The sequence below is a fragment of the Carcharodon carcharias genome, chromosome 17 (assembly GCF_017639515.1).
Source record: "Carcharodon carcharias isolate sCarCar2 chromosome 17, sCarCar2.pri, whole genome shotgun sequence".
In the NCBI taxonomy this organism is placed as follows: domain Eukaryota; kingdom Metazoa; phylum Chordata; class Chondrichthyes; order Lamniformes; family Lamnidae; genus Carcharodon; species Carcharodon carcharias.
This window is the reverse complement of record NC_054483.1, coordinates 17,000,385-17,069,846: the sequence shown is the minus strand read 5'-3', so window position 1 is coordinate 17,069,846 and position 69,462 is coordinate 17,000,385. Positions and strand designations below refer to the sequence as shown.

Sequence of the window (69,462 nt, the reverse complement as noted above, 5' to 3'; positions counted from 1 at the left end):
TTTCAGCCAACTCTAATCAGTGTCATTAAACGGTGAACTCTCAACAGAGTTGATTAGCAGTGTTATGTTTCCCTTGAGTGAACATGTACTGCAACTATTTAAAGATCAGGAAGCTTCAGTGGGCACCTCAGCACAGATTCTGATATTTTCTTCTCATCACACTGACTTAATAGTGAGAGCAGAAGGGTGACAGTCAGCCAGGGCCAGAGGCATGGAGTGAGCTTAAAGCTCTGGCCTGTCTTTCCTGGCCATGGCATCTAACAAGCAACAAATTAATGAACTAATTCATGTTCTCATTTTGTTGGCACAGTGGAGATTACGAGCTGATGTAATAGAGGTGTCCAAGCTGCTTCCAGTAATTGAGGATATCTAGAAAAAGTTAACATAACGTAAATGCAAGGGATTTAGGTTGGAGAGCAGAAGAACATTTTGCACAGAGGGCTTGTGAGGCTGTAGAATGCACTACGACGGTTACTCTTTGAAGCAGAGACCAAGTCAAGATTTTATTTTTATTCTTTCATGGGATGTGGGTGTTGCTGACCATGCAAGCTTCCACTGTAAGTGTGGTGATCTGGGTGTGTTGTTGGCCAACGTCTGTGCCTTCTTTCAGAGGTCATTCCATCATGGTAGTATAAAGAATGATAGCCCCATTCGTGCTTACATCAATTGATATGCGATGAGACATTGACAATTGTCATTAGTAGATGTGCCATTTCATATGGAATGGCAAGTGTTCTTGGTGGGATCAGATTTCAGTGTTATTATCTGTGCTGCATAGGAAGCTTTGGTACATGTTGTGCACCAAATGAGGCCAGTCACCCATAGTCACGTGTGACTGTTTTCTTGGAGATAGGTTGGAATAAACAGGATCTCTTTGAATTTGAGTGGTTGTCGAGATGAAACTCCCAATGACAGGAGATTGGAAGTGAGTGTAATTTTCTCTTCTGGCATCCTCTGTGCTCTCATACCTGAGCCAGGTAGGTTCACAGGACTTGGGCAAATTGTTGATGTTTGACCAGCTGGAAGAGCAATTTATTTCAATATGAAATAGCGGAGACCAGGATTGTTCCTGCCTAATTCCATATAACTCTGCTAGCCAGCACCCTAAAACTGTTGGCATTCAGCTCAAATGTACCATTGAGTCATCTGTTAAGTTAAGTTATGTGATTTTAGTGGGTTAGACTCCACTAATTCCATTGTGCAGTATCACAACCCCTTGTTTTGCCCATTTATGCCTAAATTGTCTGTGATTAAGCAAGTGAGATGTGTTCCTCCAGGAAAGTGTGCACTCCATTTTCAGGCATTTGGAAACTAACTGCATGGATTTCTTAGCAATTTGATATGGTGACTCAAGTATTGTACGTTTCTATGCACCTGACATACAAGACAAACTGTAGTTATGACTGACAGATGTCACTTTGCTGGCAGTATTGGACTCAAAAAGGATTGCTGCACGAGTTGCACTCAAGAAGCCACAAATTGTTTACTTTAAATTACTCAATGCAAAAGCTAACTGAAAAACTTCAATCAAAGTAAATTCTAATTATTTTCCTCCACTTCTAAAGGTACTCGTTTTTGTTGAAGTACATCTTTCGTAACTCTCACTGAAGTTTTTGACCTTGTGCACAGATGCTATTTGATCATGGAAGTGCAGCATATCCTGGTCCTCCTACCTTCATCCACTGTCTGCAGCCACTGTTCCCAGGTGGGGCCCGTGGCTAATGCTTAAAAGTAAAACCCTGTCACGAAATATAATAATTTTCATCATGTTATTGGAATTTAATGTAAAATAGGAATAGTGTTATGAGACAGCCTTTCTGTAAAGCTGAGTTCTTTAAAAATCCCAGACAGAAACTTTAAACAACTGTCATAACCTATATTTTTAAGTGGTATTATGTTTGAGACACAACCCTAAATTCAAGAATGAAGAATCAGACCACCAGTTCTTGAGAGGTTTTATATTAAACTAAGTGAAAAATTTTATTAATTTACACAAGTTAAATACATAGCTAAAATTACTGCTATCATAACTTTTAACAAATTCCCAAACTAATCTCCATTAAGGTAACAGCAACCCACAGACTTAACCAGACACCAGGCAGAGCATTTTCACATTACGAATTCAAAATAAGGTTCCTTTCACTTTGGTTCCTGTGGAGACAGTTGTAGGCTTACAGCTGCTTTCATCTTACATTGTCTGTGCCTTGATACGCAAAAACTACCCTCTGATATCTAGCATAAATCATTGATTGTAAGTTCTCATTGTATCACCAGCCCTTTGAACTCCACTTCTTCTAACAATAAAACCCATTTCATAGTACAAATTTTATTAGTAATATAAACATATTGCTTGGTCTCTGCTAGCTAGGTGCCAAGTTTCACCCCAATTCTTGAATAATCTATTCAAAAAATGCAAACGCACTCTACCTCTCTTAAATCTCAAAACTGGTACATATCAAAGCACCCAGACTAGGATTTAATCCAATTAAAACACACCCAGAGACTAAACTTCTACTTTAAAAGAAAAATATTTTCCAATAATATTATATACATTAATAGCTTCATGATGATATGTGTGTGTATGTAAGTTTGTTTGTGTGTGTGTGACTTAACTGAATTAAAGACAGCTGGTCTGAAGGCTTTGATGTATCAGAAGAGAGGCTAGATTTCAAGTGTTAAAAGGGTAAACATGGCTGAAGTTTTAGAATATGAGGTGTCAAGGAAAAAATGCATTTTTAGATAAACCAGAGTGATTTGAATTTCAAAAGAGGCGGTGAGATGTTACACTTAGCCAGTAGAAGCCAAGCAGTGTGTTTATTTTCTCCAAAGCTTACTGATAAAGTTGGTACTATGAAAGATTTTTATTATTAGAAAAGTAGACTTAAAAAGACATATTGGGACAATGGGATTTACATTAAAAAGGGAGAAACCTGTATTAAGGCGGTTAGGTTATGTGTGAGAGGAAGGCATTCTAAGATCTAACAAGATGAAAAACCTCCAGCCTCTAAGCCTCAAGTTTCTGCCTGCACGAACTGAAGTGAAGAAAACTCACTTTGAATTCGACTGTTCAGGGTATCATGTTACTTTGCCTTGGACTTTTAAAATCTATGTGTTTTACTTTTGCCGTAACTGGGAGTTAGATTAACTAGGGAGATAGGAGTTATCATAGTAGTAATTTGTAAACCTATGTATGTGCTTAAAATATTTTCTTTTATTAATAAAGGTTTAATTTAGTTTTGTACGAAACCTATAAGACTCAATGTTCTTGTTACTGATTTCAAGGTACTCATCTCAAAATATATACAAATTGTAAAAAAGTTATTTCAAGTTTCCCTCTGGGACTTGAACAGCTCAGCATTTACCATCCACTGTGCCATAACAAACCCTGAAAGATTTGCCCTTGCTTAGTCTAAGGTCCCTGAAGCCAGTTGTAGTGCAACCTGTTGCCTTCCTGGTTGGAATCAGGGAACTCAACACAGATCGCTGGTGGAGGCTGGTACTATCAAGTCTCTATGAGCCATTACCATAATCTTCAACCATCTGGGAAGCTTCATAACTCAGCTTTAATCAAAACTGTTAAGCTAAATATTAATGTTTCATCACAGTGACAAGTTCCAGCATTGCCTCTGATGAAAGTGGAATTATGGAGCTTTTACAGCTGTCCTATTTACTGTACATGCTACATAAATATTGCACATATATATATAAAACACAACCGTACCTGTATATAAACACAGACGAAATGTCCCGTGTAGATCTTGCATGTCTTTGCTGCTTTGAGCTATAATCATGCCATAAACATTTGGCCATTTCTAGACACACAGAGATCACAAGATAGATACAGATGTGAAACTCTTCTATGTAGAAAGTACCTGCAACTCCTTTTTAGAGCAAACTACCTTATCCTGCACAACTGAATGTCTCTCCACCTGTGATTACTCAGTGTGTAAAAATCTGCGTGAAAGGTGGTCCTCACAACACGTGTTTCATTATATGTTTGCAGAGTAGAGCACCATGTACAATTATAGAGTATGTGTATACTTGATGTAGCATAGTGTCTGGATAGAATGTGTAATACTGTGTAAAGGCACAGGATACAACACTGTACTGACAAGATACAGGACTAATTCACTCAAGCGAGCTCAAGGAGCAACCATTCATTGAAATAAAAACAAAGGTGGAAATACGCAGAAAATATGGCAGAATCTTGGGAGAAAAGTAGATTTAATATTCGGGTCTGTGATCTTTCATTGGGACACAATACATGGAAAAAGAAGTAGGTTGTAATGAATGGCACAAAGTTAAAATGCTCAGAGAGCAGATGCAGACATGGTGAGCTGAATGGCCTCCTTCTACACTATAATAATTCTGTGACTCTGTAGTAGAAGGCTCTGGCATATGTGGGCTAATATGGGACTGAGTATTATACCACCTACACAGTGATGTAAGACAGCACATAACCAAGACCCTACAACTTGGTGGCAGCTTGAGGAAAAACCCAAAACTTTGCAGAACATGCAGAGAAAAACTAAAATGATGGAAGACTGAGCAGTCATACCTGAAAAGATGCTCCAGAAGCACAGGCGCTGAGTAAAAATCATCAAGAAAGTGCTCCAAAGAAAGGCTGGGTAGCTGAAGGCAGCGATTTAAAATTCCTTACTACAGCAGAAGACTCCAGGGCACCTCCTTTGGAAGTCCAGCTTCAAATCCCAGAGCACAGAGTCAGCAGACCAAGCAAAGGATTCAAAATTCCAGCTTGCAGCAAGTCCTGAGAAGTGTTTAAAAATGTTAGAGTCAGAAGTGCAGTTTGAAAAAGCCATCGCTAAAAATTCAATCCCCAAGTCAGCATCTGAACACGTTGTGTCCGAGCTCACCCTGAAACGTTTTATAAATAACAAATTGAACACTCTGGGAGAATTGCAACTTTTTAAACCCAGCTAAAACCAAGGAAAAGCCAGGATTCTACGAATTTGTGACTTTATACGTAAACACTGAGCAAGAGAGCCTGGCAGGCAGCCTTTCTAGCCAGCCATTGTTGAAAATTTTTTCAAGCTGAAAGCATTTGCCATTGTTGCAGAGTCTGCCAAAACTGGCAAACCAATGAAATCCCTTTGTCTCCAAGTGAGCATGATGCCATCTTGAAATTCAGAAAGCCATAGCAATGGGTCCACAGCTGGCATCATAACACATAGTGGCCGAGCTCAACTGAATGGAAAGAAAATTTCCCTGATTTAGAAATCTACTAGATGGCCTTGGCTTATTGTTTTAAAGACTTCCTGCAGAGAATGAAAAGCTTAAAAAGACAGCCCCATCAGCGCAACGGGAGCCTACCAAAACCTGAGCAGTGTGGCAAGAAGAAAAAAAGTTCCTCTGGAGCCATCTTGGAAGAAAAGAAAATTAAAGATATACTCAACTGTTAAGAAATATAGCCATGGATAGCAAATTAAAACTACCAGACCAACTCAGGCTAAGGCAAGGGCCAAACCAGACCCAAAATTGGGCATTATGGGAGTACATCAGGGTTAAGTCAGAAATCAGAAAAGTACAAGATAATACATTTTATACTCATTTGATGCATGTGCAGAAGAAATAATCCTAATGCAAGGCATTGATGAATCCTCAACCTGCTTTGATGAATATTTTAATCTTCAAGTTGTGGAGCACTCAGAGCTTAAAAATAGCTTTACTGGGGGTTTTCTATTGCTATGAAAGGGAAAAGACATTACCTGAGTAAGCTACACATGGGTGCTAGAGAGGCCCAAGAACTTACTGTAAATCCCAAAAGTAGATCCTTTTTGGAAGCTGACCTACAACAGCAGGTGGCAGTATGGAGCAAGCAGCTGACTGAATGAAGGAAAGCTATCTGATCAAGTATAAAATACATAACAAACGCTGCAAAAGAAAAATGAAATAAGGTTGCAAAATGTTCGCATCAAAACTGAATTGTAAGATTTGAAACACAAAATTCAAGCTCAGTATATACCTTTGAAAATGGATGATAAACTACAGTTTTGATGTGAAGAAACAAATTTCTGAGATTTCACAAAGGTGCCAGGAGGAAATAACAACTCTGAGTTTTATTGTTGGCAAATCAAAGTGGGTTTGGGGAAACTCAACCGGAAATTCAGCAAGGCACAGCAGCAGGCAGAAAATGCATACCGAGAAGTTATAGCCTTGAAAGACTCTTCAAGGAATCAAGACATGTCCCTGGGATAAAATTAGTATTTTTTAAAATTTGATTACGATTTCAGAAAAAGCTGTGTTGTAACTTTCAGTAGTAACAAAGCAATGCTCTGAAGCACAGAGTGATAAGGCAAGGCTGAACATGAAAATAAACTGTTGAAAGAACAGCTAACTGTCCTTCAAGATTAAATTTAAAAACAGTACGTAATGCTTCAGCAGCATGAACGAATAAAGACTAGATTGAACAGCAGAACAAGCTCAATTAAATTACAAGAAAGCTCAAGACAAAGTAATTGTGCTTCACAAAGAAAAGGAAAACCTGATAAAGGACCTTCATATGTTACACTGATCCTTCAGATCAAAGTTTGGTCCTCTGGAAAATTATGAAGTGAAGCAAAATTAATTTAATGTCACTCTGAAGGAACTGACAAAACAGCTGGCAGAGAAGACTCCGGAGTATTCTATCAGGAGGAAGCCAAGAGGGACTAGAAAGATACCACACAGCTGAAGAAACCTGCTAGACATTTAGACAAAAACTCAGAAAACATTACATTTCCAAAGAGATATATGAAGAAATGGAAATCAAGAACCTAGACTGGCAAGAGAAAGTAGAACTTCTCACAAAAGAGCGTGAGGAGTACCAGAAACAATTGATATAAGTGCAATTACAGAAAGTGAGCTTGAAAGATAGTGCAGAGGAATTATGCTCTGCTAAAGAAAAACTGATTAGTGTAGAGAACCAACTTTCACATATAAGTTTGCAAAGGAAAAGTGAAAACTGATGAGAACACTGGAATGTTGCTCATGGCAAGTAGAAATGCTTAAATGATGAATTTGTAGAAGCAAACTCAACTAAGATAGATCTTCATTTAAAACTTGATGAACCTAAAGCACCAGAACTCTCCAGTAAGCATCATGCAAAATGCCTGGAACAGGAGAAGGAGTTGCTCAATCAGCAGAAAGGTTGCTTGAAAGCAGAATTAACAATGAAAACTGATGAATTTCTTGAACTTTGGCCCAATCTGAACGTGAAGGCTGAGATACACAGTATGGAAGAGCAAATCCAGACTTTGAAAGCAGATAAGAGAAATTCTACAAAACAGATTGATCTAATGAGTGAATTGAAAGAGTCTGAGGAGCAGACAGTGACGACAGATGAAAGATTCTGAACAGAACTGAATGTCCAGGTGAAGTTGTCAAGTGTATATGAGTTCCGCAGATAACTATAAAACAAAGGCAACTCAGCTAACCAGAATAGTTGCTGAGCTGAATGAAAAGATTCATAAGTTCGAAAATCAACTGGAAAAAAAGGAAGTACTCAAAAATTTGGATAAAATTGTGAAGCAAGTGGGAATGAGGGTTCCATTTTTGATACATAAGCTTTCCCATACATTGTGATAACCCACATGATGACGGAAGAAGTGAAAAAAGCGACAAGGCAACAAGAACAATGTACGTCCACCCCGCAAGAAATCAACTAGGGTAGCAATCATCGACCAGCGCAACAGAAGAAAAGGATGAAAACCTATACAGATGCAAGAACAACCTGCAAACCTACAGGAAGAGCCAGCAGCGAGAGAGCCTACCACTCCAACAGTAGTGTGAATGAGATATGGAAGGGTTATAAGACTTTCAGACCACCTGAACCTTTAAATGCAAGAGATGTAAGGGGGGAGGCGGGGTACTGATAATATAGCAATAACATTGTGAATGTATGATAGGAATAATAATGTAAGGCATAAGGTAAACTATAATCATTTAAAATACATTGGATAAAGACTTGGGGGGAGGTGTAGTATAAGTGTTTGGCACATATAGGGTTAATGTGGGACTGAATACAGTACTGCCCACACAGTGATGTAAGAGAGCACATAACCTGTACCCATGGTCAGATGATTATTGGACAGAGCCGTGTGGACCAGCAAGCATGGAGCCAACTTTACTGTACATTTGTATATATTTCTCAGAGTCAATGAAGACTTAGGTAACCTACATATGACTATGAAGACTTATTCAGACCTACTGCACTGTTGCCAAAACCCCACAACAACGAAGGTGAACAAAGTGGAAGAGACAAACAGAAATCTGGTCAGAGAAAAGTACAGAACTTCCTCAAAGTGTGCATTCCTGGAAGGGAAGTGGCACTGAATTAATAAAAAAACTATTATTGAAAACAAAATACTGCAGATGCTGGAACTCAGAAATAATAACAGAAAATGTTGGGAACACTCAGCAAGTCTGGCAACAGCTGTGGCGAGAGAAACAGAGTTAATGTTTCAGGTCTGTGATGTACAATCAGAACTCCCTAAACCATTCCTGAAATCCTGTTCAGCCTTCAAAGGTTGAAGAGTTTAACTGATTCATAAAGGAATTTAAAATTCAGGATTGTCTGTTATTCCTGGATGCTGTATTATATAATTGGGCTGGTTGCCCGAATGTATGCCTCTGGCTTTGAGCCTCCCGACTGTCAAGAGGTAACCGCCAGAAAATCACAGACTTCCCCCTCTTGATTTCCCGGTCAGAGTGGATAGAAATGCCTAGGAAGCCTACAGTTTGCTGCTGTATGCCTGCAGTTAGTACTGCTCCCTTTTGAAAATCTACATTCAGAAAATTAGGTTTAATGTGTGAGATACACTGGATTGCTTATCCTATTCCCCTGTCCACCTGTTCCTGCAGCACCCTGCTTTTTACCAGTCTTCCCTTTCACAGTTTCACCCTTGCCATTTTAGCTTTTCACAAAGTCTTTCCCAGCTGTACGTCTTCCTAGCGCCTGGCATAAGCATTATCGGCATTGCCTTTTTTCAAGAATATACTTCATTCATCAAATGTCTAAAAAACATTACAAAACATTTCAAAATGGTCATTACACAAATTGCAATGATATTCAAATTTTCTACGTTGATCATGTTGCACTCTGAGGTGCTTCAATACTATTGTGAAATATGTAATATTTACTGTATACATTCTATGTGAGTCATGCAGCCCAAGGCATTCTACAGTTACCAGCTCCTTGAACTCTGGCTGAAAGTCCTCAGACAGTGACCTTTCCCCATTGGCCTCTGCAATGGCTGCCTCAAACTTTAGTGCGTGTAGTCCTCGGCCTTGGAATGTGCCAGTCTGCAATACCTGGTCATGGAAAACCCTTTGCATTGGAAGACCAACAAGTTTCGGGTAGACCAAAGAGCATTGATGATCCTCCAGCTGCAGCTGATGTTTGTCTTGGCCTGTGTCCCTGGGAACATCATCCGCATTACACTCAGGCCATGACTCTCCCAGCCTCTTGTTCTAACAGGCTCCATGACTTAATACAGAAAACTAGTCCACTCTCCCAGTTAGCTTAGTCTTTGTGGCTGACTGCCCTCTGGCATCACAGTGCATATAATTGGGACAGTCCCAAAGTGGAACCAGAATACTCCACTGGACTGTATGTCCTGGAAACATCTGGATACCTGTTCTCTTGCCTGTGTACTCAGAGCTACACATCTGGACAACACATCCCGAGATGATGGACTGCAGCAGTTCAAGAAGGCAGCTTATCACCGACTTCTCAAGGGCAACGAGGGATGGGCAATAAATGCTGGCCTAACCAGCCAAGCCACATCCTGCGAATGATTTTTTTTAAAAGGATTGGGAAGCGTTGGGGCAATCACAAGTTATGTAGAAATGAATGAGTTGCAGGCAGTACTCCAGTCAAAAACAAGCAGAATGGAGCTTAGTTTCTCCCCTTCTTGAAGATACATCGGTGCAACAAACTCGCCAAAAGGAGCATCCTCACACGCACAATCGCAAGAGGAGTGTGCTCTCGCACTGAGACGGGTGGGAGCTGGCTGACTGTTCATCTGTCAATCCTGCCTGCCTGCTGATGTCTCCCTCTCTCTCACCCTCTCTCTCTCTCTTGACGCGTCCGACTATTTGAACCCAGGCGTTGTTCTGAGTGTTCGGCTGTCAGTCGGGGGCGTGGAGCGAGCGCAAGGCACACGCGCTTGGCCTCGACTGGAAAAGGAAGAGGAAGAAGATCAGCTCCTTTAACGTCTTATTTCAAGTTGCACTCGGGCTGGAGAGACAAGGGGAAGTGTGGAGGAACAGGCCTTTTACTGTGTTTAGCAGAGAATCTCCCTGGGGCTTACCCCTGTCAGTTTTCACAGTGTAACGCAGACTTGGCGCTGTTCTGAGTGAGGGGGGCACAGACACAGCCAGTCTCCGCCGCCAGCCTTTCAGCTGCCCACACCTCCCCTTCCCCCTCCAACCCCAATTCTGTGTTGAGATCAGTACCTGGGACCATTGATGCACCCTTTCCAGTGGTGTAACGGTAAGGAGGCTGTCTTTTTGTGTCAATTTTCCTGGCTGAAACCGAGGGTCTGTGCATCTTGTTCAGTGGTCTGATGGTGAATGGGGAGAGCGCCTGAGCTGCCGAGAACAATGAGAAGGACGGGTTCCCCTTCTCCCCTTCTCGCACGGCAGCAGCGGTCAGCCGTCGCCAGCCCCGGCTTTGTGTGCGGCGTGAGCGCTGGACGACAAGGAGACAGCCATTCATCCGCCGCTCAACGAGGAATGCAGGGGAGCCCGCTTCGGGATGGGGAGATTATCGAGGTTCAAAGAATGGAGCTACCCTGTGGGGGTGGGGTGGGGGGGGGGATGTGGGGTGGTTGGTAAGAGGAACGAACCCCTCGGGTTCTGAGTCAGAAAAGTATCGGGGTTCAGTTTCTGCAGCTCGGCTACAATCAGGGTCAGAGTCGCGGGGTCCAGGGAATGAAGAATGGAGAAAACAGGGGTTCAGGAGGCAGAATGTTGTTTACAAAAATGCCTGACAAGCAAAATAGAGATTCATAGGCCCTGATGCATAGAGAGATTGTTTTTGTAAGAGAATATACTCAGTGTACGAGCCTAGATAAGATATACACTCTTTTTGGTATCGATTTAATGTGTGTTTAAGTGTAATATGTATATTCAATATAGCAAGTAAAATGCTATACATATTGAATATGGCCACTGAGTCATGCCTGCAGTGAATCTCAGGTGTTGAATAAGAGTGAGACCCAGCACCAGAGCAGGACCTGAAAATCTCTCACGGTAATGTACAGTAACCTGCAAATAATCCTCAGCACAGAAATAGGCTATTCAGCCCAATTGGACTATGCCAGCGTTTATACTCCACATGGGCCCCTCCCACTCTTTCCCATCTTGCACCCATATTCCTCAATTTCCTTCACCCTCATGTATGCATCAAGCCTCGCCTTGAATGCTTGAAGCACTCCATGCAGCACTGAGTTCCACATTCTCACCACTCTGTGTGAAGCACGAGTAAAGAAATTTCTCCTGAAATCTTTATTTGGCCTGTTTGACTCTTATATTTGCGTCCCCTTATTCACCCAAAAGTGGAAACGGATTCTCCCCATCACCCCAAGAAACAAAAACCATAATCATTTTGCAGAACTCTATCCAAAGACAGGAGCCCAAGCCTGGCCAATCTTTCCTGATAGTTGCATCCTCTCAATTCTGGTAATATCCTTGTAACTCTTTGCCATGCTTTCTCCAATGCTTCAATATTGTATTTGTAGCATGAAGGCCAGAACTGCACAGCAGGTTAGGTACAGCCTAACCAAGGGTTTATGACAAGTTAACATACCTCTGCTGTTTTTGTATTCTGTTCCTCCAGAAGTGAACACCTGTGCTTTGTTTGCACTCTTCTTGGTTTTACCAATATGATTCTCTGATTTACATTTATCTTCCTGGATCTCTGTTCCCACATCCTATTTTGTTTCTTGTCTTCCAAGAAATAGGTGGCTTCCTTATTCCTCCTACCAAAATGAATCATCTCCTGTTTTGCTGTATTGAATATAAATTTCCATTTATCTGCCCACTCTGCAAGCCTGTTTATGTCTTCCTGTATTTTGGTGCACCCCTCCAAATTTTTAATTATAAGCACCACTCTTTTAGTTCATTCTAGGATGAAGGCATTGCTGGCAAGGGCAGCCTGTGTTGCCCTTTCCGAATTGCCCTTGAAAAAGTGGTGGTGTGCCATCCCATCAAATACAACTGAGCGGATTGCTGTGCCGTTTCAGAGGTCAGTCCAGAGCCAAAAACATTTCTGTGGGGTCAGAGACAGGTCAGACCAAGTAAGGATGGCAAATTTCCTTCCCTAAAGGACATTAGAGAATCAAATATATCTTTACAACAATCTGTTGGTTTGATAGTTATCATTACTGATAGCAGCACTTTTATGCCAATTTATTTAATTCATTGAATTTAAATTCCCCAGTTGCCGTAGAAAGATTTGAACCTCTGTCTCCAAACTTTAGTCCAGGCCTCTGGATTACTTGTCCAGTAACTGTGCTGCCATATCATATTTGACATTTACAACAATCATATTGAAGGTTAAATTTCAGTGCAGCTTAGGATTAACACAGGAAGATGTGTTGCAGTGTATATCAGGCTTACTGAGAGATATTCACATGCTTCAGACCTAGGTGGTGAACTGTCTCTGACTCTTTGTGGTGGAACCATAGCTACTTCTCAGAAACAGGATGTTCCAGGGATCTGAGGTGGTTATCAGATTCCTCCCTTCTGCATTCCACAGACTATTAAAACCAAAATTCCAAGTCATCACTTCTTAATTTACCTATTCTTATCTGCTACTCTTTTCAACTTTATTCATGTCCTACACCATGGGTCTTTGCCCTTCACTTGGGTATTTTTTTTTCAAAGTAACATTATCTGTTGGGTTGACTGGTCTCTGCCAGAGTGGGAGCCAGTTGGACACAATTGCCTTTAGTGGCCCTTGCCTAAGGAAGTAAAAATCAGCCAGATCTCCTACTTCTGAATCCCGTTGATGGAAACTGAGCATGTGTGGATGTGACTGGAATTCCTCCCGTGGTGAAACAGCCAGTTGACATACATGCACAAATAAAGGGATAGACAGTGAGTGACAGTCCCTTAAGGAGAACTGGGAGAAAATTTACAAAGGAGAATAATATAGGTGCACATTCTCCTAACATCACAAAGAAGGTCGGGGAAGGGAAATTAAAGTTTTGACCATAAGACCATTAATGTCTCACTCCTGTTTCTCTCACTTTCCCAGGATGTTTCTGTGGTTTGGGGTTGATTTACTCGAATAAATCGTGCACAATGCCTCCAATAACCTTCCAGGATCTTCCGTTGAACATCTACATGGTGATATTCGGCACTGGAATCTTTGTCTTTGTGCTGAGTCTGATATTCTGCTGTTATTTTATCAGGTAACTCTCACTCCTCTGTCTGCAGTGTTTATCCAGTCTTCTTCATTTTAACATTTATCTCTGTACTTATCAAAGTGTGGTATGTTTATGCAGGGGCACAGTGGTGTCAGCATTAAACTTCGTTGAAGCTACATTCACCAAAATGTACCTTGACTCAGAGAATATCTAGAGTGCACTGGTGGTACTTTTCCACTGCCCACGCCAGCCGTCCTGAGATTGCTGAATTAGTCTTGGTTGGTTTTGTACCCAGATCCCAGAGGTGAAAGGCCAGTGTCCACCTCTTGAACTGCTGCCAAGCTATGATTTGTATTGCTTCCTCTGCAGGTCTTTCCTGTGCTTACCCTGTGCAAGCGTGTGGTGTGGTTGGTCATTATCTTTACTGGTTGCGATACACAGTGCCCTGCTTCTGAAAGTTGTGCTGTAACCCCCATGAGGATAGATAACAATGCAACTCCCTTGAGGTACAAAGTATTTATATTCTGAAGGCAGGCAAAGCAGAAATGCTCAGCAATTAGATGGGCAGGAAACAACCATTGTGTTCACAAGAAAAGGCTGTTCAGACAGCTGTTATTAACTCTCTGAGCACTGTATGGAACCTGTAGGACACTGTAAGCAACTTGGGGTAGGAGGGTGTCATTTCTCCACTGGTTCATGTTTCTCTTGCAAATTTGTTCAGTGATCTGAACGTTCACATTGCCTTCACTGTCATTAGAACTGGGACTCCCGTAGGAAGCTGTCAACAGACTGAAGAGTGCCTTTCTTTCCATTACACAGAGGACATCAACAAATTGTACTTGTATACAGCCTTTAAGGCAATAAAATATTCCAAGGCTTTACAGAAACAAAATTTGATACCAAACCACGTGACAAGTTAACCAAGATGCATAAAACAAATTGTGTAGCTTTCTGGCATTTATAAATAGAGATGTAGATGCAAAAAGCAAAGAGGTAATTTTTTAAAAATTCATTCATGGGATATAGGTGTCACTGGCTAGGCCAGCATTTGTTGCCCATTTCTAATGGCCCTTAAGAAGATGGTGATGAACTGCCCTCTTGAACCACTGTGGTGTAGGTACTCCCACAGTTCTGTTAGGGAGGGAGACCCAGGATTTTGTTCTGGTGACAGTGAAGGAACAATGATATATTTCCAAGTCAGGATAATGTGTGGCTTGGTAGGGAACTGGCTGGTGGTGGTGATCTCATGCATCTGCTACCCTCGTCCTTCCAGATGGCAGCAATCATGGATTTAGAAGGTGCTGTCTTGGTGAGTTCCTGCTTTGCATCTTGTGGATGGTACACACTGCTGCCACTGTGCATCGATGATGGAGGGAGTGAATGTTTGTCGATGTGGTACCAATCATGCGGGCTACTTTGTTCTAGATGATGTCAAACTTCTTGAGTGCTGCTGGAGCTGCACTCATCCAGGAAAGTTGAGAATATTCCATCACACTCCTGACTTGTGTCTTGTAGATGGTAGACAGGCTCTGGGGAGTCAAGGAGTGAGTTAGTTACCGCAGGATTCCCAGCCTTTGACCTGCTCTTGTGACCATGATATTTGAATAGCTGATCCAGTTCAGTTACCGGTCAATGGTAACCCCCCCCAGGATGTTGATAGTGGGGGATTCAGTGATGGTAATGCCATTGAATGTCAAGGGGCGATGGTTAGATTCTCCCTTGTTGAAGATGGTCATTGCCTTACACTTGTGTGGTGCGAATATTATTTGCCATTTGTCAGCCCAAGCCTGAATATTGTCCAGGTCTTGCTGCATTTGGACATGGACTGCTTCAATATCTGAGGAGTCACGAATGGTGCTGAACATTGCGCAATCATCAGCGAACATCCTCACTTCTGACCTAATGATGGAAGGAAGATCATTAATGAAGCAGCTGAAGATTGTTGGGCCTAGGACACTACCCTGAGGAACTCCTGCAGTGATGTCCTGGAACTGAGACGATTGACCTCCAGCAGCCACAACCATCTTCCTTTGTGCTAGGTATGACTCCAGTCAGTGGAGAGTTTTCCCCCTGATTCCCATTGACTGGAATTTTGCTAGATGCTACACTCGGTCAAATGCTGTCTTGATATCTAGGGCAGTCACTCTCACTTCACCTCAGGAGTTTCTTTTGTCCATGTTTGAACCAAGGCTGTAATGAGGTCAGGAGCTGAGTGGCCCTGGCAGAGCCTAAACTGGGCGTCAGTGTGCAGGTTGTTGCTAAGTAAGTGCTTCTTGAAAGCACTGTTGATGACCCCTTCCATTATTGAAGGGGTCGAGAGTAGACCAATGAGATGGTAATTGGCCGGATTGGATTTGTCCTGCTTTTTGCGTACAGGATGTACCTGGGCAATTTTCCACATTGCTGGGTAGATGTCAGTGTTGTAGCTGTGCTGGAACAGCTTGGCTAGGGGCAAGGCAAGTTTTGGAGCACAAGTCTTCAGTACTATTGCCAGAATATTGTCAGGGACCATAGCCTTTGCAGTGTCCAGTGCCTTGAGTCATTTTTTGATAACACGTGGAGCGAATCGAGTTGGTTGAAGACTGGCATCTGTGATTCTGGGGATCTCCAGAGGAAGCTGAGATGGATCACCCACTTGAAACTTCTGGCTGAATGCTTCAGCCTTATGATGGCTCCCCCATCATTGAGGATGGGGATATTTGTGGGGCCTCCTCCTCCAGTGAGTTGTTTAATTGTCGTCCTCCATTCACTGGAAGACAAGTTGGTGAGAATGAGGTCAAGTATGTTTTTCCCTCTTGTTGATTCTCTCACCACCTGCCGCAGACCCAGTCTAGCAGCTATGTCATTTAGGACTCAGCCAGCTCGGTCAGTAGTGGTGCTACTAGTGATGGACATTGAAATCCCCCACCCAGAGTACATTCTGTGCCTTTGCCACCCTCAGTGCTACCTCCAAGTGGTGTTTAACATGGAGAAGTACTGTTTCATCAGCTGAGGAGGGAGTGGTAAGTGGCAATCAGCAGGAGGTTTCTTTTCCTATATTTAATCTGATGCTATGACACTTCAATATAAGTTATAAGCTTTCAGCCCCACGGCTCAGAGGTAGCAGTCTCACCTCAAGGTGAAAGCTTATGCTTTCCAGAAACATGCTTTAGAAACGCGACCACAAAATCTCGGCTGATATTCTCGTGTGGTACTGAGAGACTGCAGGGTCAGAAGTGCCGGCTTCTGGACAAGATGTTAAACTTGCCCCATCTTCCCTCTTGGATAGATGTGAAAGTTCCCATGGCACTATCTCAAAGAACAGCAGGGGTCTTCATCCCAGTGTCCTGGTCAATACGTATACCCCAACAGACATCAATCACTAAGGCTATTTATCTGGTCATTTATCTCATTGTCATTTTGGGAGCTTGCTGTCTGCAATTTGGCTGCCACATTTTCTACATTACAACAGATAGTACACTAAATTGGCTATATAACACATGAAAGGCAATATATATTCTTTAAGCCACAATTAGCATTTTACATTGTAGGGGCAGGTAGTGGCATTGTCCTTGAAAAATTAATGGAGAGAAAATCACACACTGCAGTGCACAATGTCTCAATATGGACACTTTGTTTTTAGGAAAGATATCAAAGATGTTGAGTGAATCCCAAAGTCATTTCTTAATATGTGACATCAGGGATGGGATAATTTTAAGTATGAGGGGAGATTACAAAATCTGTAATTCAGAGAAGCTCTGATCAAGGTGCTCAATATTATGAGGGGTCTTAACCGGTCAGTTAATTGGTAACTAGAGGACGTAGATTTGCCCATTACGAGAAGGAAAAATGGAAAAATTATGAGAACTGTTTTTTAATGCAGAAGATTGTTAGAGCATGGAATTTCCAACCTGAAAATGTGGTGGAAGCACAATCCATAATGTCTTTGAAAAGAAATTGGGTAAATATTCGTCGAGGAGAAATTGAGAAGGGTATGGGGATGGAGTAGGGAAATGGAGCAGAGCGAAGAGTTGTTACAGAGAGTCAGATGTGATGAGCTGAATGATCTCCTATGGTGTAAAACTCCATGAATCACTGCACAATCAACAACAAATTGCATTTATGTAGTGCCTTTAATAGAGCAAATCCTTCCAAGGCACTTCCCATAAGAAGTTATTAGGACAGATAACCAAAAGCTTGGTCAAAGAGGTAGGTTTTAAGGGGGGGCGCTCAAAGGAGGGGAGAGCGGCAGTAAGACAGAGAGCTTTCAGAAGAGAATTCCAGACCTTAGAACCTAGACAGCTGAAGGCACAGCTGCCAATGGTAGGGTGATTAAAATTGGGGCTGCACAAGAGCACAGAGGTCTCAAAGGCTGCTAGGGCAGCAAGAGGCTACGGAGTTCGAGAGATTTTAACTCAGTGTCTTTAACATCCTCTTCAAGTGATGAATCCAAAACTGGACTTGGTTTTGGTAGCAATATCAAGCAGATTATATCTTGCATCTTATGAAATAAAAAAGGAATAGGCTCAGGTCCAGCCCTGAAAAAAAGCACTCTGATTATTCCAAGACAGGCGTTGGATCAGTCTGTGATCAGCAGCAATTGATAGAATCTTACCAATTACTGTTCTGAAGGTTGCTGTTCTGCACAGTGTTGCTAATCCTGGTACAGCAGAATGCCATCACTACCTGACCCTTGCAAGTAAACAGTTGCCTCTGAATCTGATTCTTTTCTTGGATTATTGTGCTTCCTGTGTCTAGCCTGGGAATTTGATGTACAGGCCTGTCAAGGTGCCGGAAACTTGGAACACATCCTGCAAATTAAAGTCAACTTCCTGAGATGAACAATTGGGCTAAAGGCAGCAAGCTGCTATCAAATTTTGAGGGCTATTTTGAGCTCTCTTGGCAGAAGGTACGGCTTGCTACTGTTGGGAATGGATTTACCTCACACTTAACCTCACACTTAACTCTCTCACATAGCCACAGCGTTTGAAAGCTGGGTTTGTATAACATCACGTTCACACCTGAAAACATTGAACCAGGATAAGATCTCTCCATGTGTTTGCGGATGCTTAGATTTTCCACTTAGTTGAAGTTCTCTGGGTGGAACGCTGTTCATGCCGTCAGAATGAAGGCGGGCTGATTCTGCTGCATATTCCAGAGTTAGCTTCATTTTAATTGTCCCTGTGATGTCCTGAGTAGTACCATTGCTGGTTGGGTGTGGGAACTTGCTTGTTGCTGCTGGATTTCAAGGCCTGCAGCAGCTTAATGGGCCAGCATAGTAACAGTTCTTAAGTTAAACTGTTCCTCAAAGAATGACAGTGAAGCTTGCAGGAGGACAGAGACCACTCACTTCCTGGTTCAGCTAAAGCACTCCAAGTGCTTCTCCAGAATGTCAACAATGAAACATTTGCAGGCTATGTGGAAAGAGCAGGGGAGTGGAACTAATTGGTAGTTTCCTTGAGAGAGCTGACACAGGCACGATGGACCAAATGGCCTTCTCTGTGTAGTATGATTCTATGGAGGCTGCACTATTTGGGATTTTTAAATTTGTTCCTAGGATGTGAGCTTCGCTGATATGGCCAGTATTTGTTGCCCATCCCTAATTGCCCTTGAGCAAGTGGTACATCATCACCTTGAACCTGCACTGTCTTTGGCGATGGGATTCCAGGATTTTGACACAGCAACAGTGAAGGAACAGCAATATATTTCCAAGTGAGGATGGTATGTGACTTGGAGGGGAACTTTCAGATCATGGTGTTCCCATGCATCTGTTCATCTAGGTGATAGAGGTCGTTAGTATGGAAGGTGCTGTTGAAGGAGCCTTGGTGAGTTGCTGCAGTGCATCTTGTGGATGGTACACAGTGTTTTCACTGTGCGTCAGTGGTAGATGGAGTAAATGTTTAAGGTGTTAGCTGGGGTCATGATCAAGCGAGCTGCTTTGTCCTGGATGGTGTCAAGCTTCTTGAGTGTTGCTGGAGCTGCACTCACTCATACAAGTAGAGCGTATTCCATCACATTCCTGACTTGTGCCTTGTAGATGGTGGACAGGCTTTGGGGAGTCAGGAGGTGAGTTACTCACCATAGAATTCTCAGTCTCTGACCTGCTCTTGTGGTCACAGTGTTTATATGGCTGACCAGTTAAGTTCCTGGTCAATGGTAACCATAGAATATTGAAAGTGGGGGTTTCAGCAATGGTAATGCCATTGAATGTCAAGGTGATGGTTAGTTTCTGTCTTGTTGGAATTAGTCATAGCCTGGCACTTAAGTGGCATGAATGTCACCTCTTATCAGTCCAAAGCTGCATGTTGTCCAGTTGCTGCTGCACACAGGGACAAACTGCTTCAGTATCTTCGGAGTTGCAAGGGTAGAGCGTTGTGCAATCATCAGCGAACATCCCCACTTCTGACTTTGTTGGAGAAAAGGTCATTGATGAAGTAGCTGAAGATGGTTAGGCTGAGGACACTGTCCTGCGGAATCCTTGCAACTATGTCCTGGGGTTAAGATGAATGGCATCCAACAACCACAACCATTATCCTTTGTGCTAGGCATGACTCCAACCAGTGGAGAGTTTTCCCTTGATTCCTATTGACTTCAGTTTTGCTCGGGTTGGTGAATATAGACCCCGAAGGCAGCAGCAGTGAGCTGGAAAGTACGTGCAAGCACAACCACAAGTTAAATGATCTTACTGGGGAGATAAGGGGAATCAGTAGCACATTGCAGGATTGCACTGCACTTAGCATGACAGCTACTTATAAAGATCTCCCTGGTTTAGCGTTCCAATGAGTGAATTGCTTACTATAAGGATGACTAACGTAATGTTCTGATGAATTCTCAGCCCCATTTTCAATGCACTCAATGGCATTTCTCCCCAGAATCAGAAAAGTATCCTCCTCATAGTCATGAACAGGTCTCAAGTTTAGAGGCCCAGTACCAACTCTGTGTACCCTTCGCTCAAAGACCAGCAACTTCCACCTCTGTAACATTGCCGACCTCAGTTCTTCTGCTGCTGAAATCCTAATCCATACTCTTGTTACCTCCAGACTCGACTATTACATCTTCCAATTCCCAACCCTCTATCTACTTCAGCTCAACCAAAATAATGCTACCCATACCCAATCCTGTACCAAGTTCTAATCACTGATAAGCCTTATGTCCACTGACTGACATTGGCTCCTGGTACCTGAAAACCTCAGATTTTAAATTCTCATCTTCTTGGCCAAATCCTATCATGGTCTTCCCCCTCCACATCTCTATAACCTTTTCCTGCCTTTCACTCATCCCCACACTCACAATTTTTGTGACCTGAGCCTCTTGTCCATCATCTCCTCCATCCATCCCTACCATTAATAACTGTGGCTTCAGCCATCCAAGGGCTTACTTTGGAAGTTCCTCCCTCAACCTCCCTGCCTCTTCATCTCCCTCTCCTACTTTGAGACCCTTCCTAAATCTCAGCAATTTGAACATGCTTTTGGTCATCCCTCATAACATCCCATTTTTCGTCTCCAGGTTTATTTATTTTCTGGTTACTCTTCTGTGAACAGCATTGGTTATTTTTCTAAATTAGAGGTCTGGCAAATTTGAGTTGTTTTTGTTATTGCCAATCCCTCCTGGCTGTTGCGAACAGTGTTCTCCTTTAACAAGAATACAAAATGTGAGAATTACCCTTGGGTACCATGAGATGCAGTAAATTAGTAGGCAGATTATAATACTGGAATAATAAATGAATTCAACAAGAAATTTGATTCCTTAGGAGACTTTTAATAGGGTAATTGCATGTAAAGTGAGTGAAAGCACTGTACTGCCTTCTGAGCATTGATGGTGAAGCATTGAAGCACATCAGTTTGAGAGAGGTCATTGTGAGCAGCAAACCCACTTAGTACAGTATGTTCTTTGGTGTGACTGCTGAGATTCCTTGCCCTGCTAAAGGGCTGTTCTAAGTGCCAATGTATAGGATAACCAGTTTAGTACTGAATTTGTTGGCCCCCTGATCTGCTCTCTTTAGGTGTGGAGAATGCAGGATTCTGGGTTTCAGATTTTTCACGTGGTTCCAGTACTTTTGCTGCTTTTCTCAAACTCTATAAACACTTCCTTACATTGCTAAATTTTCATATGCAGCTCATTAGCACAAATATGTCACAGGACAAATTGCATTAAACTGGAGAACTGAGTAATGGAATTTGTTGTGGAGCAGATGCAAATACGTGAATGCATAAATATTTATGTTCATCACAAATAGACATAGAATTTAGCCACATGTGTGTGTCAGTCCATGGCCGCAACTCTTGTTACATGACCTGTATAAATATACAGTGGAAGTGGGCGTTGGCACCCCCCCCACCACCCCCAAAAGAATTTGTACCTAATTCTCAAGGCTGCAGCAGTTTAGATTCCAGCCAATGTTCAGATGTGATCGCTCCACCACCATGCTCAGTGCTGGGAGTGTCCAGTTGCTGACTGGCCTTTTGGAGCAGTGAAGTAATGTTGACTGTCAAGTTTGCCATGCTGTTGAAAAAAAAGTATGGTTTTCATTTCCTGTGACTAACCATCTGCCTGTTTCCTTTCAGTAAACTGCGACACCAAGCACAGAATGAGAGATATGGATACAAAGAGGTAAAAAAAAAGAACTAACTCAGAACTAGCCTTAGGCAGGCTTCAAACCTTAACCAACTTCACTGGTTAGATTAAAGCTCCACTGCCCCTGAGCCACACATCCAGCTCAGACTTTGCAACCACAAGGAGGATTTCCCTCCATACTATCCAGCATGCAGAATCAAGGAAAAGAAAGAGGGAGGAAGCCGAAAATTACATCCCTTTTTTTTTTAACCAGCAGCAACCACTGTCACGTGGCAGGGGTCTGGAGCTCAGGACTCCTCTGTTCGCCAGCACTGCTGATGATAGCGAAGGACAGAAAGGAAGAGCGGGTAGGGAGACTGTGTCAATGAGAGCCTTGCAGCATCTGCAGCGAGGCCTGCATTTTCTCCATTTTAAAATCAGTTTATATGCTCTCTGGCCCTCTTCCAAATTACTTCTGTTCCCCAGAGCCTGTAGCCCTTTTGTTGGTCGCCCAGTTGTCAGCCAGTCCCTCCAAGCTGCCGCAGCAGCCGAGTATTTCCCTCCCCCGCCCCCCCACCACTGTGAAAGCGGATCTAGCTTGCACCACGCCACTTCATCGACCTGAACTCAGCCAGGCTGATCTACCCTAAAAGCTAGGAACTGGAGTAAGGCAATATGATCCCTCGAGTCTGCTCTGCCACTCAGTGAAATCATGGCTGATCTTCTACCTCAACTCCACTTTCCTGCCTGATTACCTTTGTTCCTTAGTGTCCAAAAATTTATCAGTTACTCAGTCTCGAGTATACTCAATGACTGAGCATCGACAGCCCTCTGTGGTAGAAAATTCCCAAGTTTCACAATACTCCGACTGAAGAAATTTCTCCTCCATCTAGGTCTTAAATGGCCAACCCCTCATCCTGAGACTCTGCTTCCTCATTCCCTCTAACCAGGAGAAACATCTACCCTGTCAAGCCCTCCAAATATATTTTTTTAGTGTTTCAATGAAATCGTCTCTCATTTTTTTCGGAACTCCAGCGAATATAGGCCCACTTACTCACTCCGTCCTCATAGGACAACTGACTCCGCCCCCCCCTCCCCCCAGCCCCACACAATTTCTCTGGATCAATCTAGTGAACCTTCATTGCACCATCTCTCAGGCAAGTTGATCTTCTCTTCGGTAAGGGGACTAAAACGATCCTCCAAAAATTAATTCAGAACAGGAGGAAGTCCCTCTCTGATTATTCTCTGGCAGTATTGATGCCCTTGAGGAAACCCCTCTGTACCCATGGAAAGTTTTGGAAACAGTACCTGCACATAGGGGGCCAGAAAGAAGATCATCTCCCAGAAAAGATATCTGTAGCCCAACTGGGATGCCTGGCTATGAGCCATCCTCATTTCTGAGGCTGTGTGGATATATGATGTCTGTTCTCTGGAGCACGTGCGGAGCTATAGGCTGGTATCTGGGTTGTCATTCTCACTGTGAATGTGCTTCTTTCACTGTCTCCTCAGGTTATAACAAGGGGAGATGCTAAAAAGCTGAATTTACATGGGGTAAGTCACAATTTTACTGCTTTTTTTATTGGAGAGTTGCATGATCTGTCGCAGTTTGCTGCATTAAAATGAAGTAAGATGTTTATCTTGAAGAATTCTGTCAAGTTTGGATGATTGAAGGGCACCCTATTGAAAGTGGCTATTTTAATCCAATTCATACAAAATTAAATGAAAATCTCCATTTTTGTTTATTCCACAGCAGACATGTGCTGTTTGCTTAGAGGATTTCAAGATTAAAGAGGAGTTGGGACTGTTACCATGTCAACATGCCTTTCACAGGAAGTGAGTAACCTTTGAGTCAAACAGTCGTGTTTTGCTCCAGTGCAACATTGTGCTGAGCTCTTTGCCCCACACAGGCTACAGTAACTGCACAGAGCTGGAAACCAGCTGGAACAGCGATTCATTGCAGTCAAGAAAGAGCAATGACGTGGAAAATTTGCAGCAAATTCCTCTGACACACCACCTACAGAAGCAATTAGTCTGACTCAAGTCTGATCAATGCAGTAAATTTCAGACCAGGGTCAATGTTTTTACTGACAACTGAATTGCTGCTTACGGAAATACACCTGAAGTGTCTTGTTCTTTCCAGTGACGCAGTGTCTGCAAACTATTTCCACTTATTTTATGTTGCACAGCCTGTACTCAGTATTTCACTCTGTCAGATGTCACAATGTTTGTGCTATCTTTCTCAGTACAGTGTTGCACTACCTGCACTGTTCTTTCTGTAAAGTGCCACACTTCCAAACACAGTGTCCTGTTCAATACAACACTGTATTGCCTGTACACTGTGTCGTATTCTGTACAATGTTCCCTATGTTAAAGCAGTTACTACATTTCTAAAGTAATTGACTGTAAAGCACTTTGAAAGGTCCAGAGCTCATGAAAGGTGTGATACAAACACAGATTTTTTTCTTGAACCCAGTATTTCACTTGACTGTGTCAAACTGCTGAAATACAGTGCTTCACTGTACAGTGTTTTAACTTCATATTTCCCTCTGTACAATATTACACTGCCTCTACATCATGTTTTACTCTGTATAGTCACACTGCCTGTAAACTGTGTTTCACTCTGGATAATGGCACACAGCTTGCACACAGTGTTTCATTGACTGCACTGGCTGTACTTAGTTTCTGATTCTTTTATGTTCTCTAGGTGCTTGGTGAAGTGGCTGGAAATTCGCTGTGTCTGTCCGATGTGTAACAAACCTATTGCTGGAGCACCAGAGCAGCAACAAGCAATTGGCACACTCCTGGATGAACTTGTTTGATGCATGTTCAAATTAACATGGACAGCAGCAGCTCGGAATAGCCAAGAATCAGGAGTTTTCTATTTTCTTTTGAACTATGATTGACTTTTGATTGGAACCGTAGAGTGTGAGAGGATCTGAGCCATGCCACACTGCTGCACTGCAGTGGCAATGGGAATTACTGGGAAGTCTCCTCTCCAACAGCCTTTCCAACACATCTGGTGAGGAATAGAACAACTTTCAGCCTTAGTTTCTGACTGAGCTCTTTAATGCTCAACAGAAGCATATTTGGTGAGTCAGTACATTGCCGAGACACACAAACCAGGCAGTTTGATCCCTAATTTGTGCTGAGTTGGCTGATCTCAACTGGTGCAATACTTGGTGCTGCAATTTGGCAGTGCCATGGGTTAGAGAGAGTTCCCATTCTGATCGCTACTCAGTCATCATCAGAGAACTGTGTGACAGTGTGGACGAGCTCAGCAGTGATGCCCTCCACAGGTAGATATGCTACCAAGTCTGACTCACCTTCCAAGTGGAGATTGCCGTCAGCGTGAGGCATAAGTGAGCTCACAGCAGCCGTGGAATTAAATCACAGTGAGAATAATTTTTCAGACGGGAAACAATTGGTGAGAAGTTAAAGTGCTGAACAGTACTTAAACAAACAGAAATCAATATGGTTATTCATACAGACTGCACAAGGAACACGCTGTGATGTACACATTGGAGGGACCAGACTGTGCTTCCTGCACCTTGCCATATACATGCTGATTCATCCATATAACTGTATATAGGTTGGAGGAATCATACCAAACTCACATTCACCTGACCTATTCCCATGCCAGTCAAGTGCAGACTCTGTAAGTGGATCTGAGCTATTCTCATAGTGTTATCCAGTACCACCATCAGAATATCACAGGTTCTCATATCTGTGGTGAGTCAGAGGAAAATCTATTTCCTATTGCTCACTCAATATGACTATCTGTATGCCTGGCTGTTGTGGGGAGGTGGGATGGTTATTGCAAATTTGTGCCGAGCATTATCAGTGAGAAAAAAACCAACTGCCACACTCAAGTCAAGCTATATCTCCCTGCTTGCTTCTGATAAATGACATATCTCCCTCAAAGTGACATTAAATTAAAGGTTTCATTCAAAGATTCTGTGAGGACAGCTGTGTTGGGGAATGGAAGTGTTACACTGATGTGGCTGAAAGTGCTCCTCTGAGCTCAGGATTAGTAGATGTTGTTAGAATAGAACAGAGAGAGAGCTTCACTCTGCAGATAGCTGCAACATGGGGCTTTGTGATGCGCTCTCTGATAATCGTGCTGTATATTGCACGCCTTTTGTTATTTACTGGGCACGACTGTTTTTGTACATAATTTAAATAAGTGCTTTGAATCTGTTCCTTCTTTTATGAAGGGTTTTCTTTTAATGTAAAATACTTTTAATAAATATATGCCTCCAGTGTATTTTGATGCTCTTGTGTGGTTTTTTGCACTAGACTGTACAGTAAGTCACTGGAGATCAGATAAGCAGTCTGAGACAGAAGAAGCCATGGGTTCACACATCAAAAAATGATTATTTGAGTAAAATACCAGATCATGCTGGTGTCACTGTATCCTGGCAAAAAGCCAGTATCAGGACATGATGATGTGTTCTCCTGGCGGATGTATGTTCAGCAAGGAGACCAACTGTTTATTGTCTAGGTTTGTGTCATCTAATATGTGACGTTAAACCAAATCTTTACTTGTAGATCTGAATGCAAGTATTACATATAAAGTCACTGTGAGGAGGGTGGGTAAAGGCACTGGCTATTCTTGATTATCCTATAAGGACCTGATTCTGTTCTCCTCAAATGTTGAGATTGCTTGATGACAGACCTGTCCAAATAGATCTGTCCAGGGTTGTTTATTTCTCATGCCGGAGAGGAGACGACTACAGAAAATAAAGATTTGAGTTGTTCAATTGATGCTGTTCTTGTCACTTCCCTAGACTGGAAATATGCTTGTTTACTGTAACTATTACTCAGTAACTGTGAGAAGGACTTTATAAAACAATAAGACACATTCCTGACTATATTTTCAGTTAATTTTATCACAGAACCATAGTGCAATATCACCACACGAGGGAGCCCTCTGCCATTCCTTTGTTTCAGATTGCTTGTCTGACATCCAATTCTGGATGTGTTGCAATTTCTTCCAGTTAAACAGCGGGAAGACCAAAACCATTGTCTTTGGCCTGAAAACAAACAGCATTCACACATAAACTGTTCTCCTCCCTGGCTTCTATCTCTGGCTGAACTATTGCATTCACAACTTCTATGTCCAATTTAACCCTGAGCTGAGCTGAGCTTATGTCCACATATCCTCTCCACCAAGAAGCTGCCTCCCACCGCAAGAACTTCAGCCATTATCTCAATTTCAGTCTATCTGCTGCTGAAAACTGCATCCAAGCTTTCGCTTCCTGCAACTTTGACCATTCTAATACTTCATTGACTGGCCTCCCACCTTCCATCCCGCGTAAACTTGAACTCATCCATAACTCTGCTGCCCGAATCCTAACGCGCACTAAGTCCCATTTACCCATGTGCTCACTGGCCTTTGCCAACTCACATTTCACCAAACAGTTCAAATTTGAAATCCTCATCCTCATTCCAATTTTGCCTCCCCCCACAATGGTCTCACCCCTCACTATTTCCTTAACCTCCTGCAGCCCTACAACTCCCTGAGAACTCTGCATTCCTCAAACTGTGGCCCACATTCTTTTTACAAAAGTATACTTTATCCATAAAATGTATAAAAATACATACACGACATATTGGATAGGTTGGAGTTATTTTCCTTAGTACAAAGAAGGCTGAGAGGTGACTTGGTTGAGGTGTACAAAATTATGAGGGGAATAGATGGAGTGGACAGGATAAAATTGTTTCCCTTGGTGGAGAACCAGGAGACATAGATTCAAGATAAGTGGCAGAAGGTTAGGGGGGGACATGACGAAGAACGTTTCTACGCAGAGGGTAGTGGGTGTCTGGAATTCACTTCCCAAGTCGGTGGTAGAGGCAGAAACTCTAAACTCTTTTAAAAAGTACCTGGATCTGCACTTTAAGTGCTGTAAGCTGCAGGGCTATGGGCCGGGTGCAGGAAGGTGGGATTAGAAAGGGCACCTGGGTGTCCTCGGGCTGGCATGGACAAGATGGGCCAAATGGCCTCCTTCTGTGCTGTAACTTTTCTATGGTTCTATGGTTCATTTCAATGTTGACATTACATAAAGTGCAAACAGATTAATTTCCTTCAATATAGTATGTGGCACTCTGAGGTACCTCCCTACACTTTACAATTACAAGTTCAATTTACAATATTCATTTCATATCAAACGTACAGCCTGAGCAGTTCTAGTTTCCAACCCCTCAGTGTACTACGGCAGAAGTGCCTGAGACAGTGAGCGGCCTTTCCCCACTGAGCCTTTGTGGCAGCTGCCCCGGCCTTTTGTGTGTCCCTCAGCGCACCATCTGGGACTTTGAAATGTGCAAGTCTGTGGCATTCAGCCGTTGACAGCTCTTTGCTTGGACAACCATAAAGTTTTGGGTAGACCAACGAGGCTCTTTCACTGAGCCAGTGGTCCTCCAGCTGCAGTTGCATCCCAATTTCCTTCACACTCAGCTGCCTAAACTCTGAAATTCCCTCCCACAGTTTTCCACCTCTTTCTCAGTGCTCTTTTTGAACAAGCTTTTGGTCATGCGCCCTTATATCTCCTTATGTAGCTTAATATCAATTTTTGTCTAATTATTGTCCTGGGGCATATTATTACATTAAAGGTGCTGCTGTATTCCAATGCCAGTTGCCTGGGTTGTGCAGGACAAGCAGCATGGACCCTTTAAAGCCAAAGTGCGCTGTTGCGCACGCGCAGTATGGGTGGCATGCGACTTTCGCTTGACTATTAGTCTACGTCATCACGCACACGCATAAATAGACATAATTAATTACTAAGGTTTTCGAAAATAAGATTTAGATTTTAAGAAGTCACCAAACCAAAAGAAACCGCAAGCGAACCAAATGAATGCGTCCCTACCACAGGACGCCAAGGAAATGGGGACATGTTTTGTTTCACCCTCACCTAAAAGGAATTTGTTCAGGGTCATGTTCCGGGCAGCCACTAAATGCGTCGATCCTTCTGGTTCAGTCAAATGATGAGTGGGTTATTCACGTGACTGCGTGATATGTGCCGTCCCTCTTGTTACGACAGGGCACATTACCCTTCTGATCCTGAACAGAAGGCAGTTCGTATTTTTTAATAACTATGTCTGGTTGAGGTTTTGTTCCTTTGTAGAAGCAAGGTTCCACTATTCACCACTTTACGTTAGCTTTTATTAGCTAAGATAGGGTCTGATTTATTCTATATCCTGTGAAGCTTTATTTCGTAGAATCAGAAACAGAAAGCGCTGAAAAACTCAGCAGCCCTTGCAGCATCTGTTGAGGGACAAACAGAGTTAACATCTCAAGTTCAATATGACTCTTCTTCGGAACTCATTTTATGTTAGATCCTTATTTGAAATTTTATGTGACTGCTCCAGTCAAGTCTCTCGAAGATTGAATTGTGGCATTGCTGTTGAATATCACGGAAAAATGGTTGGACTCTTCCCTTGTTGGAGGTGGTCATAGCCTGGCACTTGTGGTGTGCACATGTTACTTGCTCGTTATCAGCCCAAGCCTGAATTTTGTTCAAGACTTGCTACATTTGGGCACAGGCTGTTCCATTTTCTCTTTGGAAAGTCATTATAGAATCTGTTTGCTTCATGGTCTGAGGCAGTGCATTCCAAATCTTAACCAGATGCTATGTAAAAAAAGGTTTTCCTCTTGTCACCACCGCTTCTTTTGCTAATCACCTTAAAAATGTAGGTAGGAAGCAACTATTCTCTTTGGTAAAAGGGTTGAGAACCAGAAGGCATAGACTTAAGTGGTTAGGCCATTCAGCCCATCGAGTCTGCTCCACCATTCACTTGTGGCTGATAAGTTTTTCAACCCCATTCTCCCCATAACTTTTGATCCCCTTACCAATCAAGAACCTATCTATCTTGGTCTTAAATACACTCAATGACCTGGCCTCCACAGCCTTCTGTGGCAATGAATTCCATAGATTCACCACTCTCTGACTAAAGAAGTTTCTCCTCATCTCTGTTCTAAAAGGTCTTCCCTTTACCCTGAGGCTGTGCCCTCGGGTCCTAGTCTCTCCTACTAATGGAAACATCTTCCTCAGGTCCACTCTATCCAGGCCTTTCAGTATTGTGTAAGTTTCAATCAGATCCCCCCTCATCCTTCTAAACTCCATCGAGTATAGACACAGAGTCCTCAAATGTTCCTCATATGTTAAGCCTTTCATTCCTGGGGTCATTCTCGTGAACCTCTTCTGGACCCTCTCCAGGGCCAGAACATCCTTCCTGAGATTCGGGACCCAATATTGCTCACAATATTCTAAATGTGATCTGACCAGAGTCTTCTAAAGCCTCAGCAGCACATCTCTGCTTTTATATTCTAGTCCTCTCGAAATAAATGCCAACATTGCATTTGCCTTCCTAACTACCAACTCAACTTGCAAGTTAACCTTAAGAGAATCCTGGACTAGGACTCCCAAGTCCCTTTGCACTCCAGATTTCTGAATTCTCTCCCCATTTAGAAAATAGTCTATGCCTCTATTTTTCCTACCAAAGTGCATGACCTCACACTTCCCAATGTTGTATTACATCGGCCAATTCTTTGCCCATTCTCCTAACCTGTCCAAATCCTTCTGCAGCCTTCCCGCCTCCTCAATACTACCTGTCCCTCCACCTATCTTTGTATCATCTGCAAACTTAGCTAGGATGCCCTCAGTTCCTTCATCTAGATCATTAATGTATAAAGTGAAAAGTTGTGGTCCCAACACTGACCCCTGTGGAACTCCACTAGTCATCGGCTGCCATCCTGAGAAGGACCCCCTTATCCCCACTCTCTGCCTCCTGCCAGACAGCCAATCTTCTATCCATGCAAGTACCTTGCCTCTAACACCATGGGCTCTTATCTTACTGAGCAGCCTCCTGTGTGGCACCTCGTCAAAGGCCTTCTGGAAGTCCAAGTAGATAACATCCATTGGCTCTCCTTTGTCTAACCTACTCATTATCTCCTCAAAGAATTCTAACAGATTTGTCAGGCATGACCTCCCCTTGATGAAACCATGCTGACTTTGCCCTATTTTACCATGCACTTCCAAGTATTCTGAAATCTCATCCTTAATAATGGACACTGAAATCTTACCAACGACCAAGGTCAGGCTAATCGGCCTGTAATTTCCCGTCTTTTGCCTCACTCCCTTCTTAAACAGGGGGGTTACATTAGCAATTTTCCAGTCCTCTGGGACCCTCCCTGACTCCAGTGATTCCTGAAAGATCACCACTAATGCCTCTACTATCTCTTCAGCTATGTCCTTCAGAACTCTGGGGTGTAATCCATCTAGTCTAGGTGATTTATCCACCTTCAGACCTTTCAGTTTTCCTAGCACCTTCTCCTTGGTAATGGCCACCATACTCACCTCTGCCCTCCGACACTCTTGAACTTTGGGGATGTTACTAGTGTCTTCCACCGTGAAGACTGACATAAAGTACCTATTCAGTTCCTCCGCCATTTCTTTGACAAAAGAAACAAGAAAAAAATTCATGCAGCGAGTGGCAAGGAGCTGGAATGCATTCTCTGAGAGTGTGGTGGAGGAAGGTTCAACTGAAGCATTGACACTATTTCCTGTACATTATGTCTAGGTCATTCATAAATGTAAAAATGGCAGGGGTCCTAACACTGACCCCTGGAGAACCCCATAATATATCTTCCTTGAGTCTGACAAACACCAATTCACAGTACCCTCTGTTTCCTTTCCTCTGCCAATTTTTTATCCATGTTGTTGATCTCTCTTTTATTCCAATAGATGAGAGAAAAGGGAGTAGAAAGATGTGCTGAAAGTCTCTTGGCATTACAAAACTTCAATATTGCTGAGAAGAGAGAAATGTTGCCAAAGGTTTTCATCTTGTTCTCATTAGGACAAATGCAGGAATGCAAAATTTCAAACCATCACAACAATTGATACTACAGGAGAAAAGACTGGAAGCAATATGGTGAAAGGTTGAGAAAGGCATAGAATAGGAGGAGACTCACATGGAGTCTTAGCACCAGTTTGGCCATATAGCCAATATTCCCTGTATTGTATTAATTGCATGTCACCTAGTTTGTGATAGGAGAGGTCTTCTGATGCAGTGGTAGCATCCTTACCTCTGGGCCAGAAGCTCTAGGTTCAGGTCCCACTTCAGGACTTGATGGTCATGGAAGGTCTGCTCATAAGGTCGCCAAACAGGTTTATTATCAGCCGGGAAATGAAATTGGCCAAGCGACAGGAAACAGAGGGTAGTAGTGGACTAAAGGAAGGTTCATAATGGGGTTCCTCAGGGGTCGGTGTTAGGACTGCTGCTCTTCTTGATATATATATATATGAATGACCAGGATATTGGTGTACAACAGGACTCAATTTCAAAATTTGTGGACAACACGAAACTTGGAAAATATTGTGAACCGCAAGGAGGATAGCAGTAAGCTTCGAAAGGACATACTGTAGACAGGTTGGCAGAATGAGCAGACAAGTGGCAGATGAAATCCAATGCAGAGAAATATGAAGTTATTCATTTTGCTAGGAAGAACAGGGAGAAACAATATAAAGGCACTGTTCTAAATGGGATACAGGAGCAGAGGGACCTGGGGCTATATGAATGATTGTAGTAAAAACGCATCTGGTTCACTGAAGTCCTTTAGGGAAGGAAATCTGCTGCCCTTACCTGGTCTGGCCTACATGTGACTAGACCCACAGCAATGTGGTTTACTCTTAAATGCCCATTGAACAAGGGCAATTGGGAATGGGCAGTAAATGCTGGCCTAGCCAGCGACGCTCACATCCCATGAACGAATAAATAAAAAATAATGTGCACAAATCATGGTACCTGTGACAACTGTTCAACCGTGCGCCACCGGGTGGCCACAACGCTGTATCACACCATTGTGGGCGACAGCGGCATCGAGCGGTCAGCTTCGGGAACTGCAGCAGCCAGCGACCGCCCCCACCCGCCGGTTGCCATGAGGAGGGAAGATGGCGGCGGATGTGTGAAGCAACGTGTGTGTGAGGCTGAGGGTTTAAGCGGCGCCGTCAGAGCGGGCAAGGGGAATCAAGAGGCCTTGGGCCGGCCAGCACAGGGAGCCAGCCATGCAGCACGACGATGTGAGTGGCCGGGGGTGGGGGTGGGGGGGGGGGAGCCGGGTTGTTATTGTACTCAGGACATCCGCTCTGAGAGACCCTTCCCAGGCTCCAGAGAATCAGAGCGGGGAGATGAGAGTGAAGTTGGAGACCAGGTGGACCGCAGCCAGAGGCCCGTGTACAGATAGCTGTGTACAGATAGAGAGCCGTGTACAGATAGAGGCCCGTGTACAGCCAGAGGCCCGTGTACAGATAGCTGTGTACAGATAGAGAGCCGTGTACAGATAGAGGCCCGTGTACAGCCAGAGGCCCGTGTACAGATAGCTGTGTACAGATAGAGAGCCGTGTACAGATAGAGGCCCGTGTACAGCCAGAGGCCCGTGTACAGATAGCTGTGTACAGATAGAGAGCCGTGTACAGATAGAGGCCCGTGTACAGCCAGAGGCCCGTGTACAGATAGCTGTGTACAGATAGAGAGCTGTGTACAGCCAGAGGCCCGTGTACAGATAGAGGCCCGTGTACAGCCAGAGGCCCGTGTACAGATAGAGGCCCGTGTACAGCCAGAGGCCCGTGTACAGCCAGAGGCCCGTGTACAGATAGAGAGCTGTGTACAGATAGAGAGCCGTGTACAGATAGAGAGCTGTGTACAGATAGAGGCCCGTGTACAGCCAGAGGCCCGTGTACAGATAGCTGTGTACAGATAGAGAGCCGTGTACAGATAGAGGCCCGTGTACAGCCAGAGGCCCGTGTACAGATAGCTGTGTACAGATAGAGAGCTGTGTACAGCCAGAGGCCCGTGTACAGATAGAGAGCTGTGTACAGATAGAGGCCCGTGTACAGATAGAGAGCTGTGTACAGCCAGAGGCCCGTGTACAGATAGAGAGCTGTGTACAGATAGAGGCCCGTGTACAGATAGAGAGCTGTGTACAGCCAGAGGCCCGTGTACAGATAGCTGTGTACAGCCAGAGGCCCGTGTACAGATAGAGAGCTGTGTACAGCCAGAGGCCCGTGTACAGATAGAGAGCTGTGTACAGCCAGAGGCCCGTGTACAGATAGCTGTGTACAGCCAGAGGCCCGTGTACAGATAGAGAGCTGTGTACAGCCAGAGGCCCGTGTACAGATAGAGAGCTGTGTACAGCCAGAGGCCCGTGTACAGATAGAGAGCTGTGTACAGATAGAGAGCTGTGTACAGATAGAGGCCCGTGTACAGATAGAGGCCCATGTACAGCCAGAGGCCCGTGTACAGATAGAGAGCTGTGTACAGATAGAGGCCCGTGTACAGATAGAGAGCTGTGTACAGATAGAGGCCCGTGTACAGCCAGAGGCCCGTGTACAGCCAGAGGCCCGTGTACAGATAGAGAGCTGTGTACAGCCAGAGGCCCGTGTACAGATAGAGAGCTGTGTACAGCCAGAGGCCCGTGTACAGATAGAGAGCTGTGTACAGCCAGAGGCCCGTGTACAGATAGAGGCCCGTGTACAGATAGAGGCCCGTGTACAGATAGAGGCCCGTGTACAGCCAGAGGCCCGTGTACAGATAGAGAGCTGTGTACAGCCAGAGGCCCGTGTACAGATAGAGAGCTGTGTACAGCCAGAGGCCCGTATACAGATAGAGAGCCGTGTACAGCCAGAGGCCCGTGTACAGATAGAGAGCTGTGTACAGCCAGAGGCCCGTGTACAGATAGAGAGCTGTGTACAGATAGAGGCCCGTGTACAGATAGAGAGCTGTGTACAGCCAGAGGCCCGTGTACAGATAGCTGTGTACAGCCAGAGGCCCGTGTACAGATAGAGAGCTGTGTACAGATAGAGAGCTGTGTACAGATAGAGAGCTGTGTACAGATAGAGGCCCGTGTACAGATAGAGGCCCATGTACAGCCAGAGGCCCGTGTACAGATAGAGAGCTGTGTACAGATAGAGGCCCGTGTACAGATAGAGAGCTGTGTACAGCCAGAGGCCCGTGTACAGATAGCTGTGTACAGCCAGAGGCCCGTGTACAGATAGAGAGCTGTGTACAGCCAGAGGCCCGTGTACAGATAGAGAGCTGTGTACAGCCAGAGGCCCGTGTACAGATAGAGAGCTGTGTACAGCCAGAGGCCCGTGTACAGATAGAGAGCTGTGTACAGCCAGAGGCCCGTGTACAGATAGAGAGCTGTGTACAGATAGAGAGCTGTGTACAGCCAGAAGCCTGTGTACAGCCAGAAGCCTGTGTACAGCCAGAAGCCTGTGTACAGCCAGAAGCCTGTGTACAGCCAGAGGCCCGTGTACAGATAGAGAGCTGTGTACAGCCAGAGGCCCGTGTACAGATAGAGAGCTGTGTACAGCCAGAGGCCCGTGTACAGATAGAGAGCTGTGTACAGCCAGAGGCCCGTGTACAGATAGAGAACTGTGTACAGCCAGAAGCCTGTGTACAGCCAGAAGCCTGTGTACAGCCAGAAGCCTGTGTACAGCCAGAAGCCTGTGTACAGCCAGAAGCCTGTGTACAGTCAGAAGCCTGTGTACAGTCAGAAGCCTGTGTACAGTCAGAAGCCTGTGTACAGTCAGAAGCCTGTGTACAGCCAGAAGCCTGTGTACAGCCAGAAGCCTGTGTACAGCCAGAAGCCTGTGTACAGCCAGAAGCCTGTGTACAGCCAGAAGCCTGTGTACAGCCAGAAGCCTGTGTACAGCCAGAAGCCTGTGTACAGCCAGAAGCCTGTGTACAGCCAGAAGCCTGTGTACAGATAGAGAGCTGTGTACAGCCAGAGGCCCGTGTACAGATAGAGAGCTGTGTACAGCCAGAGGCCCGTGTACAGCCAGAGGCCCGTGTACAGCCAGAGGCCCGTGTACAGATAGAGAACTGTGTACAGCCAGAAGCCTGTGTACAGCCAGAAGCCTGTGTACAGCCAGAAGCCTGTGTACAGCCAGAAGCCTGTGTACAGCCAGAAGCCTGTGTACAGCCAGAAGCCTGTGTACAGCCAGAAGCCTGTGTATGGATAGAGAGCTGTGTACAGCCAGAAGCCTGTGTACGGATAGAGAGCTGTGCTGGAGGACTGAGTACAGATAGAGAGCTGTGTACAGATAGAGAGCTGTGCTGGAGGACTGAGTACAGATAGAGAGCTGTGCTGGAGGACTGAGTACAGCTTGAGTACTTAACCTTCCTTCCTCCCCCCCACCCCCAACAACAAAATGTACTTTATTCACAAAATGTATGAAAGTAAATCACACGACAGTTCAAAGTTGACTCCACATAAAGTGAAAATGAGATCAGTTTCTTTCAGTACGGTACGTGGCATCCTGAGGTGCCCCATTCCCCTTTTCAGGCAGTCCCTCGGGACCGAGGGTCACTTGCTTCCACCCCACTGCGATGGCTGTTAAGCCCACTCCGCGACCTGCCGACACTGCCAAATGCGGTGCTTGAACAGCTGGGTAAACCGGCTGTTTGGAGGATTGTGTGCTCCCTCCGATGCGTCGATTTCACCCCTTCACGTTCCCAATGAAGTGTCTCGATGTGCTCGGTGCCTTCCTGGTCAAGCCTTCACTGTCAGGGTCAGTCACAAGCCAGGGTCTCGTCATGATTTGGCGGGTAGGTTTCACCTCTTTGGGAATGTTCACTACACTTGGAATTACAGCTTATATTTACAATATTCATTCCCAAATGGTTTTTCACAGTTTCCAGCCCCTCAGTGTATGATGGTGTGAGGGCCTTAGATAACAACCTTACCCTTTGTGGCTTTTGTGCATCCCTCAGCACGTAGTCTTGGAGTACTGTGCACATCTGGAGCACTGTGTATAATTTTGATCACTTTACTGGAAGGATGTGATCACCCTAGAGGGGTACAAAGGAGATTTACAAAGAAGTTGCCAGAATTTTAGCTAGAAGGAAAGATTGGTTGTTTGGAACAGGGGAGATTTAATTGCATATATAAATCAAGAGAAACTGAGACAGAGTGATCTCTTTTTGTTAGCAGAGCGAGCAATAACCATTAAAAGTAATTCGTGGAAGCATCAGAGGAGTGTTAAAGTTTTCCACACAGAGGGAACTCACTACCTAAAAGGGTGGTAGAGACAGAAACCTCATCTTATTTAAAAGGTACTTGGATGTGCACTTGAAGTGCTGTAATCTGCAGGTTGCGGACCTAGAGCTGGAAGGTGGGATGAGGCTGGTCACTCTTTTTCAGCTGCCATAGACCTGATGGTCCAAATGGCCTCCATCTGTGCAGTAAATTCTCCATGTAAGGATTTTTACTCCTGGTGTTTGTGAAATGGCTAAATCCCTGGAATGGTTTGATTATCCATGTTAAGATGAGGGGGATTGCAGTGCACCAGTGGAATATTTCAGAAACTAAGTGTCTTTTCAGTCTTCAGCCAGGTGGAATTTCAGGCTCAGTCTAAAAACAAAGGAAACCTGGAGCTCCCTTCAATACTGTGCAAAAGAGGGCACAGTTCCTCAGTGCTTTGTGTGCATTACAATTCCATTTCAACAGAAAGCACAATAACTGGAATAATTTTATCTACCAAGTTTTCCGTTTGCAATGATGGTCACCGGTTTGCTTGCAGTTTCTGCTAAGTGTGCTTGCTTTTCCATTTGCAATCACTTTGTTCATCAGAGAACAGTGACCAGAGTGAAATTTAATTGGATTTTTATCAAATTTTTCTTTTCCAGGTGCTTTGGGATGTCATAGGAAACAGACAGTTTTGTTCCTACAAGGTGAAGTAAGTAAAGGTTCCCAGAAAAATAAACTAGACCATGTCTGAAGTGTGTGACTTCTTCACTAAGGTAGTTTTGGTTCTTAGTGGCTGAGCAGGAATTGGCATCTGGTCTAGAGTGGGTGCTTTTAATGTTAAGTAGCCTTCAGTTCCCCATCCCCACTGTACCACACTCAAACCAAGTCTTTCCCCCTGAGCATTAAGGGAGAAGCAACTATTCTTGCTGAAGATTCCTGAGCATGTTCCTGGTGACGACTGGCCTGGATTCACCACACCTTACTTGCTCCCTCTGTAGGAAGTGTGTTAACCAGGGGGGATGTGAAAGGGAAGGTTTAAGGATAGCACATGGTTCTTAAAACAAAGCAGAGTTAGTTGGATCATAGAAACCTTCAGCACAGAAAGCTATTCAGCCCATCATGCCCGTGCTAGCCCTGTGAAAGAATGGTTGTGCTATGTCCCACACCCCTCCATTTTGTCTGTGAACCCGTAAGTTCCTCATCGTCAACTACCTATCCAACTCCTTTTTCAAATTATTTATGAAAGTAGCTTCCACCACCTTGTAAAATCCCAACAACTTGGTGAGTGAAAATAATTCTCCTCAACTCCCCTTTGCCAATGATTTTAAATTTATGGCCCCTGTTTATTAACTCGTTGTTATCTGCTCTGTCAAAACCCCTCATCATCTATTAGGTCAATATTTAACCTCTTTTTGAAATAACAGTTATAATGTTTTCAAACTCTTCTCCTAACTGAAGTCCCCCTTCCCAGGTAACAACCTGGTAAACCCCCCCCTCAGCCCTTTGATGAAGTGTGATGCAGAATCCTCCAGATCGCCACCTGAGGTTTAACCGGTGATTTATAAATATGATCAGCTTGCAGTGCCACCTTCAAGGATGTGTGTATGTGGGCACCCAATGTATCTCCACGTCTACCCTTGTCAAAATTGTGACATTATAAAGACAAGTGAGTCAAGGGTAATGGGGTTGGGGGCAGACAGGAAAATGAAGTTGAGACCACAACTAGATCAACTTATTGAATGGCAGAGCATGCACACAGGGCTAAATGACCTACTCCTACTCCTCAAACTCTATGTTCCTATATTTTTCTGTCTTTCCGTATTCACCCTCCTGAAGTGCATCACTTCACACTTGTTTCAATTGAAATTCGTCTGCCGAGCTTCTACCCTTCCTTTTTCCGTGAATCTTATGCTTTACCACTATCCTCATCACTCTCTGCTCTTTTTTCCAAGTTTCCTATCACCTGCAAACTTTATAATGCTGATCCCTCCACCTGAGTCTGTGCCATTTATAAAAATAATATGAAAAGAGTAATGGGCCCAAAATGTATCCCTTTGGGGAACATCAATAACAAACCACCTCACAGTCTGAAAAATATCCATGGTCCATCACATTGGAGGAGCCAGTCCTACATAATACCCCATACATACAAATTTTGTAGATCCCTTACTTTACATAGCTAGATATTTCTCTGTCTTGTAGATTGAGATCCTGCTGTCATATTGGGTCAAGATGGCTGGTCACCAGCCAATTTTCTGGGGCATTTGACAGCTGGTTTTAAAAAGAACAAATGTCGAACATTTCATGAACCTTTTAATATTGGTCCTTTTTTTTACCTTGTAGAACTAAAACGCAGAACTTCTGTCGCAACGAGTACAATATTACAGGCCTATGTAACCGGTCCTCCTGTCCTCTGGCCAACAGTCAATATGCAACCGTCAAAGAGGAGAAAGGTAAGCAGCCTGTTCTCCATCCAAAACAGTTTTTCCATCCCCACATTGCAAAATTTAAGCTGTACTTCTGCCACAGCACAGGTCAAATGTGAGTATGTGATTGAGGTAGAAACTTTGAAGAGCACATTGGTTAACCATAAAGGATAAGGGTGGAGAAGTCGGGTTAAAACTACTGCGGAAGTGGAAGATGAACAATGTGGACTGGTTTGTCGAAATGGCTTGTTTCCGTTTTGTGCTGTCTACGTAATTGTGGTTAACGGTTCTTAACCCTGTTAAATACTTGCAAAATAACACTTCCACTAAACACACATGAATATATACAACCTGCTGTATCATTTGTATCTGCCAGAATAAACAACTATTATTGCTTCATTGCTTGAGATAATGCAGGTTTGATTTTGCTAATCAAGGGTGTGAACTTTTCTCTGCATGATTTTAAGGTTGCATTAGTCTGTCTCCTCTCACTGTGATAACTGTGGGTCTGCGTGTCACAGGTTCTCCATAAGTTAAACTTGCTATTTTGCATCTTGCAGGTCAGTGTTTCCTGTACATGAAGACAATCGAACGAGCTGCATTTCCATCTCGTATGTGGGAGAGGGTAAGCGCAGACTGAATAACTTACTGCCTGAGCTGGAAAAGTTATAATTGCTGTGATATTACTGCTCTTTCATGAGAACAAAATGCTGGTTGCTGATAACCCACCAGGATATCTGTTCGGGAAATAATACCTTCTGGTGAACTATGTTCCCTGCTTATTATATCTGATCCTGGAGACATTTAATTACTTTTTGTGACTCACAACATGATGACTCTTAGAGATTACTTAACATCCTGAATCCTGCGTTACAGGTCTAAGAATAGAAATTAATAAACGCACATGATGAGCTGAAGGAAAGGAGTAGATAAGGAATAGCACGTGTGAGATACATTAGGAATTATACAAATGTAGTGCATGCATGAGATGCATAAGTAACACATGAGGAAAAACTCTTGGGAATAGCACACGAGGTACATAAGGAATGACACGCAAGATGTGTAAGCAATTGCACATGTGTGAGGCTCATGAGGGATAGCATTTGCGAACCTTGATGGATGCATGAGTTACATGTGGGTGCAGGTACTGCTACAGACAGGTAAAATAAACCCTCAGGTCGTGCCTGGTGGCAGCTGTCACTCCATTTTCCACCTTTTCCTCTTGCATTGGCTGGGTGTTTTGCTGACGGAAGTTTTACTGATTTATCTGTTTAAAGTGCATACTTTCAGCCCTTGCCCTGAAGTCCAAGATTGCTCAGCTCAAGGCCTTCCTCAATATTTTTCAGGTAAAGTTAAGTAAGAATTATGAGAAAGCTCTGGAACAGATTGATGAGCATCTCATCTACTGGCCCCGGTTCATCAGACACAAGTGCAAGCAGCGTTTCACAAAGATCACACAGTACCTGATCCGCATCCGCAAGCTCACACTGAAGAGACAGTAGGTTAATTCTGGAGTGCGGTCCGAGCTTTGGACTTTGTTTGATCGGAGCTAACGACAAACCACTCATCGGGTTTGGGCTCTCATTTTGGAGGCGGGACGAAGCTTGAAGGTGGATATCACCCAAGTCTAAGGGCCTGTTTTTGTCAGTGAGAATCCGGGAGCGATGATCGGAGATGGGCATGTGGGGATCCAGATCCCCTGATGTCAGCTCCACCTTGCCTCACACCCACCTGGCGTTACCCAGTAAATCCGCGTATTTTCTAGTGCTCAAGGCTCCAAAAAAGCAAAAAGGGTTCCTCGGGTCAGTGATGGAAGGGTGGGATGGCATTTAAATTCTGACGCAATGTTAGACACCTCCCAAAGAGGCAAGAGCGGCCTTCTTCTGAGCTCAGCGGCATTGTTTATGTAGCACTGCCAACTGGGCCGTGTTAAAGGAGCAGAGCCAACGGCGATGGGACCCTGGGTCATTTCCAAAATAATCCTCTCGAGCAAAAGCAAAGACATCACTTGCTCCTGATACCTCAATCACTGACGTTAACGGTGGTGGGTGGTTGGTGCCTTGCTTCGCTGTGTAGCACATGGGACCGGGTATCTGCCCCTTTCTCCAGGGCTAACTTTGTTGTGTTTCTCTTTAGGAGGAAGCTGGTACCTTTAAGCAAGAAGGTTGAACGGAGAGAAAGCCGGAGAGAGGTAAACGCACTCTTGCATTTCCATGGGTCTGACTCAGAATGAACATGTGTTGCATGTTCTCTTCCGTGACATTGACTGTTGCTGGGAGAAACATTGATGCCATGTTGGGGAATGTTTGACACCTTCAAAGTCCCCATGATCCATCTTCAATAGGCCTGATTCATTTACTGGAAACCATCACTGCCATGTGAAGTACATTGGAGACCATCTTATTTAGGCAGACACAGCATGACATAGAATCTTACAGCATAGGAGGAGGCTGTTCAGCCAATCCTGTCTGCCAGCTCTTTGAAAGAGCAATCCAGGTGGTCCTACTCTCTTGCTTATTCCCAGAAGCCCTACAGTTTTCTCCCCTTAAAAGTATTCATCCAATTCCCTTTTGCAAGTTGCTGTTGAATCTGTTTTTGTCACCCTGTCAGGCAGAGCATTCTAAATCATTGCAACTTGCCATGAAATAAGATTCTCCTCATCTCCCCTCTGACTCTTTGACTAATCACCAGAAATCTGTGCGTCCTGTTTCTTAACTCGTCTTAATATTGCTATCAAAACCCACCATGATTGTGAATACCTCTATTAAATCTCCCTTTAACCTTCTGTGCTCTCAGCAGTGCAGTCCCAACTTTTCCAACTTCTCCATGTAACTGAAGTACCTAATTCTTGATACCATTCCTGCAAACCCCTCTCCCAGCCTTGACATCCTTGTGAGGTCTGAGTTGAGTGAAAGTGTTCAGCAACTGCCATTTATTGGTGCTCAGTGGTGATTCCAATGGGGTGAATTTGGCTGGGGTCTAGGTAGTTTCTGTGCTGGGGTCTTGGAGGCTGCCATGTAACAGAGACTGACTGTTGCTTCATTACAGGAAAAGGCTCTGATCGCGGCTCAGCTGGACAACGCCATTGAGAAGGAACTGCTGGAGCGACTCAAGCAAGGGACGGTGAGTTACTGAGCTTCATGGGTTTGGACCTGAGCTCACATCGAGATATTGTGTAACTGGTGAGGGCAATGCGCAGTGATTATACTGTGGACTTGAATGTTAGGGAATGGCGATGATTGATCAACTGGTTGAATGATGGGGTTGCCTTGTTATTTCCTTGCATGTGCTATGGAATGGTCTGCTTCAGCAGGTGCACAATTTATGAGAAACTGTAATTCTAAACCCATGAACGGGCGGATTAAAAAGTCACTCCATTTGCATTCGGGCACAGAGACAAGTTGAAGTGTGAGTTCAGGGGTTGTTGCTGTCACAAGGGTGGACCCCTGGGAATCTCTCTTTGATGAGTTAGTAATGCCTTGTTCTCCTCTCCCTTCAGTATGAAGATATCTACAACTTCCCCATTCATGCTTTCGACAAAGCACTGGAGCAGCAGGATGAAGAGAGCGAGACGGATTCCTCAGAAGAGGAGGATGAGGTAAGTGCCAACAGAAGTTGAAGGGGAAAAAAAAAAGTTCATACTTGTGTCCATTCTTGTTCATTCTGATGAAATTTGAGTGCTGTTTGATTGGGATTACTTTAAGACTGAGTGTGGGTTCCTTGGTCTGGCTTCCTTGAATGCAACTGGTTTAGGGCAGTGTTCTCCAATACATGGGCAAATTGGGAATCCAAACGTGGCTAATGCATTTTTGATTAGTATTCTCGGGCACGTGACCTCAGTACTCATATTAGCATGCTGTATGCGTATGAACTTTTTAATCCTTTTGTGCTTTTGTTGGTGGGCAGAATGTATGAGGATTTTTTGATTGTTGTGTGCACTTTAATTCCTTGTTCACTGCTTATCTGTTAAAATGGTATGTAACATAGGTGAAATTCCAGACTGACACCATGGAAACACCAACAATGTTTATAGGGATAGAGAAGCTTATGCCATTGTCAGATTGACCAATCCAGGCCAGCAGCACAAATCCCAAAACTGGACTAGCAGTGCCCACAGGGCATGTCATGGCAAGGGGAAAGCACTGTCCTTGCTCAATTCAGAGTGTGTGTGTCTGAATGGAGGGCTGTGACTTTGGAGGAAGGTTCTGGGTGGAGAGTGGGAGAGGTCTGGGCGAGGTCAGGGATGGGCCTTGCCGGCGGTGTGGGTGGGGGGGGGGGGGGGGGGGGGGGGGGGCCAGCAGCAGCAGATTCTGGAGGGACAAGGGGTGGAGGCTGGAGGGAAGGCAGCAAATGCTCTGACAAAGTCACAACTGTTGGACGTAAAGCTAAAGGTTGCTCGAAGATTTGTTGAATTTGATAAAACCCATGGCAGAATTCCAGATTTTGGTGAAAGTTTCACACTGAATGATAAATGTGAAATGCTTTCACTTCTGTTGTCCAAGAGGAATTTTCTACTAAAATTAATGTGACTGGCTAAAACAATGTGTTGCCATTTCAATACCAGAGCGAGTCTGTGATTTCTATCGGACACTGTTTCAGTGCAAATTAAGAATGTAGGGAGTGTGTTGGATTTACTGACAGTCTCAATAGTGACTGGACATTGCTCTTCTTCCCTTGTGTAACTTGTTTCTATCTCTCTCTCAGCAGGATGTTGGCCAAGTGGAATATGTGGAGGGTGACGAAATAGATGAAAGTGACCTGAGTGACTTTGAGGTATTTGGCTCGATGGTGCCTTAAATTCTTCTCACATTTGGGCGAGGGGAGGGAGGGGAATAATATCAAGTTATATTGCCGGGGATGACGAGCTGGGGGTCAAGGGGACGTGGAATGGAACACTCATACGTTTCTAATGAATTCCCTAGTAATTTGTTGAATACATGCTGCCTTGTGTTGGATATTGTCAGCCATCCCAGATGAGGTACCATTTAGTGATGTGTCTTATTGCCAGTTGACTGTGGAGATTCTTATTCCAACTGCTTGCGTTAGAATTAACCTCGGCTACCAACCTGTATGGCCGTTCTCTGATGCAACAAAACCCACCTTCTCTGTTAGGTTTATTCTGTCATAAAAACATCTTCAGAAAGAAACAGTTCTGTCAGTAGCATGTGTTACACACTGTCCAGGGGTATTAGTGGGTCCCTGACCAATGCAGAATTGGTCAAAGTGTTAAGTACTGTCCTTTGGTCCCTCAAAATTAACCACAGATTAAAATTTGCCTCAGCTCCTGTTTCTGATCACCACCAGCTGGTGTGTGTGTGTGTGTGTGTGTGTGGGTGGTCTGGCTGAAGCTTGGCTCTGATGCCTTTCCTACCTCAGCAGCCTGCTTGCATTCACGGTTTTAATTGACATCTGAGAAGTAACCATGTGGATGAGGTACAGAGCTGTTCCCCAGTGAGAGCCTCCAAAGGAAAAGGGGCAGAGGGGAGTGGGATGAAAACCAACAGGAAAACTTTGAGCAGCCTCCCACCCACGTTTCCCTTCTGGGTGTATGCAGGGATACAGCGGTCACGCAGTATTATCTCCCCAGTGCTTCTTGTCTGCTTGCTGTTACCAGCTGACTGGAACTGTTTTTTCTCTCACACGCAGGCAATGGAAAAACTGGAGGGGGATAGTGAGGAGGAACAAGAGCAATCCAGCAATGCTGAGGAGCTGGAGCAAGAAACCTCCACATCTAAGGGCAAAACACCAGTGAAGGGCCTGGCCCGGAAGAAGCGACCGTTTGTGGAAATTGAATATGAACAGGAGACAGAGCCAGCAGTCAAAGCGAGCAGCACGTGACAGCTTTGATTAAAGTGTTTGCTTATACTGAAGGTGAGGAGTGGATGCTAACTCCATTGTAAAGACCTTGTAGAGGAGAGCAGCTTTCACAGTGGGCAAAGCATTGTGTTGCAGCTGCCAGGTATCATGGCCTTGACTGAGGAAAGCTAGAATCATGTTGAGTATTATTACATATAAATTGTGAGTTTACGTTTCCCCTGTTTATCTTAATTAGTGCCATTTTATAAAACTATGAATAAAGGATGTGACTGAACTGTGCATACATAGTTTTAGAAAAGTCTTCCAGTAATTATCTGCTTGTGTCCCAGTCAAAATCTCTCCATACTGAACTGCTATGCCACTGACTGTCAAGGCTGGTGTCAGCAGTTGCCTGAACTGAAACTGCAACTAGGTGGTACGGTCATCATACGTGGCTCTCCTGCAGTTAAATGAGCAAAATATTGAGAATTGCTCCAGTCTTGAACGTGCTTTTCAAATGGATCAGTAAGTAAATGCTGATTCACACAGACGAGAACGTCTCGGGTTGATGCCATGCTGTTTCTATGCATAGTGGAGGAACTGTGCCTGGCGAGGGACGGGGAGGTGGGTTGGGGTTTGGTGGTTAACTACAGCAACACACGAGGACGGCATTGGGCTCTGACATTTCCTCCCTCTGATATGACACTCTTAACGGGGGGAGGTAGTGAAGGATGTCTGTTGGACTGTACCCCAGCAAGAAACTACCACTCCCAAGGAGGTTCACTGCAGCCATACTGGAAGTGGGAAACTTGTCTATTTTTAGCACTCAGTGCAATCATCAAGCTCTCCCAAGTCAGATGAGGTACAGTTAGAGTTGAAGCCCCTCTTCATGGCCTTGACATCAAGCCCCAATAGAAACCCCAGGGGCACCATCAATTCTCATCCCAATGCTCAAATGTGTGACCTTGGCCCTCTGTAACCTCATACATCCCTCTGATGTATCGGTACTGCTCCAATTCTGTACTCTTGTACATCCCTGATTATAGTTATTCCACCGTCTGCAGCTGAGCATCAGTTGCCTAGAACTTAAATTCTGGAATTTCCCCTCTTAACTTCTCAGCTTCTCCTTTAAGATGCTTGTTAAAATCCATCTCTTTGAATAAGCTTCTGATTACCTGTCAAGATATCTCCTTAGGTGGTTGGTGTCAAATTTTGTTTGAAATGTTTTACTATGATTTATTATATAGTGTTTTTCACTACTTGCCATTGTTGTAATGTAGGAAACACAACAGCCAATTTTCACACAGCAAGCTCTAATGTGATTGTGTTTGAGTAATGCTTGCAAAGGGACCAGGAGCAATACCTGCTCTTCTTTGAAATAGTGTTATGGGATCTTTTCTGTGGACCTCTTAAAGCAAAGAGGGTCTCTATTTAACATCTGCTTGAAAGACAGCACTCGCTCAGTACTACATTGGGGTGACGGCCAAGACTAGTCTCAGAGTGGAATAATCCACCACCAACTCACTTAGGCTAGCATGCTGGTACTGAACCAAGGGTGACACCAAACCAGTGTCCACACAGTTGACCAAGGATGAATGAATATGTGAAACCTACTGTCGCGACTGTTAGAGGATTTATCCCCATGCCTGGATCCAGCTTGCTAAGTTTATCCTGAATAGCTGGATTCGCTGAATATTTCCAATGACAATAGACTCGAGGACTGTGAAGTTCTCCTTGTGTTTATTCAGATTTCGTTCAGTTAACAGTTCTCAGTGACTTGTTATACATCTTGCTGCACCCTCTGCAGACAGTCCAGTACTGTGGCATTCTCACAGCTCTGACGCACTCCTTCCAGGAGAACCTAAAGAGCAAAAAAAAAAAGACAATAAAGTCCGTCTGCCTTTCTGCAGTGATGCTGTGCATTTCAGAACAGGTATCTGTTAGATAGTGGAGCTCAGTGCCATTTCACAGCACTATTCTCAGAAGCAGGAGGACATGGGAACCCAGCTTCCTTAGAAACCCAAAACAAAAATAAAAATACCTAGAAAAACTCAGCAGGTCTGACAGCATCTGCGGAGAGGAACACAGTTAACATTTCAAGTCCATATGACTCTTCAACAGAACTAAGGAAAAATAAAAGAGGGGTGAAATACAAGCTGATTTAAGGGGGAGTGGAACAGATACAGCTGGATAGAGGGTGAGTGATAGGTGGAGATTGCCAAAAGATATCATAGACAAAAGAACAAAGGTGTTGACGATGGTGATATTAGCTAAGAAATGTGCTATTAGGTGACATTAGGGGTAGAAAGCAGGACAAGCAAGGGACAGATAGCCCTAGTTGGGGGGGGGCGGAGAGAGATCGAAATAGGCTAAAAGGTAGAGATAAAACAATGAATGGAAATACATTTAAAAATAATGGAAATAGGTGGGAAAAGAAAAATCTATATAAATTATTGGAAAAAAGGGGGATCGGAAAGGGGGTGGGATGGAGGAGAGAGTTCATGATCTAAAGTTGTTGAACTCGTTATTCAGTCCTAGTGATAAGTAAAGTGCCTAGTTGGAAGATGAGGTGCTGTTCCTCCAGTTTGCGTTGAGCTTCACTGGAACGTTGCAGCAGGCCAAGGACGGACATTTGGGCATGAGAGCAGGGTGGAGTGTTGAAATGACAAGCGACAGGGAGGTCTGGGTAATGCTTGCGGACAGACCGAAGGTGTTCCGCAGTCACCCAGTCTGCGTTTGGTCTCTCCAATGTAGAGGAAACCATGTTGGGAGCAGCGAATGCAGTAGACTAAATTGAGGGAAGTGCAAGTTAAGTGCTGCTTCACTTGAAAGGAGTGTTTGGGCCCTTGGACGGTGAGGAGGGGGGAAGTAAAGCAGGCGTTGCACCTTCTGCGGTTGCATCGGAAGGTGCCATGGGAGGGGGTTGAGGTGCAGAGGGTGATGGAGGAGTGGACCAGGGTGTCCCAGAGGGAACGATCCCTGCGGAATGCCGCCGGGGGTGGCGAAGGGAAGATGTGTTTGGTGGTGGCATCATGCTGGAGTTGGCAGAAATGGCGGAGGATAATCCTTTGAATGCGGAGGCTGATGGGGTGATAAGTGAGGACAAGAGGGACACTATCATGGTTCTGGGAGGGAGAGGAAGGTGTAAGGGCGGATGCGCGGGAGATGGGCCGGACACAGTTGAGGGCCCTGTCAACCACCGTGGGTGGAAAACCTCGGTTAATGAAGACATGTCAGAGGAACTGTTTTTGAAAGTCGCATCATCAGAGCGGATGCGAAGGAACTGAGAGAATGGGAGGGAGTCCTTACAGGAAGCAGGGTGTGAGGAGCTGTAGTCAAGGTAGATGTAAGAGTCGGTAGGCTTGTAATGAATGCCTCTCTTCTATTTTTCCTTAGTTCTGTTGAAGAGTCATACGGACTCGAAACGTTAACTATTCCTCTCCGCAGATGCTTTCAGATCTGCTGAGTTTTTCCAGGTATTTTTATTTGTTTTTGTTTTGGATTTCCAGCATCCGCAGTTTTTTGCTTTTATTCTTAAAAACCTACTCTCCAATGAGGTTTCTGAAGCTCACTCTGACAACATTAGCAGAGGCTCCATTGTTAAAGCAAACTGATTTTTGCAAGCAGCTGCCACAGAGACAGTCAGCAAACTGGAACCCTTGTCTTTGAAATAAATGCAATTATAAATTTTGTTAAATAGACAGTGTAAATGGTTCATCTTCTAATAAAATTTATACAGCTTGAAAGAATTGACTGATGAACAGGGGTTCTGTCAGAGTGGTGTGATTGAATTTGAAACTGTCGGTTTGCCCAGGAATGCGGTGTTTCAGGGAGTGATAGTTAATCTGTGTTTTGGTTGTATTGGGTGAGTGGGGAATACTAGACGGGACCGTCCCCACCCCCCACCACACATTATCTTACTGTCACTTTGCGTTCACAGCAGCGATTGAGCAGAATCAGGCAGTGGGTTGCATCCCGTAAAAGCTCCTCCTTAACCCGTGGTGGTGTTGGGCTCCGGTCAGTTGCCATATCATATATGAATTTGAGTAAGGACTTGAGCAAAACCTCCAGCCTCATGGACATTCTGGTCAACAAAAAAGACAAGTGAAAAGTTTGTTGACATTTAACAGTCCCAGCAATGTGTCCTAATCTCACAGATTGAACTTAGTTTCAGTGGTACCTGGGCCAAGCCTGTTGGATCATACTCTGGAATGCCTGAAGGACACAGAGCCTGGCTGCTTCTTCGGGTCCATCGTACACCTCCAGGTAACCAAGAATCACCCTTTGCAACCGCTTCAAGTGGCGAACAACCAGAATTCCAAGCCTGGCAACAGAAACAAACAAGGTTGAGTGATCCATACCTTGTTGGTGACCTGTGTTTTGGAGGAGGAGAGAGACATGTCTGTGGTGTTCTGGTGTGAGTCGGGTAGAGAGGCCTGCATTTCCCATGGGTACTACTTGTCCCTGTTTTCCTCACCTTCTCCTGAAATAGTGACTCACCTGCTGGGGCATAGTTCACTCGTTGTGGTCATGCATGGTACGTGCCCACTGTTGAAGAATGAACAGAATGAAAGAGTCGGCTGTTCAATCACAGAGTATTAAGAGTTCAGCCCACATCCTGTCCTCATCCAGCGTCCACGAACACACTTTGCAGCAGGGTCACTCAGTAACAAGTGGGAGCTCTGTCTGATTTCTGCCTTAGCCTGAGAGCACCAAGACTTGATTAGAGCAGGCCTACCTACAGTAAACACATCAACTGACCCTGAATATACTGGGATCGTAAACATGGAGCTTCCTGGTGGTCCGTGACTCAGTTGCATTACTGGGTGGTGCACAGCATCACTGAGCAATGGTGAAGCATTCCATGTGTCAGAAAAGTGTGAGGTGACAGGAATGCACTGCAACCATGGTGGGGCACCACAGGGACTAGTGTAATCTACAAACGACACTGCCAATTCAAATACAGCAGTTCTAACCTCTCAGTGAAGATGGGCAGATGCTTGGCATACACTCGTCGCAGAGGGATTTTGTCTTCAACCTCCATGTGGGTAAGAATTAGGCAGAATACTTTGTCGTAGCGATTTGCTCTCTGTTGTCCGCGGGTGACGTGTGATTTCTCCAGAAGCGGGAGCAGGTCAAGTAAGCAGGGCAGCACAGTCTAAAATAGAGAAGGAAGCAGCAGTTATTAGTATCAGAGGTCACGCTGCCACTTTCACTGCAGATCCAGAACTGAGGATGTGCGGTTAAAACAGAAAATACAAAACAGTGGAATTACTTAGCACAGGTCAATGACCTGTTGAGAGAACGAGTCTCCAGGGTGACTTGAGCAATGACGTTCTGTTGAAATGTGGCTGTAAAGACTGTTAGTCAGATGAAGGTTCAGTTTACAAACTGTCTGCCAGTGCAGGCCTTGGGTTAACAGGATGGATCAGTGACAAGTCGCGGATCTGTAATGACTGCTACAGTCAGAGGGGAAGAGGACAAGAATGAGGCAGGATTACTTTCGCCAATCTTTACTGACCAACATAAATCAAAACGAGTGCTGAACATGGGGAAAACCATGAACATGAAGTGACAAAACAGTTTAGTCCTTCTACCATGTGACTCTGCTCATGAATCACACAACAGTTCATCACCTGCAGGGCTCAAGAGTCACGGTCTTGTTTCTCTCCTGTACAAACTAACAGATATTAGGGAAGATTTGAAAATTTTGAGCCTGTAACTGCTGCCTTAAAACTAATGTGGCATATTAAGACAATTGGAGTCAAATCCCTTGGAGGACACAGAAGGAGAGCACCACTCACCTGAATGAGTGAAACTTCTGGAGTGTACAAGTGATTGTAGAGAGCGTGGTACACTACCTGCGCTCGGTTGTACTGTAAGAGTTCTGCAGCAGGCTGAAACCAGAGAACATGAAGCCGTCAGACACAGGGACACATTCAAACCCTTCCAATCCGGTGTACCAACACAGAACACACACGTTTTTGAGGAACAGGAAAACTATTGGGCCCAACCATGTCCTTTTTAATAGACCCACCTTCTCATCATTGTCCTCAATCTCTTCACACTCCGGCAGTAAAAATAATTGTCTCCTGAGCTCATACTTACTGTCCACTGGAATAACTCCCTACCCAAACCCCAGCATCACATCAATTTTGATTAATAGTTTATGTCTCATTGGTGAAAAGAACATTCCTTCAGTTGAGGAAAGAAAGAACTGTGATTTATACAGCATCTTAAAACATGTCAAGGTGCTTCATATCCAATTAATGTTTTGAAGTGTCATTGCTGTTCTGTCGGTAAACACAGCAGAGGATGTTTGTACAGCAAGCTCCCACAAACACTGAATAAGACGACTATTGGCCTGGACACTGGGAGAACTCATTCTTCATATTGTACTGTGGAATCTCTCACATCCACAGGAAAATTTGGAACAGACATGTTTCACACTTTGTCACAAACAACTTGTCTGCAATTTGCCATCTACGTGATTTCTCCCCACCTCATGGTTCCCACTCTCCGGCCTCCACGTACCACATTGTTAATGATGTGCTGGAGACACCTCACGCCCAGTATCTTATTCTCTGTCCTGTAGTCGTCTGAGAAGAGGAGGGATGGTGGCAGCACTACGTCCAGGTGCTCAGCCAGCCACGGCCTCCTCACCCTCTGCAGCAACCACCGAAATACATGTTTTGTGGCTGGATTCAACTTCCACGTGTTTCTGTAGAAATTTGCACACACAAATCAGTTACTGGCACTCTGTTAAAAATTGGGTTAAAAAACACAAAAAAAGAGTGCAGTGACATGACACACCAACTGGTGAGAAAATCTTAGCTGGAGGAGAGAGCTGTGTGCATTTCTTGCTGGGATCATGGGACATACTGAGTTCCAGCTACAACATGATATAGACTGAACACAGCTCAGCACAGAATGACACACTATAGAGGCTACCTGTAGTGGGATAAATTTTCTCTTATTTGATCCCCCTCTTCCTTCCAGTTGAAGTGAATAACAATGTCTAGCAAAGGGAGGGGACCACCTGGTCAAACAGCGGGAATGACAAATAATCAAACACTGGTTCAGACTCACTTGTTCATTTGTGGTTTCATCAGATGCAGCACAGCTCCCAGGACTCCCCTGCCTTCCTCCTCTGCCCCACACAGGAGCTCCATGATGGTCTTGCACCCCGCTGCCTGCACTGTGGCTGCCAGCAGCTCATCTGCAGCAAGCCGAGATGCCGCACTGGTCCATGCTTTCTCCTGGCAGTGTGTGGCACAGAAAATAACCAGATGTGGCAAAATGGCTCTCAGAACAGAGTCTGGCGAAATAGTGGGTTGGTGAGTCGTTGCTTGCTCTGGCCTTGCCGATAGTTTACTGAGGAGAGGTTGAAACGTTTGAGCCACATTGCAGGCCCTCTCGGGTATCATGTGATACGCACTGTCAGGCAGCTCGCCACTGTCAGTCTCGCATATGGGCAGTGCTGAGTACTGGGTCAGAGCGGCTGTCAGATTAACGTACATTTGAATGATATCTGACACATCGTTTTGGCAGCAGCTGAGAAGCCAGAGAGGGTCGCCTTGTAGAAACAAATCCCTTGCATCGTCCAAAACTGATCCTTTGTGCCTCATTAGTTTCTCATTTGACATGTCCCCCAGAATTTTCCTCAGAACATGCTGGACTGTTGGTACTTGCTCCCTTTGATAACCAAACTCTTCTACCGACTTGTTTTTGCCTGCCAGGTGCAGTTTCTGAATGATTTCTGAAGGATCCTCCATGATACCTTTTCCTTGGCTTGGTCCACAATCAGAAATTCATACTTAGCCTGGGGAAAAAAACAGCAAATTTTTTTGCACTCAAGGCAGTTTGTACCAAGCACCAGCAAAGCGCATATACCAGACTACAAACACCAGAACAGAGGTCTGAACTAAGCTGCCGAACATCTCTGCAAAACAAAGCAGATTGTCAAAGTGTTTAAGGACTACAACTTAAGAGAGAGAAGTTGACCCTTGGTCACTTCTCAGGTCGCAGAGTACATCTGTTACATTAATTACCTGATTTATTTCAATCCTGGTTTAGCATAAATTCAGAAGCAACAGTTTATCAGAACAGCAGAATTCTTACGTCCCAGCACACTTATGTAAAATCCATTGGTGTATTACAGTGGCAGTTTTGCAACTGAAGCCCTGTAACTTAACACAATTAGTAAGCCATTGAATAAAGAAATGTGGTTTTTTAAAAAAATCTGAAGCACACCCCAACACTCTGGATCTTTTCACGTCCCTGAGCAGATTTGATTCCCTGTCTCAGTTGAGTCAGGAGTTGACAAGACGACGACGACAGGCCATCTTAGTTCACCCGTCCTGCAAATCCGACAGCCTTTCTCAGTGTTGCATCCCAGTCCAGGGATTTCTCCCCCCTCCTCCTCCCTCAGTGTTGCATCCTAGTCCAGGGATTTCTTTCCCCCTCCTCCTCCTCCTCCCTCTCCCTCAGTGTTGCATCCCAGACCAGGGATTCTTCCTCCCTCCTCTCCAACATCATAGGATCAGAGAAACTTACATTCAGCTCATACTCCAATATCTCTCACCCCCCCCCCCCCCCCCCCAGCCCCCACCCACACCCACCACAGTCAAAGCCCAATTGATGGAAAGTTAAAAGTTAAGGAAAAATCACAGATGTTGGGGGGGGGGGGGGGGTACAAAAAATGCTAGAAATGGACAGTAGCTGCATTCAGCATCCAGAAGAGAAACGAGGTGATGAAACCTGCCTTTCCTCTGTCCAGGCGGTGCATTTGCAGCATTATTATTGTTATTGTTATTGTTGTTGTTGTTGTTGTGATTTCCCTCCCATGTGTTGACGCCTGTTTTGTGTGAAGCAGCATTTTGCTGCTCCTCGGTCCTTCCACCGGCGCCGTAAGGGGCGGGCGGGCGGGCGGGGTGGGGTTCACAGCCTCGAGCCTCAAACTCAGCCTCAGGCTCCCGGCCCAGTCAGGCGAGCACCGAGGGCCCAGTCGCCCCGGCTCGGGTCCGCCCAGAGCAGACGCGCCTCTTCGTCCCATCGTCGAGAAACGCCTCACCTGCCTCCCCGCCGACGGCTCGGCGTCTGCTTCCGGTCAGAGAGACCTGTTAAAAAAAAACCGCCATGAGGGAGGGAGGGAGGGAGGGGGAGGAAACTCCCACCCGGACCGGATAACCCGGCGGACCCCACCAGTGCACTGGGTGTCACCGCCATTCCGGCTTCCGGAAACCCGCGGCTCGCTCTTTGGTTCCGCTCCACCCCCTTTCCCTTTGCTTGGGGAGACCTCAGGTTTGAGACTCTCCTCCCCAGCTCTGACCACTCTCCCCTTTCTGCCAGTCACCCATCCAAATTAAACGGAGCAAGTGTTGTCGTCTCTTTCCCCCCAACCCCCCCCCCCCACCCCCGCACATCTTTTTTCTGTAAACATCTAAATTATTTATAAAACTAAAGGAAGTTAATCCACTTAAATCATAACATTTTATACAGTGTTTACAATGACCCCTTGTCCCTTTGGTGTCCACTGGTTGTCCAAGGCAGATACCTCCAGGGTCACCCAGGCACGAGTTAGAGACTCCCGCAACAGGAGGAACTCATGCTGTTAACTGAGGGGACAAGGTGGTAATGGCAATTTCTAATATTTACAGGGATTTACCATCACCAAATTTTAAAATTTATCCATTTATGGGATGTCAACAGTGGCAAGGCCACTGTTTGTTGCCCACCCCCATCCCCGCTGAGAACAGATAAAGAAAGAGCAGCGATAGCAAAAACAGAGTTGCATCCTGGTGGATGAATCGCAAAAAGTTACTATGCAGGTACAGCAAGTAATTAGGAAAACTAATAGAATGGTATCATTTATTGCGAGGGGAATTGAATACAAGTGGTTATGCTTCAGTTATATAGAGCATTGGTGAGACCACATCTGGAGTACTATGTACAGTACTGGTCACCTTATTTAAGAAAGGATATAAATGCATTGGAAGCAGTTCAGATATGGTTAACTAGATGAAGACCTAGAATAGGAGGGTTGTCTTATGAGGAAAGGTTGGACAGGCTGGGCTTGTATCAGCTGGTGTTTAGAGGAGCGCGAGGCAACTTGATTGAAACATATAAGATCCTCAAAGTTCTTGACAGGGTAGTTGTGAAAAAGATATTTCCTCATGGAGGATCACTGTTTAAAAATAAGAAGTTGCCCGTTTAAGACAGAAATGAGAATTTTTTTCCCTCAGAGGGTGGAGAGTCTTTGGAACTCTCTTCCTCAAAAGGCAGTGGAAGCAGAGTCTTTTAATATTTTTAAGGCAAAGATAGATCGATTCTTGATAAGCAAGGGAGTGAAAGGTTATCGGGGTAGGTGGGAATGTGGAGTTAAGGCAGGGAATGTGGAATTGAGTTTACAACCAGATCACCCATAATGTTATTGAATAGCGGAGCAGGCTTGAGGGGCAGAGTGGCCTACTCCTGCTCCTCATTCATATGTTCGTATGAGACCAGTAACAGGCGCATTGGTTCAGAGCCCACTGACCACATTTGAAAAAAATCTTAGTGTAACGTGAATGAGTATTTTTCCTCCTCTCTGTAAATTGAGAAATTTTATGAAATGAGAAATTTCAATCAGGTGACTACAACAAGAAGTATATGAACAGGAGAATAAGAACAGAGCAGGTCTAGAGGCATTAATTTACGGGGCAGCAGATTCATCTGCTATGGGGGAGATATAAATATTGTCTTAAATTTATAGCTTAACTAAGTAACCTACTTAATAAAACTAGAAATAATCATTGGCAATATTTCAAAACTTGAAACCCAAGTAAATAAATAAAATACAATAGAAATTGCAGAGGAGGTTATGTTTTGCAGCTGTAGCATGTGGGAGCTGGCGGACAGCACTATGATCAGCTGCAACGACATCTGCATTAAGTGTCTGCAGCTCAAGGAACTTTGGCTCAGAATTGATGAGCTGGAGTCGGAGCTTCAGACACTGTGATGCATCAGAGAGGTGGAAAGTTATCTGGACACTTGGTTCCAGGAGGCAGTCACATCCCTGAGGTTAGCTACTTCACATTTGGTCTCTGGACAGGCACAGGAGGTTGTGACTGCAAGTGAGGCAGCTATGGGGATCCAGAAGGTAGCAATGGAGAAGCTTCAGCCCTTGCACTTATTCAACAGATTTGATGTTCTTGCAACCTGTATGGATGACAGCAGGAACTGCAGGGAGGATTAACAAACTGACCTGAGCACCGTGGTGCAGGGGACCATTCAAACTGGGGGAGTTAAAAGGAACTGAGTAGTAGCAGGGGTCAGTACAATTGGAGGATAGATTTTCTGTGGCCGAGATCATGAGTCCCGAAGGCTGTGTTGCCTGCCTGGTGCCAGACTGAAGGACATCTCCTCAGGGCTGGAGAAGACTGGGAGAGGAATTTAGACTGCAAGGGGAAAGATCCAGTTGACATAGTCCATGTGAGTACCAATAACACAGGTGGGATGGTGAAGGGAGTTTCTGCTCAGGGAGTATGAGCAGCTTGGAGCTAAATTAAAGGCAGAGGTAATGATGCCTGGATTACTATCTGAGCCATGACCATATTGGCATAGGGTAAATAAGATGAGAGAGAGTTGAATGCATGGCTCGAAGATTGGTGTGAGAGAAATGGGGTTCACTTCTGGGACCCTGGCTCAAGTACTGAGGAGATGTTGTGTTGCAGCTGCAGTATGTGGGAGCTGGTGGACAGCCGTATGATCAACTGCAACAACATCTGCATTAAGTGTCTGCAGCTCAAGGCTCCTGGCAAACTGTAGAACTAGGGCTTTACAGCGGGATTTAAACTAAATAGATGAGGGGAGGCTTGGAAAATTAAAGAGCGAGGACTAGGCAATAATGCAGTGCAGTGATAAGATTAATGATGACCAGAGTGTGACAGGAAGGCACAGAGCACATAAACAAAAGAGTGCACCAGCAAATAAGGTCAGAGGTGGTAAAAAGACAGAATCAAAAGCTCTTTATTTGAAGGCTCATAGCATTCATAAGAAAATGGATGAATTGATAGCTCAAATAGAAATATATGAGTATGATAGTCATTACAGAAATGTGGTTGCAAGGTGACCAAGGCTGGCGTCTGAATATTCAAGGGTGGTTGACATTTTGGAAGGCCTGGAAGAAAGAGAAAGAAAGTGGAGTAGCTTTGTTAAGAAGGGATGAGACCAGTGCAGTTGTAAGAGATGATTTTGGTTCAAGGTGCATAATCAGTTTGGGTGGATGTAAGAAATATCAAGGGGAGGAAGTCACTGCTGGGAATGGTTGAAAAGCCCCCTATCAGTCGCAACACTGTAGGATTCATTTTCAATCAAGAAATAATGGGGGCCTGTAAGAAAGGTACTACAATCGTTGTGGGCAATTTTCTGCTTCATATAGAAAACATATATGATCTCTGGATTACTACCTGAGCCACAACCAAATTGGCATAGGGTAAATAAGATGAGAGAGAGTTGAATGCGTGGCTCGAAGATTGGTGTAAGAGAAATGGGGTTCACTTCTGGGACCCTGGCTCGAGTACTGAGGAAAGAGGGAGTTGTAACATTGGACAGTCTTCGCCTGATCCCTGTTGGGACCAGGCTCCTGGCAAGTTGTATAACTAGGCCTTTACAGAGGGGTTTAATATAGATATAGATCTAAATAGATTATAGATTAGATCAGGCTTGCCAACTTTTTTGTTTGGGGGGTGGGGGGGCAAATTTCCATTTTTCTCTCACTCAAGGGGCTGATGAGCAGATTTCGGAAAGATACATGAATTTCAAAATAAAGTTGAGGTATGAAGGAAATGAACAACTTTCTGAGCAAAAATAAATCAATATCAAAGCAATAAATTGATATTTTTTTTAAGAAGAATAATTAATAAAAATGACTGCAAAAGGGTGAGAGTGTGTGTGTGCCCGGCTCACTCCCAGTCACAGGGTGTTTACTCACTCACCCTCACCCACTGTGAGAGTGGGTGAGAGTATGTGTTAGTGTGTTGGGGGGGGTGAGGGTGACTGAGAATCCTGAGACTGGGAGTGAGCCGGGCACACACATCCACATACTCTCTCCCACACTCACACTCTCCGTGCAAAATCTTGAATTTCACTTACCTGTTTTACCGACATTTTGAACATTGGTTCCGGGGGCTACATAAAAGGGCTTCGCCGGCCACAATGCGGCCCGTGGGCCACCAGTTGGACAAGCCTGGATGAGATGAATTAAATTGGCAAAGGTAGTGTGGAGAATAAGTTCATATTGTTATGACCGCAGCCGGTGTTAATTGCTACGCAAACCAAATCCCAGAGGGAAACCTGGATTACGGGCTACAACCTTTCCTTTTGTACTCTGATAACAAGAAGAAGATATACCGATCTTAGCAGGAAGAGATCCAGTAACACTCTTGGGTTTTTAAAAATTGAAAATAAAAGTTGAACGAAGAAGAAAGAAAAGAAAACTTAAGCACACAAGGTTACAGTTACACAATCGCAGTTAGTCTTACAAAACATTCCCCCAAAACACTCTACTTGGTCAATTACACAAGTAAACACTTTCCAGGCAACACTCCCTTATAGATGTATAAATATGAAAGAAATCCAGTAATATTGCACAAGGCAAACAGTAGCTTCAATAAAGGTCTACCACATAACCTTTACCCTGTAATGTAGTTACGATCACATTGCTATTTGTGGGATCTTGCTGTGTGTGCTTCCGCTGACGTATGGAAAGCTCAACTGAGGCCTTGTCTGTTCTCTCAGGTGGATCTAAAAGAAAACACCTGATGTCCTGGCTGAGTTGAACTGACATTTATCTCATGGCAGTTTTGGGAGCTTGCTGACTGCAAATTGACTCTCTCAGGACCACTCTGTCAAGTCCCTTCAGAATCTTAATTGTTTCAATGCGATTACTGCTCATTCTTTTAAAGTCCAATGCTCAGCCTGCTCAATGTCTTCTCATAAGGCAACACCTTTATCAACAAGAGTCAGCCCAGGAAATGTTCTCTGAAGCACTTCCAATGCAAGTATATCCCTCCTTAAATATGGAGACCAAAATTGTACACGGTACTCTAGTTGTGGTCTCACAAATGCCTGGACAATTGTTCTGTGCCTTTAAACTCCATCCCCCTTGCAATTAAAGCCAACATTCCATTTGCCTTCCTGTGTTCTGCAGTCTCTTCTCCATTTAAATAATATTTTGCTTCTCTATTTATCCTGTCAAAGTGGACAAATCATATTTTCCCACATTCTACTCCATCTGCCAAATTTTTGCCCCTTCAATTAACCTATCCACGTCCCTTTGCATGATCTAATGGTAGAGCAGGCTCGAGGGCCGAATGACCTACTCCTGTTCCTGTGGTCAGTGACATTTATGGTGTGATTTGATTTCAAATCAGTCAGAAATGCAATTAAATTTCATCACTAATACCAGATGGCCTTTTAAGATCCTAAGAAGAGAGGGCAGTGTTTATTTGGTTTAAGCCATTACAAAATGACTCCCTTTCTCATCAAAAACAGAATTACCTGGAAAAACTCAGCAGGTCTGGCAGCATCGGCGGAGAAGAAAAGAGTTGACGTTTCAAGTCCTCATGACCCTTCGACAGAACTTGAGTTCGAGTCCAAGAAAGAGTTGAAATATAAGCTGGTTTAAGGTGTGTGGGGGGTGGGGTGTGGGGGGGGCGGGGGAAGAGAGAGAGAGAGAGAGAGAGAGAGAAGTGGAGGGGGTTGGTGTGGTTGTAGGGACAAGCAAGCAGTGATAGAAGCAGATCGTCAAAAGATGTCACAAACAATAGAACAAACGAACACATAGGTGTTAAAGTTGGTGATATTATCTAAACGAATGTCCTAATTAAGAATGGATGGTAGGGCACTCAAGGTATAGCTCTAGTGGGGGTGGGGAGAGCATAAAAGATTTAAAAATATTTAAAAATAATGGAAATAGGTGGGAAAAGAAAAATCTATATAATTTATTGGAAAAAAACAAAAGGAAGGGGGAAACAGAAAGGGGGTGGGGATGGAGGAGGGAGCTCAAGACCTAAAGTTGTTGAATTCAATATTCAGTCCGGAACGCTGTAAAGTGCCTAGTCGGAAGATGAGGTTTTGTTTCTCCAGATTGCATTGGGCTTCACTGGAACAATGCAGCAAGCCAAGGACAGACATGTGGGCAAGAGAGCAGGGTGGAGTGTTAAAATGGCAAGCAACAGGGAGGTTTGGGTCATTCTTGCGGACAGACCGCAGGTGTTCTGCAAAGCCCGGTTTACGTTTGGTCTCTCCAATGTAGAGGAGACCACATTGGGAGCAACGAATGCAGTAGACTAAGTTGGGGGAAATGCAAATGAAATGCTGCTTCACTTGAAAGGAGTGTTTGGGCCCTTGGACAGTGAGGAGAGAGCAAGTGAAGGGGTAGGTGTTGCATCTTTTGCGTGGGCATGGGGTGGTGCCAAAGGAGGGGGTTGAGGAGTAGGGGGTGATGGAGGAGTGGACCAGGGTGTCCCGGAGGGAGCGATCCCTATGGAATGCCGATAGGGGGGTGAAGGGAAGATGTGTTTGGTGGTGGCATCATGCTGGAGTTGGCGGAAATGGCGGAGGATGATCCTTTGAATGCAGAGGCTGGTGGGGTGATAAGTGAGGACAAGGGGGACCCTATCATGTTTCTGGGAGGGAGAAGGCGTGAGGGCGGATGCACGGGAGATGGGCCGGACACGGTTGAGGGCCCTGTCAACCACCGTGGGTGGAAAACCTCGGTTAAGGAAGAAGGAGGACATGTCAGAGGAACTGTTTTTTAAAGGTAGCATCATCGGAACAGATGCAATGGAGGCGAAGGAACTGAGAGAATGGGATGGAGTCCTTACAGGAAGCGGGGCGTGAGGAGCTGTAGTTGAGGTAGCTGTGGGAGTCGGTAGGCTTGTAATGGATATTGGTGGACAGTCTGTCACCAGAGATTGAGACAGAGAGGTCAAGGAAGGAAAGGGAAGTGTCAAGAGATGGACCACGTGAAAATGATGGAGGGGTGGAGATTGGAAGCAAAATTAATAAATTTTTCCAAGTCCCAACGAGAGTATGAAGCAGCACCGAAATAATCATCGATGTACCGGAGAAAGAGTTGTGGAAGGGGGCCGGAGTAGGACTGGAACAAGGAATCTTCCACATACCCCATAGAGAGACAGGCATAGCTGGGGCCCATGCGGGTACCCATAGCCACACCTTTTATTTGGAGGAAGTGAGAGGAGTTGAAGGAGAAATTGTTCAGTGTGAGAACAAGTTCAGCCAGACGGAGGAGAGTAGTGGTGGATGGGGATTGTTCAGGCCTCTGTTCGAGGAAGAAGATAAGGGCCCTCAGACTATCCTTGTGGGGGATGGAGGTGTAGAGGGATTGGACGTCCATGGTGAAGAGGAAGCGGTTGGGGCCAGGGAACTGGAAATTGTTGATGTGACGTAAGGTGTCAGAGGAATCACGGATGTAGGTGGGAAGGGACTGGACAAGGGGAGAGAGAAGGGAGTCAAGATAACGAGAAATGAGTTCTGTGGGGCAGGAGCAAGCTGAGACGATCGGTCTACCGGGGCAGTTCTGTTTGTGGATTTTGGGTAGGAGCTGGAAGCAGGCCATCTGAGTTTGGGCGACTATCAGGTTGGAAGCTGTGGGAGGAAGATCCCCAGAGGAGATGAGGTCAGTGACAGTCCTGCAAACAATGGCTTGATGTTCAGTGGTGGGGTCATGGTCCAGGGAGAGGTAGGAGGAAGTGTCTGCGAGTTGATGCTCAGCTTCCGCGAGGTAGAGGTCATTGCGCCAGACAACAACAGCACCACCCTTGTCAGCGGGTTTGATGACAATGTCAGGGTTGAACCTGAGAGAACGGAGTGCAGTAAGTTCAGAGAGAGAGAGATTAGAATGGGTGAGAGGAGCAGAGAAATTGAGACGACTAATGTCGCGCCGACAGTTCTCAATGAAAAGATCAAGAGAAGGTAAGAATCCAGACGGAGGGGTCCAGGTGGAGGGAGAATATTGGAGGTGGGTGAAAGGATCCGTTGAATGGGGAGAGGACTCCTGCCCAAAGAAGTGAGCCCGGAGACGAAGACGGCGGAAGAAGAGTTCAGCATCATGCCGAGCCCGAAATTCATTGAGGTGAGGGCGTAAGGGTATGAAACTAAGTCCTTTGCTGAGCACTGAACGTTCAGCATCGGAGAGGGGAAGGTCGGGGGTATAGTGAATACACGGCTGGGGCTGGGATTAGAAGATGGGATGGGGACGGAGGGACAGGCAGGGGTGGAGGGTCCTAGATGGGTGTTGGTGTTGATGAGTTGTTAGAGCTTGTGTTCCTTAGCACTTGAGAGAAAGAGAAAAAGTTTCTTGTTGAGGCGTCGGATGAGCCAAAGAATAAAATGAAACTGGGGGCATGCGCAGCTTTGAAAAAGGGTACGGCGGTGCTGCTGGAGGGAGAGGTCGAGTGTGTTCTAGCTGGCACTAACTTCTTTCTGACGTGCAGATCCTTGGGCACTGAATGCCCTTGGACATCTCCACCAAGGAGCCATACTTTAAATGGCTGTTGCCGAGGGATTTGTCCTAAGGAAACATCATGGCCAATTTATTCTGACCTCATCTGAGGATCACACATATGCACTCACAATGGTCACCACTAGGTGGCAATGTTGACCAAGCATTTCACCATTTGTGTGACAAACTCCTGGTCTTGGAGAAGAATTTGTTACAGTCAAAGCCTTCCACTGATTTCTTACACAAACCATTCCTTACTCCCGTATTAATTCCGTAAGTCAGGCATAAAGGGACAAGCTTCAGACTAAAGTGCTGGGAGGTGGCAGATTGTGGTGCTCTGTGGATTGTGAGTTCCAATCCTCTGATGGAGGTGATTACCAGAAAAAATGTTTCTTCCTCCAAGAAAGAAGGCCTCGTGCTGAAGGTTTTGGTTAGCTGAGTATCAGCATCCTGTTTCACTGCGGCATCAGTGGAGACTTTCTGTGGAGGATGGGACTCATTGTGACAGCGCATGAGGCAGGGGAGCCAACAACTGATTGGGGATTGATGTGAGGCACATTACTTACCCAGGCTCAACTTATTCTTTCTATGAAGGAACTAAACAGAAGGCACCGAGGGAAGTGCACCACCAAAGTGTCAGCTGTGATTAAATTGTGGTGTCAGCCATGGTTCAGTGGGTAGCATTCTCACTTCTAAACTTGTGGGTTCAAGACCCACTCCAGAGACTTGAGCACAAGTTCTTCCTGACATTCCAGTGCAGCGCTGAGTGAGTGCTGCATTGTCAAAAGTGCCATCTTTCAAACAAGACATTAAACTCTGCCCTCTCGGATCGTATTTGAAAATGAGCAGGACCATTTTCTCTGATGTCCCGGCCAACATTTATCCTTCAACTAGCATCACTAAAAAAACATATTATCAAGTCATTTTCTCATTGAGGTTTGTGGGACCTTGCTGCTAACTGCTGCATTTTTCCCTATATTACAACAGTGACAATTGCAGAAGTACTTGGCAGTAAACCACTTCAGGATGTCCTGAAGTCATGAAAGACACTATTCTGCTGTCGGTAACTGAAGCTGCTGAGATCTGCTGCCATCAAACTGTCAATCTACCAACAAGCCTGTAATTATCAGAACCCACCTAATTAAATATTTGGAAATTTAATAAGCGGGGATTACTCACAAAGCTCTTCCAAACGGCACTATACACATTGTAACCAGGGACAGAGAAAGTGCTCCTTATCAAACTGCTCTGACACACAGCTTCAATCAAATTCTCCTGACGAAGGCAGGCGTCAAATCCAGTCAGTGAAAAGGTCAGCTCTGTGATTGATTAATCACACAAAGTGGACCTGATATGTTCGCTGATATGATATTTGTTCACCTGTCACCTGGGCAGCTGTCTGTTCATTCAGTGAACGATAATAAAGGGTACTTTACTTCCTTATATTTATGGAAGGCATGCATGAGTAAGCTGTGATCAGTAAACTGCACTCTGTCAGATTTGGTATACAGGCTCCAACAGGTATGGAATTGGGAAGGAGATATTAGTTTCAGACTGCCCTTTTCATAGATCAACCCAGTGTACCCAGCTTCTCAATCTGTCTGTCTCTCTCTCTCCAGAAAGACACTTAGTTGTCTCTTGAGTTGATTTATACTATCCACCTCAATCCTCTCCTGATAGCTTATGCTTCTCTTCGGTCAATCTTTGGGTAACAGAGTCCGAGTTGACACCCCTTTAATATCCCTAACTTACAAACTTTTAGCTGTGAGTTCTGGTATCTAAACTTGAATCTCCTTATTTTCATAAGAAATAGGAGCAGAATTAGACCATTCAGCCCCTTGAGCTTGCTGTGCCATTTCATAAGATCATGGCTGATCTGATTTTGGTCTTAACTCCACTTTCCTGCCTTCCCTCATAACCCTTAACTCCCTGTTGATCAAAAATCTGCAGAACTCAACCTCCAATATATTCAGTGACCCAGCCTCCACTGCTCACTGGGGGAGAGAATTCCAAACACAAACAACCCTCTCAGAGAAGAAATTCTTCCTCATCTCCATCTTAAATGGGAGACCCCTTATTTTTAAGCAGCCCCTTGGTTCTAGATTCCCCCACGAGGGGAAACATCCTCTCGGCATCTACGCTGTCAAGCCCCCTCAGAATCTTATATGTTTCAATAAGACTCCTCAGATACTGAAGCAGTCCATGTCCAAATGCAGTAAGACCTGGACAATATCCAGGGCTTGGGCTGACAAGTGGCAAGTAACATTCACGCCACACAAGTGCCAGGCAATGACCATCTCCAACAAGAGAGAATCTAACCATCAACCCCCCCTGACCTTCAACGGCATTACCATCACAAAATCTTCCACTATCAACATCCTGGGGGGTTAGCATTGACCAGAAACTGAACTGGACTAGCCATATAAATATGTGGCTACAAGTGCAGGTCAGAGGCTAGGAATCCTGTGACAAGTAACCCACCTCCTGACTCCCCAAAGCCTGTCCACCACCTACAAGGCACAAGTCAGGAGTGTGATGGAAAACTCCCCACCTGCCTGGATGAGTACAGCTCCCAAACACTCAAGAAGCTTGACACCATCCATGACAAAGCATCCTGCTTGATTGGTGTCACATCTACAAACACTCAGTCCCTCCAGCGACGCACAGTAGCAGCAGCGTGTACTTTCTACAGGATGCACTGCAGGAGTTCACCAAGGCTCCTTAGACAACATCTTCCAAACCCACGACCATTACCATCTTAGAAGGACAAGGACAGCAGATAGATGGGAACACTACAACCTGAAAGTTCCCCTCCAAGTCACTCACCATCCTGACTTGGAAATATATCGCCGTTCCTTCACTGTCACTGGGTCAAAATCCTGGAACTGCCTTCTGAACAGCACTGTGGGTGTGCCTACACCACATGGACTACAGCAGTTCAAGCAGGCAGCTCACCACCATCTTCTCAAGGGCAGCTAGGGATGGGTAATACACGCTGGCCCAGCCAGCGAAGCCCACAACCTGTTAATGAATTAAAAAAAAGTCACCTCCCATTCTTCTAAACTCCAATGAGTATAGAACCAACCTGCTCAACCTTTTCTTTTAAGACAACACCTTCATCCCAGGAATCAGCCTAGTGAACCTTCTCTGAACTTCTTCCAATGCAAGTATATCTCTCCTTAAATATGGAGACCAAAACTGTACATAACACCCTCAGGGTGGTTCCACCAATGCCTGATACAGTTGTAGCAAGTCTTCCTTTCTTTAATACTCCAGCTGCCTTTCAATGGAAGCCAAAACTCATTTGCCTTCCTAATTATTTGCTGAATCTGCATGCTAACTTTTTGTGATTCAAGTACAAGGACACCCAGGTCCCTCTGTCATGCAGCATTCTGCAGTCCCTCTCTATTTAAATAATATTGTGTTTTTCTATTCTTCCTGCCACAGTGGACATTTTTCCTCATTATATTCCATCTGCCAAATTTTTGCCCACTCACTTAACCTATCTGTCTGCCCTTGCACAGACTCTTTATATATTCCTCACAACTTGCTTTTCTACCAATCTTCATATTGTCAGCTAATTTGATGACAGTATAGTTGGTCCTTTCACCCAAGTTATTAACATAGATCTTAAATAGTTGAGGCCTCAGCACTGAACCCTGTGACATTCCACTCGTTACAGTTTGTCTGTCGATTTATCCCAACTTTCTGTTTCCTGTTCGTTAGCCAATCCTCAATCATGTTCATCTATCATCCCCAACTGTGGCACCTTATCAAATGCCTTTTGAAAATTCCATAGTCACCCTCTCTAATGGACGAATACTCACTTTAGCTACTCTTATCCTTTGTATATACTTGTCTGTCTTTATATTTCTTGTTAGTTTTTCTCTAATTTCTTCCTCTTTATTGTTCTTCAGTCATCCTTTGCTGGTTTGATACCATCCTTAGCTTCCTTAGTTTGCCACAAATCATGCACCCTTCTCATCGAGGTCTTTCTTTCGCATGAGATGGAATATATCTTTGTTGAGAGTTATGATATATTTCCTTAAATATCTGCTACTGCTTCTGTTCTGTCTTACCGATTAACCTAATTTCCCAGTCCACTTTAGCTAACTTTGTCTCATACCTTTGTAATTGCCTTCATTTAATTTTAAGACTCTAGTTTCAGACCCACATTCTTCAAGCCTCAAACTGAATGTGAAACCCTATCACATGATCACTCTTACTCAGAGGATCCCTTACGATGAGGCCATTAATTAATCCTGCCTCATTAAACATTACCAGATGTAAAATAGCCTGTTTGCTGGTTGTTTCTAGAAAGTATTGATCTAAGAAACTGCCCTGAATGCACTCTGTGAACATATCCTCCAGGTTACCTTTGCCAGTTTGATTAGTCCAATCAATATGAAGTTTAAATTGCCCACGTTTATTGTAGTATCTTTGTTTACACACACAATTAAGACTTCAATCAAAACACTTTAAGTCTCCTCTTTAAAAAAGAAAACCGGACCAACTTCCTTAACTTTCCACACAAACTAAGTTTCAAATATCTTGCCTCTCAGAGACGAGGAGAGTTTTTGTTAATGCTGTGAGTTGAGCCTGGAAGGCTGCAGGAAACAAATCCAATTGTAATTTTGAAAAATGGATTGGATAAACTTTAAAAGGAAAAAAAAATGGTTGCAATGTTCTGGGGAAGAGTAGGGGAGTGGAACGAAATGAAAAGCTCTTTCCAAAAGCCAGCACAGGCATAATGTGTCAAATGGCCGCCTTCTGTTGGATCCTCTGGTTCCTTCACCAATTATCTTAAATCCCTGACCCCTAGTTACTGATAATCCTGCCAGTGGAAACAGTTTCTCCTTATTTACTCAGACAAAATTGTTCATAATTTTGAACAGCTCTGTTAAACCTTCCCTTAACCTAAAACAAAAACAGAATTACCTGGAAAAACTCAGCAGGTCTGGCAGCATCGGCGGAGAAGAAAAGAGTTGACGTTTCGAGTCCTCATGACCCTTCGACAGAACTTGAGTTCGAGTCCAAGAAAGAGTTGAAATATAAGCTGGTTTAAGGTGTGTGTGTGGGGGGCGGAGAGATAGAGAGACAGAGAGGTGGAAGGGGGGGGGGGTGTGGTTGTAGGGACAAACAAGCAGTGATAGAAGCAGATCATCAAAAGATGTCAACGACAATAGTACAATAGAACACATAGGTGTTAAAGTTGGTGATATTATCCCTTAACCTACTCTGCTGTAATGAGAACTATCTCGGCTATGTTTTTCCAGATAACTGAAATCCCTTGCTCTTGATAAACCTCTTCAAGGTCTTGGCTTCCTTCCTAAAGTGTGGTGCCCAGAATTGGATACAGTACTCCAGCTGAGGCCGAACAGCAATTTGTGAAGGTTTTGGATTTCATTAGGTGGCAGAGTTCAGGTGAGAAGTGAAGCACCTCTGGTCCTGGTTATGGTACTAACATTGCTACTCACCTATTGCAAGGCCCATGGCAGAACAGTGAAGAGAAAAGATAAACCTGTGTTGTTACCTCTGTAACCACCACCCTCCGCCCTTTGAGAACTCTATCTCTAGCCTCTTGACCTTCCTTCATCCCACTATTGGTGCTGTATCTTCAGCCACCTCAGCCCCAAGCCCTGGAATTTCCTCCCTCATCCTTTCCTCCTTTAAGATGCTCCTTAAAGCCTAACTCTTCGACCACACTATTCCTTTCTTGACTTAGGATCAGCATTTGTCCTAATAATCATTTCTGTGAAGTGCATTGGGTTGTTTTACTCTGTTAAGTGCTCAAGTTGTTGTTTGAAACCTACAGACAAGAGTTTGACACAAATTTCAGTTTTAAGGGGACCCTTGTGGTTTGAATGCATCAAAGAACCTCATTTACCCCTGTGCCTCCAACATAGAGGATAAAACACTTGCATGTTCCTCTTCTGGTATAAGAGTCAAAATCATGGAACTCCCTAACAGTACTGTGGGTGTACCTGCACCACATGGACTGCAGCGGTTCAAGAAGGCAGCTTACCACCACCTTCTCAAGGACAATTAGGGATGGGCAATAAATGCTGGCCCAGCCAGTGAAGCCCACATCCCATGAATGAATAATAAAAACAAACCGAAAGCCCAGTGTAACCCAATAAGAAAGAAGCTGAAAAAGCCACATAGAAATGAGATTCCAGAGGAATAGTGCAGTGGGCCTTGTTCTATGCAATGACATTGGTTTACCTACACAGTTTGAAACAGCCACTTCTGAATGAATGAAACAGTGTAAATGGTGTCAACAACATCGTGCATGTAGATATGGAGGGGACCTGTTTGTGCAAGGAAATTATACTCCAGTATAATTTCAATCAACTGTTGCCCATGTAACCAGGTCCTTTGTTCGACATCCTTTCATCAGGTGATTTTGATCTGGCTGCTTCAGTAAATTCTTTTCATTCAAGAATCAGGCCTCTTGTATCACAACAAGAAGCAATGGGAGTGAGAACAGCTGCAAGATACGCCTTTACCCTTGCTTACTTTCTCAGCCGCTCTTTTGTTATTGCACTGTGCACCATTCCACTTTTTCGCAAACAACACCACATTGTGTTTGCTGCAGAAAAATTGATCAAAGTATCTCAATTCATCTGACGCTTGACAGTGCAGACAAATAACCAGGCTTCCTGAGCTCAATGTTCAAAAAAATAGTGAGGTTTATGGATGTGTTCAGTTTTCGGACGTGCATTTTTGAAGAGTAGAGGAGCTCTCACTGATCAACAGTTATCCCTCAACCAACAGACGATCTGTTTATTATCACAT

The 69,462-nt window shown here is 44.5% G+C and overlaps 3 protein-coding genes and 1 non-coding gene across 6 annotated transcripts; 3 read left to right on the top strand and 1 right to left on the bottom strand.

Moving 5' to 3' along the window:
- Nucleotides 1–10,134: 10,134 nt before the first annotated feature.
- Nucleotides 10,135–26,169, top strand: rnf122 (ring finger protein 122). The gene is made up of 6 exons (XM_041209479.1): nt 10,135–10,492; nt 13,262–13,418; nt 21,917–21,962; nt 23,415–23,456; nt 23,656–23,738; nt 24,610–26,169. The coding sequence occupies exons 1-6, from the start codon at nt 10,468–10,470 to the stop codon at nt 24,722–24,724; spliced, it is 468 nt and encodes a 155-aa protein (XP_041065413.1). The 5' UTR covers nt 10,135–10,467; the 3' UTR covers nt 24,725–26,169.
- A 2,695-nt stretch (nt 26,170–28,864) lies between these two features.
- On the top strand, nt 28,865–28,962 carry LOC121290282. The gene has a single exon (XR_005945756.1). It is a non-coding gene; the product is annotated as a small nucleolar RNA U13 (small nucleolar RNA).
- A 3,856-nt stretch (nt 28,963–32,818) lies between these two features.
- mak16 (MAK16 homolog (S. cerevisiae)) lies at nt 32,819–45,455 on the top strand. Of its 2 annotated transcripts, none has more exons than XM_041209724.1 (10): nt 32,819–32,980; nt 37,593–37,642; nt 39,277–39,386; nt 39,920–39,984; nt 40,706–40,857; nt 41,496–41,550; nt 42,408–42,482; nt 42,859–42,957; nt 44,067–44,132; nt 45,006–45,455. In XM_041209724.1, exons 1-10 carry the CDS (start codon nt 32,966–32,968, stop codon nt 45,195–45,197), a joined length of 879 nt encoding a protein of 292 aa, XP_041065658.1. In that variant the 5' UTR covers nt 32,819–32,965; the 3' UTR covers nt 45,198–45,455. The 2 variants fall into 2 exon arrangements, with proteins under 2 accessions (XP_041065658.1, XP_041065657.1); XM_041209723.1 differs by having other exon boundaries at nt 32,820–32,980; nt 44,064–44,132.
- Nucleotides 45,456–46,873: 1,418 nt separating this feature from the next.
- tti2 (TELO2 interacting protein 2) lies at nt 46,874–54,360 on the bottom strand. 2 transcript variants are annotated; one of them, XM_041209722.1, is made up of 8 exons: nt 54,229–54,360; nt 52,245–52,977; nt 51,690–51,876; nt 50,960–51,052; nt 50,132–50,313; nt 49,336–49,479; nt 49,077–49,239; nt 46,874–47,016 (listed from the first exon to the last, which is right to left on the bottom strand). In XM_041209722.1, the coding sequence occupies exons 2-8, from the start codon at nt 52,928–52,930 to the stop codon at nt 46,936–46,938; spliced, it is 1,536 nt and encodes a 511-aa protein (XP_041065656.1). In that variant the 5' UTR covers nt 52,931–52,977; nt 54,229–54,360; the 3' UTR covers nt 46,874–46,935. The 2 variants fall into 2 exon arrangements, with proteins under 2 accessions (XP_041065656.1, XP_041065654.1); XM_041209720.1 differs by lacking the exon at nt 54,229–54,360 and adding an exon at nt 53,409–53,579.
- Between the last annotated feature and the right edge of the window lie 15,102 nt (nt 54,361–69,462).

Bases quoted from the DNA above. Each gene is read 5' to 3' on its own strand.
- mak16 (XM_041209723.1), top strand. The intron at 39,387-39,919 runs GTAAGCAGCCTG...TGCATCTTGCAG, and splicing joins AACCGTCAAAGAGGAGAAAG to GTCAGTGTTTCCTGTACATG. The intron at 42,958-44,063 runs GTAAGTGCCAAC...TCTCTCTCTCAG, and splicing joins CCTCAGAAGAGGAGGATGAG to CAGGATGTTGGCCAAGTGGA.
- rnf122 (XM_041209479.1), top strand. From the start codon at position 10,468: ATGCACCCTTTCCAGTGGTGTAACG. The intron at 13,419-21,916 runs GTAACTCTCACT...GTTTCCTTTCAG, and splicing joins TTCTGCTGTTATTTTATCAG to TAAACTGCGACACCAAGCAC. The intron at 23,457-23,655 runs GTAAGTCACAAT...TTTATTCCACAG, and splicing joins AAAAGCTGAATTTACATGGG to CAGACATGTGCTGTTTGCTT.
- tti2 (XM_041209722.1), bottom strand. From the start codon at position 52,930: ATGGAGGATCCTTCAGAAATCATTCAGAAACTGCACCTGGCAGGCAAA. The intron at 51,877-52,244 runs GTGAGTCTGAAC...AAATTTCTACAG, and splicing joins ATGAAACCACAAATGAACAA to AAACACGTGGAAGTTGAATC. The intron at 47,017-49,076 runs GTAAGATAATGT...TTTGCTCTTTAG, and splicing joins GCTGTGAACGCAAAGTGACA to GTTCTCCTGGAAGGAGTGCG.